Source organism: Megalobrama amblycephala, linkage group LG6, assembly GCF_018812025.1.
Source record: "Megalobrama amblycephala isolate DHTTF-2021 linkage group LG6, ASM1881202v1, whole genome shotgun sequence".
In the NCBI taxonomy this organism is placed as follows: domain Eukaryota; kingdom Metazoa; phylum Chordata; class Actinopteri; order Cypriniformes; family Xenocyprididae; genus Megalobrama; species Megalobrama amblycephala.
This window is the reverse complement of record NC_063049.1, coordinates 9,726,289-9,784,138: the sequence shown is the minus strand read 5'-3', so window position 1 is coordinate 9,784,138 and position 57,850 is coordinate 9,726,289. Positions and strand designations below refer to the sequence as shown.

Below are 57,850 nucleotides of genomic sequence, written 5' to 3'. Positions count from 1 at the left end.
GCTCCCGTTGCAAATTTGTACTGCATGTTCAGTTTTAACCCACAGAAACAGTCTCTAGGTCTCACTGTGACGTCACTGTGATCGTGCGTTCTTAGAATGTTCGGTGAGTTACTCTGAGCGCAGCGCCTCGAGTCGGCGAGTGATCGTGAGTACGTGCTTTTTACAGGGTTTGGGGATCTGAATTTTTATATTTTTATAAAACTTGGAGAAGAATTTGCTTGAACAGTGGAATGTTATTGACTCGATTTACTGTACATTTAGATAATAGGCATGCAACAAAGTGGTGTTTTTATGGAAATGGGAGGCTGATATGTAAATCAATAACAATCAAATTATTTTATATATATAAAAGGGTTTTTTTCTGAGCAAAAATTAAATATCATACATTTTTCCCATGATTTACAGAAGACACCCAATTTATGCCTTATTAAAGACTAATTACTTTTACCCCAAATGCTAATTATTTGTAATTTTACATGTTTAAACTTTGCCACTATCCTAGGTTTTGCCATTTGTCAGCAAGAATTATTTACTCGTTTAAAATTCAATAAAATGTAGTATGCTCACTTATTCTTTTATATATTTTAATACGTACCGGTCAGAATAAGTGTTTAAATTTTTACCTAAATATTAGTCTTACACTGAATGACAATGGAACATTTCACCCACATTTTGAGATTTTATTCTTTTATTCTTAAAAGTAGACATTTTACTTGCATTTAATGTGCTTTCTATGTATATAAAATCACTTTTGTAAATGTATATATATATATTTACAAAAGTTATATTTCATTGGTCATTATCATTGTTTTACAACCATGTTAATTTTCGTAAGGGAACATTCTTCTGTCTTAAAGGGATAGTTCACCCAAAAATGAAAATTCTGTCATAATTTACTCACCCTCAAGTTGTTCCAAACCTGTATAAATTTCTTTGTTCTGCTGAATATATTTGGAGGAATGTTTGTAGCTGAACAGATCTTGTCCCCCATTGATTACCATAGTAGGAAAAAAATACTATGGTAGTCAATGAGGGGTGAGATCTGCTTATAAACATTCTTCCAAATATCTTAAAAATTAGAAATGTACTGTATATAGGTTTGGAACAACTTGAGGGTGAGTAAATGATGACAGAATTTTCATTTTTGGGTGAACTGTACATTTAACATTCACCAAGCGTATGCTCTGTTGTACACACACCGTCAGCATGAACACAAAAATTAGGCTGCACACGTACATCCGTGGACATTCTAATGATGAAAATTGCAGAACGCAGATGACACAAGTATACTTTGGGCTTTCAGGCTTGTATGTTTACTCAACTCATCTCTTTCTTTCATAATGTTTCACAGATAGAGATTGCAAAAAGTATTGTTTGTCTTTCACCATCAAATTCACCATCAACCATCATGGAGTGTGTCATCCATTCCCACCATGTTTTCTGAGAGTCCAGATCAGTCATCATCTTCTGAATTCCCAGATGAGCTAACCACGGCCCTTGCTGAGGGCCGCTGGTGGGCAATAATGGAAGTTTCAGATCCCATGTCTGAGGAGACCTCAAGACCTGTGGACCTCATCTCAGGCCAGTGAGGGGGAACAGTGGAGGCAGGAGAAACATCATGGCCCACTTCCCTGGCCTTTCTCATGAGGCCTCTGAGAAGCACTCTGACTTTGCAGATGAAACACTGAAGACCTCAAAGCAGTGGAGGCAAAAGACAATGCCCTTTTCTGCCAGGTCCAAACAGGGAGCACCTGGTTCTGAGACAACTGAGGGGAGAAAACTCACCTCATCAGAGAAGGCTGAGTCATCACAGTGGAGGCGCCACAAAAAGCACCTGACGGGTCCACACAGGGAGCACGCGTGCTTGTCAAGTCCCAACAGAACTCTGCTGGTTCAAAAAAAGTGATCTTAAGTCATGCATCTGAGGAGCCTGTGATCTTGGCCTACTCAGTTGCATCACTGAAAAAGAGAGACAAGAGGAGAAAGTGGAGGAAGAAAAGGCCACAGGTAGCACCCGTGCCTGTTGGATACCCACAGGGACCACCTGTGCCTGTCGGGTCCCAAAAAAGAGGAAAACTCAAGATCCCTGATCATCTGGTTAAGCATCCACAAAATGCCTCTTCTGAACTGGGAGCACCTTTGCCTGCTGGGTCCCAACAGGGAGTGTCCCCACAAGAAACACCCAAGTCTCTACAGAGGGCAACTGTGGCTGCCCCAAGTGGAGCACTCATGCCTGACAAGATCCCGAAGAGGCAAAAACTGAAAATTCCTGAGCCGTTGAGATGGGAGCTGCTGCAGCAGAAGCCTCTAGCCTCTTCGGTTCAGGGAGTATCTATTCCAGCCACGTCCAAACAGGACGCAATTGTACCTAACAGGACTCCAGTGGGAGTGCCTGTACATGCTGGGACCCAACAAGGAGCCAGTTCTCCGCAAGCAGCACCAGTGTCCGTGGAGTCTCTGAAGGGTGCAGCAGTGCCTGCGCCTTCCACCCAGGGAGCAACCATGCCCTCCAGGATCGCAAAAGTTGCGCCTATGCATTCAGGGACCCCACAGGGAGCACATGTGCCTGCAGGTTCCCCACAACAAGAAGCAAACCTCAGGATCCCTATGCAGTGGAGGGAACAGTGGAGGCAGCAGAATATCCCAAAGGGAGTGTCTGTAATTGCCAAGACCCCACAGAGAACACCGACTTCTGTAAGTCCCTTCTATCTCTTGTTTTTACTTATTTTAAGATTTATTCAAAAAAATTAAAGGGGACCTCAGAATGTCCCCAGAATGTGTCTGTGAAGTTTCAACTCAAAATACCCCACAGATTATTTATTATAGCTTATCAAATTTGCCCCTTTTTGGGTGTGAACCAAAACACGCCGTTTTTGTGTGTCCCTTTAAATGCAAATGAGCTGATGCTCCCGGCCCCTTTTCCAGAAGAGGGTGGAGCTTTAACAGCTCAACCTTCGGTTGCTCAACAACAACAAAGCTGGAGAATCTCACGCAGCCAAAATGAGGATTGTCAGTGATGGGGTTCAGCCTTACATTGGTCCTCTATTCAAAAAGATACATCTTTAGATTGTTCAAGAAGCACTCATTTAACCTTCCCAGCATTACACGATTATATATGTTCCCTCAACAGGACAATGCAGGTGTGGACCAGTCACCTCCACAAAAACTATGTGTGGAAATTTACAACAAGGTGCAGCTGAATCTTAAACTGAGGAGCCACAACCATCAACTGCATCAGAGAACCTGGTCCCATCTGAACCGGAAAAGAGCACTGGTTAGACTCTCAGTTTTACTCAGATTTAGAAATTAAACATCTGGGATGATAATCATATCCTTTTTCAACTCAGACCCCTCATACTGAAATGGTGGATCACTCAGTAAATCTGGTCAGCGTCACATGATTATGTCTGTTTCTTCAACAGGACAATGCAGTTGTGGATCAATCTCCTCCACCAAAAAAGCTGTGTATGGACCAACAGTCGGAACAAGAGCAGACTGACGATTTGTCGCATGTTCACCAAATTTTGTGTGATTTCACATATTTAATATTTTTGTTGTGTTTACATGCTTTATGCATCTATAATAAAAACATATAATATAAACTGTGTATTTATTTATTTGTCAATGACAACACACATTAATTAACACTGGTGTTATAAACAGATCACTGGACTGATTAAATATTAAAAATTCGCACACTAAGCCAAAGGATAGCATTGTAGCAACATAAATAATTCCTATTTTACACAATTTATGGCTGAAGCCAATAAGTGTATAATACAACTGATTTCAGTATACATTTTCTTGCAACAATAGCCTGAACATCATCAGATAAACGTTTCTTTTCATTTTTAATGACAGATTCAAGTCCAAAGCAATAATCTTGTGAAAATCTTTTCACTGACCATTGTGTTATTTTATTTTTTATTTTTTAATATCTTTTAATATCACAATTCTGACTTTATGTCTCAATAGAAACTCGGAATTGTGAGGGAAAAAGTCAGAATTGCAAGATATAAACTCACAATTCTGAGTTAAAAAAAAAAAAAAAAAAAAAAGTGAGATAAAAAGTCACAGTTACCTTAATTTTATTTTATTCCGTGCCAGAAACAAGCTTCAATGGTTTTTGTAGAAAATTAACACCTTTATTCAGCAAGGATACTTTAGATTAATCAAAAGTGACAGCTTTTGTGATGTTACAAAGTACTGTTTTGAACATTGATAAATGTTTCTTGAGCAGTGAATCAGAATATTAGAATGATTTCTGAAGGATGACAGAGTGTCACTGAAGACTGGAGTAATGATGCTGAAAATTCAGCTTTGATCACAGGAATAAATTACAGTTTACATTAAGGATTAAAAAAGAAAAGTTATTTTAAATTAATAATATTTTACAATTTTGGAACAAAATAAATGCAGCCTTGGTGAGTATTAAAATCATACTGAATGAAAAAAAATCATACTGACCCCAAACTTCTGAATTATACTGATTTTGCCAATTTTAAATAAATAATTAATAAAATAAACAAAATATTCATATCAATTTTATGTAATATTCCTTTTTTTAATGTGGATAAGATCAAGTCAAACAGGTTATTTACTTTAATAATTGATATTTAAAATGTTTCATTCATTTTTTTTAAATGTTCTACTTTCTCCATAAATTTCACCATTTATATTGTATTTTCCTTAACATGTCCACACCAAAACATTAAAACTCAATACCATAATAATACAAAAAAAAAACTCATTCACATTAATGTCATGCAAAGAAATATATTACAAAAATATTATAGTACTTTATAGTAGTAAAATATGTAAATATTTACAGTTATGCATATTTGTGTAGTATTTGTTCCACCATCTTCATAATTTAAATAAAAACATAATTTTACTACAATATTATTCTCTTCCCCATAATATATATATATATATATATATATATATTTAAATTAAACACTTTATTTTTTAACTCTACAGTTGTGAGGTAAAACTCACTTAAAAGAAGTTTAAATTTCCCATTTTAATTCATCGAGATAACAGACCATTTCTAATGCTTTAGATCAGTGGTTCCCAAACTTTTTAGCTTGGAGTACCTCCGTTACCATCCTTCCGCGTAACCCCTCTCTTCCACTTAGACTGCAGTCACACCTTTACCATTAAGGGACAATATTTGCCCCCTAAATTGATTTTCCAGTGCATTTTTTTACCTTCATGAATAACTTTATAAAATAAATAATGTTTTAAATAAAAAATGTTCAGTAGAGAAATATGTAATGATGGTAAAACTAAGTAAAACTTTTAAATATTAAACTAAAACCGCCAGTAGATGGCAGCAAGTCACTTGTTTTATGAGTGAGTCATCGAGTCATTCATTCAGTAACGAAGCAAGTGGCTGTGAATGAATCATTGAATCATTGACTCTTACGATTCGTTCAGAGCCGCAGAATTGTTCGTGAAACACGTCAGTGTGTTGTAGTTCTGCTGTGGTTTTCGTTCGAACTATTATTTCACTGCAAAATAGAGTAAATATTGACATTACTGTGTTTAAAATGCACGTTTTGTTTTTTGACCTAATTGCAGTCATGTTGATATTTGGGAACAATTGCGTTCTTGCTCGTTATCATCTACAAGAACTCACACAAGGTATGTTTTTGTATCGGAGAAAGTTTGAGTCTTAAATCGAAATTAATCCACTATCTGTGTCTATATTTGTTCTTAATGCGAGTAAGTGCTAAATCCCCACTTTAACATAGACAAAGGTGCATTGTCGAGAACGACAGTAATTTAGCGCGATTTAAGGCAGCAGATTCTACACGCAATCTATCATATCATGCTGCTTGTGTGATACAGTGATTTTTGACTCCAAATGATGAGGTAATTTCATTAAATGGAATTACGGCATTTTGGCAGTTAGAAATACATGCTCAGTTTTAATATTATTTTAAGGTAGAATTAAATGAACTTCTCAGAATTTTGTTCGCGTACCCCAGTTTGGGAACCACTGCACTAGACTATAAGTGCCTTTTATTATTCAATTATGAATAATGAAGATGTTGGACACAAATAATTCCACGGATTATAATGAGTATAACAGTTTAGATAAATCTCGTATGTATTTAGAGAAAACGATGTGCGCTCGCGCTCTGCTCACACACGTGACTTCAGGTGTGCGCATATGAGCGATTCAAATGTTGTTGCTATAGCGACGCGTGTTATGAATTCTGTCTGCATATACTGGAACCAGATCGCATCTGTTGATGATTGAGAGGCGAAGCGAATTCAGAAGAGACTTTTGCGGAGCATTTCTTGAGATTGTGAAGCTGTTCGGAGGAGACTTTTATTCTAGAAGGAGCGCGGAGGAGATTTCTTTTACATAGTTTTATTTATTTCAAAAGACTTGATATTATTTCTGAGGACACTTTTATTTTATTGTTCTTTTTATTGTAGGAGTTTCATTTAATTATTTTATTTTAGCTTTTATTTTATTTATTTTTTATTTTATTTTTTTCAGGATTATTCCTGATTTCATTCTTTTTTTATATATTGTATTTTGTAAGTTATTGTTTTTATTGCCGTTTGGAAGAGGATGTCGACGTCTCACGGGGGTGAAAGAGGAGGTGAGGGCTTTAGTTTTTCATCCGTTCATGGTGTGTTATGGTATGATGTTGTACAATGATTTACTAAATTAATGTGAAGAAACTTGTGCGAGGGAACCCATTTGATCCCCTGATTTTCCCAGCTAACGTTAAGTGATCACAAGTATTTGATTCCTTGCATATGAAGTAAACTCTTCAATTTGAGTAACTATAGTACCAAGACACTGATGTTGATTATTGATTATTAATAAAACATGACTAACTATGTGATGTCTGAAATATTCCAGCCTCAGGCCGCTCCAGATCCAGGAGAGCTGCTTCCTCTCAGGAGGTTCGGAGACCCGGTTCTGATGACCGCGTTCAGGATCCGCTGCCAGACCCGACCCAGACACTGAGCCAGGAGATATCTGGATATTTAACACCTCTGCCGTCAGAGTTTTCTGTTTTTGTGTCCACAGGTCAGGACCACTGGAGGAGGAAGTGGCAGAGCGGCAGCCAGCAGAGCCCAGACGATGGACGTCCGTCCACTCCATTTAAAAGGCTTGATAAACGCTCTCACAGAGGTCAGAACAGGCTTTTATTAAACGAGTTATGGCTCAGTTAATAAATGATTTATCACTGAAAGACGAAAGTTAACAATTTGATGTGACCACTGACACTGATCATTGATATTATTAAAAAACAGTTTGTGATGTTTGAAATATTCCAGCCTTCGGCCGCTCCAGATCCACTCAGACAGATTCTTCACCGGACGTCATGTCCGCATCATGTCTGTCCCTCTCTGAGGACAATGTAGAGAGGCGGTCATGCGGAGAGTTGTTGAGCCTCAGCAGCAGAGGCTCGTACAGCGTCATATGGAGGTGGAGTGGTGATGGATCAGATCGCCCAAACCAACAGGGCAACCGGCGTTTGTCCAGGTCCGACAGCCTCGAGGAGTGGATGTGCCCTCCGCTGCCGGGTCAAGTTCCTGTCGGGCCGCCAGAGACTTCAAATGGCCGAGCTGCTCGGGGTGCCGTGGAGGAGGCTTCTCCTGTGAACAAGAGCTCAACAGGTGAGACTGAAATAAGGCCGGGCGCTGTAAAGTGTACAGATAGAGATTCTGCTGTTTCACGCATAAGACTGCTTCAGGTTTTTAACACGTTAATGTTCGGTCACATTTACTGTTGCTCAGCAAAATTGACCTACTTTTGATTTGTAACATTACAGATATAAGAGTTTAACAGTAAAATGTAAGTTATGTCATTGTTTAATTTGAGGTCAGAGATGTTTCTAATAGTCGTTTTCAATTGTTTTGCTTCGTTTCAGAAAAACCTACAAAACGTCGGAAGAGGAAAGGATTTGGTTCTTTCTTCCGGAGGCTGTGGAAGGCTATGAAGAGTCCTTTCGGCTGCTGTTTCCACAGTAGTGCTGTGGATGTTGTGGAGCCTTTTGTCCTTCCAGCAGATCTGGAGTCAGAGCCTGATCCTGAACCGTCACCTGCTCCAGATCGCTCCGCCGTCAAGACAAATAACGGTAAATCGCCAGGCATTATTTCTCCAATGTTATGTCGTCTTGTTTTCCACTAAATATATCTTAAGGCTTGTTTTCAGAGGATATTCATGTTATTTTTCCCATATTAATATTATTTTCTCGACACAACCAGCACTGATATTTTTAAAATCAAACAAAGGATCTATCAAGCTCATATTTTTCTCTTTGTTTTCAGAGCCCTTTGAGTCTCTCTACAACGCGGGAGAGATGATTGGATCTGGAGGATTTGGCAGGGTGTACGAAGGAACGCGCAAATTTGACGCCAAAAAGGTCAATCTTACCGAACTGTGCAAACGTGTTGCTCTTGCGTGCATCAAAACATATTTAAAACATTTAAGAGATGGTTTAATAGTTAGATCAATTTGTCTGTTTGTTTGTTTTCTCAGGTTGCCATCAAGCGGATTCGCAAGACTGACAACAATTGTTACCTTGATATTGTAAGTTGGCCAAAACCGGAATGTGTTGTTTAAGTGCAGATTACTGTAGTCAATACACCTGTAGGAAGCATTAGGTGTAAATGTAACAGACAAATAAGCCCAGAAACACCAAATGACCAAAAAGACTCTGTTGAACACATCTGAAAAGATCAAAGAAAAGTCCATTTAAAAATGATACGTTTTCTTCAGATTTTTACCCAGCTAACCTTCTGTCTACTGCTTTTCTCTAGCCCGGGCATCCCAAGCCTCTCGTTACAGAAGTGGCGCTGCTGCTGATGATGAGGCGAGAACCCATCAGCCCCTACATCATACAACTGTACGAGTGGTTTGAACATCCTCGAAAATTCACTCTGGTCATGGAGTTCCCTGAACCCTGCGAGAGCTTGCTGGACTTCATCGTTCGTCATCCTCAACTGGACGAAACGACAGCGCGGGTCATCATGCCACAGGCTGTGCTGGCGGTACAACACTGCATTGAGCACGGCGTTTTTCACAATGACGTCCATGCGCAGAACTTCCTGTTGAAGAAAAACACGTTAGAGCTCAAGCTGATAGACTTTGGCTGCGGTCAGCTGTTTAGCAGCGATGGCTACGAGAGGGACCTATACCGTGGTGAGCGTTTTGGGAGTGAATGTAGTGAGCTTACTGATTATTTGATGCTTTTAAAAAAGCTCAACAATGTCCAAATGTCTTTCTTACAGGAGTGCTGTATTACTGCCCACCTGAAGCCTTGACAGACCCTCGATTCCACGCCGTCCCAGCGAATGTCTGGTCTCTAGGAGTGTTGCTGTATGAGATGGTGAACGCATGTTCTCCTTTTCAGGACAGAGTGGAAATCACACGAGCCAAAGTCACATTTCAGAACTCCAGCTTATCCAAAGGTGAGGGAATAATATGGAGAACATTAAACACACACATAAAGCAAAAGGCTCTGCGCAGTTAAAGGTGAAGTGTGGAACATTTTACATGACATTAATCATGTTTCAGGTGCTGTTTTCATAGATGCCAAGTCACGTGGTCATGACTAACCAGCTCTCTCCTTATTAAAATGCGCACAGAATGCAGAGACCTGATTAGCCAGTGCCTGACCCGGGATCCGACTAAACGGCCGACGACAGAGCAGATGTTACAACACAAATGGATTCGAAATGATGTAGATTGGAGAGGTTCAGGAGATTCACTCGATCAGCGATTACAGGTGTGAGGAAGTGTAACAGACAGAGTAGATTATTATCATTTGCCTTCAATTCTGGATTGTTTCTAGTGAGATTGTTTTCAGATTTGTCTTCATTGGAGTGTTCACATTAATAAACAGGAACATAACAGAGTCAGTGATGCAAACAGAATTCAGTTCTCTTGTAAATCAGCTCTAAAATCATTCCTTGACTTGTTCATTTAATCTTTGTATTGGATAGGAAATAACAGACTAGCTGTCCTCGGCGGAGGGCTCGAACTCGAGACTCGACTGAAGCCTGAAGTCCAACCCCAACCTGACAGGAACTCAGAGCCGCCGCACCAGAGACTCGGAGCCTGTCCACGTCTGAGAAGAACTTGAGAGACGACAAGACCGGAGAGGATCATCAAGTCATCACAGACACATTTACTTTGTTTTAAACGTCAAGACGAGTCATGTTTATTTATATAGTTCTTTATGTATGACCCAATCTGTTTATGACTGTTTATGTATATATGTATATAAAAGTTCTATATGACCCCTTTGAATAAATGTTTTTAGTTGCATAAATGCTACATGGCTGCAAACTTGAGTGCATTGTAGAGCCTGTCTAAAACGCAACCCTACTCTAAATGAGACTCTAAATGGACAATGATAATAATAATTTGGTGCACTATCCACTATTCTTGTATTAGAAAGATTTAGGTCAGTCTTGAAGCTCATAGGAATAGTTACCTAAAAACACAAAGTTCTGTCATGAAACTCTAGATGGCTGATAGGTCCTAAACTCAGTCTTCTTGCAATCGCATCGTTCTCTTTAGGGCACAGCTGATTGGTTCCTGCTCTATCAGTAGCCAATGAGTTCGCTTGCTCAACCTTCTAGTGCTTTGATAGCATTTGCTGTAGTTGCGGCGCGCTTTGAGAAACCCTCCACCTTCCCCAGCTCCACCTGTATAGATCTGCTATGGGTAATTCATGAATGCAATACTGAATGTCTGTTTATTTACTGGCAAGTAGCAAGTCCTGAACTTGCTTTCCAGCAGCAATAACAGCAGCAGCAGCAGTAGCAGATCTAGTCCACCAAGACCAAACATATCAACATTGTCATATATCCATTACCATGACAAACACACTGAAAGTTGTCGTGACAGAAATTTTATCATCTAGAAAAAATCCATCTATTATTGTCAAACTGAACTTAAAGGTGCTCTAAGCGATCCTGGGTGGAGTAACTTCCTGTTGACGTTCGAAGTGTTGTCAAACAAAAGAGGGGCTAGCTAGACCCAAAATTGTAGATGAGCATAAAAACCTTCAAATTTACAGTGTAATGTCTATTTATTCAAATAATATACCCCCAACTTCATCTAAACACTTTAAGAGATCAATTCATCAATATTTCCTCAAATACTACATTTTTATATCATAACTTCCTGTGTGACAGGACTGACATAATGGATTTCGTTGACAACTGATATTGTCCAAACCTAATTTTAATTAAACTAATTTTATTTTATTTCAATATAAAAACATTTCATTTAATAATTCATTTAAAAGTTCGTTAAAATGTAATTTATCAATCGCATGGCCGGATACAATAACAATAAACTACTTGAATGGCACAAACACAGACGGGAGTGAAAACAAAGTTGTAATGGTACTACTAAGGCCTCTTGTAGCTCTTTCACTTTGTCTTGGAGCTTCTCTTTCTTAGAACTCTTTTGCCCCTCTCTCTTTTACCTGCAACATACACCACACGTACTGTCACACAACCATTTCAGTCATCTAAATGTTATACTCGATTCAGTTACTGTGTCGTTCTATGGAAATATAACTTCATAATATAAAGTACATTTTACTACGATACAGCAAATGTAATCAATAGACATTTAACTGAATAGCACAATGTAAAGTAACTGTGGTACCACATCATATTACGGCTCAGTAATAACAGGGTAATACTTTGGTAATATCTACTTTATTACTTAGAAAATTACATGGTAATAACGGAAATTGCATGTAATTTCCTAGGTATTAATGTAGATGTTACCATGGTATCACTGTTATTACCAAGCTGCAATATGAAGTGAAATATCATTAATATACAAAGTGCAATCTCAAAAGCAGTGCTACACATGCCTAGGTAAAAGAGGGACGAAAAAAAAAAAAAAATGTAGATGAGCATAAAAACCTTCACATTTACAGTGTTTTATGTCTATTTATTCAAATAATATTTTGCTATGGCATGCATTAAATACATATTATATGCAATAAATGTAATAAAAAGAACAATGCCATTCATTTGTCAGGCCGTGTCACGGGAATGTGACGGGACTGATGTGACAGGACCTGATGGTCGCCATTTTAAACTGCCGTTACTCAGGCTGCTAGCATGCTAGCTTAAAAACTGCTAACATGCAAGCAAGCAATTTCAGTTACCTTTTTAGACATGTTTTGGATTTAAAAAATGTCATTATTTTCTGGAATATTTTACCGTGACAGGGCCTGACACTTTAGCTCGTCCTCCTCAAAAAAGACATACAAAAACAAGCTTAAAATCATAAAATTCAATGATAGAACTCACCCTTGATCAGTGACAGTTTTACCTCAATCAAATGATGTCACTTCCTCTGAGTCATACCCTTAAAGGCCTATTGCAAACATTTTATGTAGAGTTTTATGTGAACGTGACAGGACTGACCGAAAACATGGGGACAGTTGTAAAATAGTATTTATTTGTAGAAATTATTCATGTTTTTAATCAATTGATGTGAATGATAACAGCTTAAACTTGTTATTGATGAAGTTTTTTTGTCTAAATAACAGTTTTTATCATAACAAAACTATGAACGCCGTAGCTCTAATTTGGCTGGGGGCAAGGACAAAAACCGGATTTGTAATTTTCAAGTGTTGAAAATTAAGTGTTTAATAAAGAAAAAAATATCTGAGAACTTAATGAATGACATATTCATTTACAGAACAACTGACAGAAATCAACCATCAGTCAGTTTTAGAGATTTTTTGGATTTTTATTCACAATTCAAGGACAGATAATGTACGTTTCTGGTAGGATGTCCCCAAGAAACATTGGTCCCTGATAATTAACCATACAATAGCAATTATGCCAGATTTGATTAATGTGAGTGGCACAACACAATCCCAAATGTGGTTTTCCTCGACCCTTGGAATGACCCTTTCCAGCAGAACTCTGAGGCTTGCGATGGAGAGCATATCATTGATGCTGAACCCTCGTCTGCCACGACCTCATCTCCAGGTTCAAGCAGGTCCAAGAAATTATAATAATTCTCCCCATTGTAACTGAGCATGCCCATAATACGCATAAATCCGGCCCTGCACTAGTGTCTCAGAAACTACATATTCCACCTTTAAATTCATGTTTTTATAAATCGTGGAATTATTCATTTTCAAAGCCTAATTAGTCATCATAGCCCTTAAGCTAACTGAGTACAATCATTGAATGAATTTACAGCAATTGACACCCCTTCAATTCAGTGGCCTGGGCCCACCCAGTAAAAAGTCGGTCATTTTCCAAAAAGATGCATGAAATATTTTAATAAGCGATAATAATAATTTTAATAAACATCTCACCACATTACAACTTTATTTATTTAGTTGGGATATTGTAAGTACTCAAGTAAGTGAACAAAATATATAACACTGGCCTAGTTGTTTTTGGATATTTTACTGCAAAAAATCGTACCTTTACACCTTTAACTCAAAATGTAAAATTCCGTCATCATTTACTCACCCTCATGTTGTTTCAAACCTATATTAGCCTACTTTGAATACAAAAGAAGAAAAGCAATGTATATTATGAGAAAATGAGTGTTTTTTTGACGTTGGATGCATGTAAACCTATTGTAGGACTCCAAATCAAAATTAGGAGCCTTTAAAGTGTGGCGTTATTTTACTGTCAAATGTCGAGAGCACATTATTGTGACGCGAGAGCATATCAATGTAATGCGCGAGCGCAAATCTGTCCGCTCGCGCGCGGATTTCCTCTGCTCTCGCGCAAATCTGGACGCGCGCGCTCAAATGTACAGTGCTCTCTTATGAACTGCCTCTCCTCTCGCTCAGATATTGCGTGTGCACACTCAAACTGTTTCCTGCGTGCTCAAACGTGTCCTGCGCGCTCAAACTGCACATGTGCGCTCACGAATCTCTCCGTGCTCTTGCAGAAATTAATTTGCTTTTGGATTAAACGCTGTCAAAAGTTATAAACCAATCAGAAGAGACGACTGATCCATGAAAATGCTACGTGGAATCTTATTGGCTGAGAGTGAACTGCGCCTGGAATTCTTTCGACAAAGATATGTATTTTATTTCTTTACAATTTAATAATATTTATCAAATGTAACCTTGTCTAACTGCATCACATTACAGGTCAAACCCCGATTTATCTAAACAAACAAACAAAAAATGTTTCTTAAAGTTATTGTGGTCATACGTTTTGTGTTGAAATTTATTTAAAAAATAAGTAACATTTTACAATAAGGTTTTTATTTGTTAAAGCTGCTGTAGGTAACTTTTGTAAAAAAAATTTTAAACCTGACATTATGTCCTGACAGTAGAATATGAGACAGATAATCTGTGAAAAAATCAAGCTCCTCTAGCTCCTCCCAGTGGTCCTATTGCCATTTGCAGAAATACACCGCTCCCGGTAAGAAACAACCAATCAGAGCCAGGAGGAGTGTCTTCGCAGTGTCAATCAATCAAGCTCGCGTGCGCGCTGATCTCACCCCTGCCATGCACAGCGCCAGCGCATACAGGCTTCAAGATTACCGGTGTGCCGCAGCTTTGCTTATGGCGGAAAAACAATCCAAACTGTCAATTCCTCGAGTGGCACCTGCTCATAAAATAAAGACGGGTAAACGGAAAAAGACAGATGACGATGATAAAAAAGCCAAAAAGAAAGAATTAGATAGAGCCCGAAATAAAACGAGGGTAAATATCGGAGCGGCTTTTCCGAGGTGGAGGGAGCTACGTGTCCTGAACGGATTAAAAACCGATGCAGAGTGAGCCACATTTCTGCTTGACAAGTAAGTATCCCTGCTTGATTTGTTTAATTTTTTAAGAACTACACAACTAAGATAATTTCAAAACAGGACTGACAAATTATGTATGGCATGGTTTCTTGTAGATTTCAGGGTGGTCCTTTGCATATAACATTGTTTTATTTCGCCATAAGCAAAGCTGCGGCACACCGGTAATCTTGAATTTGACGCCTGTACGCGCTGGCGCTGTGCATGACAGGAGTGTGATCAGCGTGCACGCGAGCTTGATTGATTGACACTGCTAAGACACTCCTCCTGGCTCTGATTGGTTGTTTCTTACCGGGAGCGGTGTATTTCTGCAAATGGCAATAGGACCACTGGGAGGAGCTAGAGGAGCTTGATTTTTTTCACAGATTATCTGTCTCATATTCTACTGTCAGGACATAATGTCAGGTTTAACAAATATGTAAAAAATATTTTTTTACAAAAGTTACCTACGGCAGCTTTAACATTAGTTAATGTATTATCTAACATGAACTAACAATGTGCAATACATTACTGTAATTATTAATCTTTGTTAACGTTAAAAATACAGCTGTTTGTTGGTTGTTTACTTCACAGTGCATTTAATAATGTTAACAAATACAACATTTGATTTTAATAACGTATTAGTAAATGTTGAAATTAACATTAACAAATATTAATAAATGCTGAAGAAGAGCAATTCATTATTAGTTAATGTTAACTAATGCAGTTAAATAATGTTAACGCAACCTTATTGTAAAGTATTACCAACAAACATCTTCTGATTTAAGACCGAACAAGATCAGGGTCAAATCGTCATTCCCTTAATACTTAATGTGGAGATCACATATACCACCATAGTCAATTTCTTTTGAGGTCTGGAATTAATGATTCTGATACATCAAATACATTTTAACAGTCACTGGTCACCACCTACTGGCAGAACAGTGTAACAACATTAGTTTCAACGTTCATTTAGCTACTTATTTTAATTGCTGAAATCAGTGTATATTCAGACTATAAATTGTTATTGCAATACTTGCATTATTATTTAATGTTTGCAACACAGATGTAGCAATAGTGTGTTGTTGAAAACACTTTGTGAAGCTGTTTAAAACATATAGCTTACATGACCACTGCTTTCAGCAGCAATGCAAAAGCAGGTTTAAATATTCTGGTATGATTGTAATTTCAAAAGGTTTAATAGACATAACCAAATCGTTGTCATTTAGGAATAAGATCGCGTTCTTTTGCTTAATCGTGCATACACAAGAGCTTAGGTATTTTTGTATGTCATGTTTTATACCAGACCTCAAAAGAAATTGACTATGGTGGTATATGTGATCTCCACATTAAGTATTAAGGGAATGATGATTTGACCTGATCTTGTTTGGTCTTAAATCAGAAGATGTTTGTTGGTAATGACTAAATAAAATACATATCTTTATCGAAAGAATTCCAGGCGCAGTTCACTCTCAGCCAATAAGATTCCACGTAGCATTTTCATGGATCAGTCGTCTCTTCTGATTGGTTTATAACTTTTGACAGCGTTTAATCCAAAAGCAAATTAATTTCTGCAAGAGCACGGAGAGATTTGTGAGCGCACATGTGCAGTTTGAGTGCGCAGGACACGTTTGAGCACGCAGGAAACAGTTTGAGCGTGCACACGCAATATCTGAGCGAGAGGAGAGGCAGTTCATAAGAGAGCACTGTATATTTGAGCGCGCGCGTCCAGGTTTGCGCGAGAGCAAAGGAAATCTGCGCGCGAGCGGACAGATTTGCGCGAGAGCAGAGGAAATCCGCGCGCGAGCGGACAGATTTGCGCTCGCGCATTACATTGATATGCTCTCGCGTCACAATAATGTGCTCTCGACATTTGACAGTAAAATAACGCCATATTAAAGTAGCATAAAAGGGGCACTTTTAAAAATTTCTCATCTGCAATTGTAGCAGCAGTTAATTTTGCTGAGGTTTGTTAACTGAGCGCATCATATTAATGAGAGTCTTGTCTTTTCTCACGAGGGTTAATTGTGGCCTCTAGAGACTTGAGTTTATCTAGGCCGAGAGAGAACATAATGACCTTTTCTGCGCCAATTAGTTACAGCAGATAAAATGAACTCTGTGACAGTTTAGGTTTTCTGATTTATTGTTTGCTAAAGCTAAACAAATTTCTCTTATATGTTATAACTGACCACACATTCAAAACAGCATTAGATTCGCTGCGTTAGTTGCTAAATGTGTGCCATTCAGTTGTCTAATGGCTCAGTCTTCAATGATGTCCTGCTGCGGCCCAGAAACCAAACCCCTGTAAACATGTTTGTGCGCTGAATGGAAAGTGGGTTGGCAACACAATAGCTACCCGGACGACACACTGACCAATACACCGGCGCATTTTGCATGACATCATAGTGTATTAGCTTGGCAAACTGGATTTGTTTGGACTGTTGCAGTTTCGGTTTATGCAAATTTTATCCAAAAATGCTTTGTAATGGATGCAGTGAATATTTTGATGGCACATGTATTCCAGCATCTGCAGTAGGTATCATTATCATCTATAGTAGGTTATTATTATTATTACTATTAGGACCATTGAGTTGTTTTTGCTTTTTAACCTTCATTTCATGACAGTAAAGTCCCGAATTCTGTATCACATTTACTGTATGTTTTTTTATATTATGTAAATCATCATACAGCTTTTTGTAAGTACAGAGTGTGTGTTATATTGCACTGTGCTTGAGCTGTGAGGTGTGTGCTGGGATTGGTCATGTGTGCACGCTGCTTCCTCTCTGAAATGCTCACACAGGAACTTATCAAATTCTAGTGAATTATTAACCTCAGGACAGCTAGGAAGGCTTGAAAATCACTTCGGATATGTCAGAAGCCAGCTATGGAAGGTAGGTCTTCTCTAAATTATTATTTTAGCTGGTTGAAAAATAATCAGAATGGAAAAACAAAGCCATTAGTGCAGTACAAGGCCACAGATAGATACAGACATGACTGCAGGTGATGTGCTGAGTGATCCAGGGAGCTGTGATAGGTTATTTGAGAGTGCACAGAACAGCATCTAGAAAACCTGAGCTAGTCCACACTGAACATAAGGTTTTGTTTAGTCTAATTATTCAATATCCTTACAGGAAATGCCAATGGAAGAACCGATGCGGTCCAAAGCAGGTAAAAAAAAAAAAACCTAAAGAGTTTTTATTGCTATCTTATGACTGAAGCCAATTTTAAAGGAAAACTCATAATATCGCTCCATGTTGTCTTCAAAATTAATGTATGTAAAATGATTTATTAGGAAATGTATTATAAATCATTTTTTGAGAAGCACCATAAGTATTTGGACACCATGTAAATATGTCTAAATTTGTGTTGCATTAGATATGTGATAAGTTCCCCTTAATGCCATTTAGACATTTACTATTTTGGGGTTACTGTGTTTCTGTTTGAGTCTCACTAGACATATCACTAGGGGTGTAACAATATATCGTGTCACAATATATCGCAATACAAAAATTCAACAATATGTATCGTGGATAGTGACAATAAGTATTGTGTATAGTTCACCCAAAATTAAAATTAATGTGAGAAAAAATTCAAGTTTACAGAGTTTTATTGTCATTAATACATTAAACTACTATTTATAATGTTGAATGTAATGTATAATAATGAAATGGGGGAATATTTGTGGGTCCTGATAATGCCAAATGTCTTATGGTACCAGTAAAAAGTGGCCAACATTATTTTAAATGTGAGTCTGGACCACAAAACCAGTCATAAGGGTCAACATTTTCTGAAAGCTGAATAAATAAGCTTAATGATGTATGGTTTGTTTGTAAGCTTAATGAAATGCTTAATAAATGATGTATGGTTTGTTAGGATAGGACAGTATTTGAAAATCTGGAATCTGAGGGTGCCAAAAAAAAAAAAAAAAAATCAAAATATTAAGAAAATCGCCTTTACAGTTGTTCAAATGAAGTCCTTAGAAATGCATATCCACTCACAATATATATATATATATATATATATATATATATATATATATATATATATATATATATATATATATATATATATTATATATATATATATTTTTTTTAAATATTTAGGGTAGGAAATTTACAAAATATCTTCATGGAACATGATCTTTACTTAATATCCTAATGATTTTTGGCATAAAAGAAAAATCAATCATTTTGACCCATACAATGTATTGTTGGCTATTGCTACAAATACTCCCGTGCCACTTATGAATGGTCTTGTGGTCCAGGGTCACAATATCTAGTCAGTGTCAGAGTGCAAGCATATTCATCTAAAATAAATCTGTATTTTCAGTTTCAGAATTGAATATTTTTATTCTGGTATCAACGTCCTGTGCATTGGGTTACCAGCACCAAGTCCAAGCCTATTCCTTTCCACCCCCAATGTAATACCATATTTAGCATTTTAATCAACAGTACATTTTTTTGTTATCCTTTTACCGTATGTCTTGGAGTATCGCAATAATATTGTATCATGAGTTCAGTATCGTGATATATATTGAATCGTGACATGAGGGTATTGTTACACCCTAACTTACCTATAATGTTCTTTGGTTAAAAATATTTTTTTTCCTTATTTTGGCTCAGCCTGCCAATATGTTGTTTATTACTCTCGTATGGAGAGGTAAATGACTGTGTCAAGGGCTGCATTGACAATGGGTCTTTAGGAGTGAAATCTATGGTCTGACGAGTGCATGTCCAGTTAAAGCTCATGATAAATGTGTGTGTGTGTGTTTACCCTGTGCCCAGAGGGCTGGATAACTCTGAGGAAACACAGAAGCCAGAGTTTTATCATCTCCATGGCAGGATATGGTGAGAGAGAGAGAGACTGGGGTTCTTCACTGTGATGCTGATGTTTAATATGCATCACATACAGCTGAAGAACATACATCTCTGCACTGTACCACTAACGTACATGTCAGTGGTTGCTTCCAATCTGCTGGTGTGCACTGGCATTGGTAATCACATCTAGCTAGCATCACTATCAGATATTTTCTTAAGCTAAGTTTCATCTACCTTGGGCTGTGTGTAATGCCTGATCAGAAATGTCTGTTGCATCCACTGATCACAGTCATGGTAAATACAGTCGTAATTAAACAATAGCTTGCTAAAATAAAATAAAATAAAACCGCTTTAGTTGCTAGTGGCTTGCTAGTCCAGCAGGCTACCTGCAAACGCACAGTATAAGTTATTATTATTATTATTATTATTTAATTTGACCATTTATTGTTTCAGTTATATCATGACATATATGCCATATATAATTTAAACCATTTATTTTTTATTCATTTTTTTTTTACATTTTAATCTAAAGCAAATTATTGTAATTTTCTGTTTATTTAATTGTTAAAATAATTATTTAATTGTTCAAATAATTGACATGGTTAAGGCAAGCTATCAAAAGCAATGCACAAGTTCTTTCAGCCAGTGTAATCATAGCAAATTTAGCCATTAAATCAGATTGATGCACATTTCAAAAACAAAAGTTGCACGATACAGTATACTCTGTCAGTTTGTGTGGATGTTGAATAGGCCAAGGTTGTATCTTTATGTTGTGCTGGCTAAAATAATAATAATTATTATTACTGTAAATGTTTGGGGTCAATAATATATTTTTTTAATATCTTTAATACATTATTTTAACTTTATTCAGCAAGGGCAGATCTGATTGTCAAAAGTGACTGTGAAGGCAGTGTTACATTTCTATTTTAAAAAATGCTGTTTTTTTAAACGTACATTTCATAAAAGAATCTTAAAAAAAGATTTTCTTTTCTTAAAGGGTAAAATTTTTTAACATTGATAATAATAAGAAATGTGTCTTGAGCAGCAAATCACATATTAGAATGATTTCTGAAGGATCATGTGACACTGAAGACTGGAGTAATGATGCTGAAAATTCAACTTTAATCACAGGAATTAATTACATTACTATATATTAAAATAGAAAACAGTTATTTTAAGTTGTTATAATATTTTGTCACGATCATGTCATATTTAGTTTCGGTATCTTGTTCTGTTTAGTTTCATGGTCATGTTCCATTTCGGTTTCCCAAGTTCTCATTCATCATTTGTTTCCATGGTTTCTGATTAGTTTCACACCTGTTCCCTGTTCTGTTGATTAATGAAAAAAAATGTATATCATGGCCACGAATGAACAAATTGTTCCCACATAAATCTTGTGCACAATATAATAATTGTTCAGTTGTTTTAGTTAAATCAAAGCGAGAGAACATATTAGTGCAAACGAAACTAATAATTATATCGTGTACACAATTTACTTAAAATGAGGGAATGAATTAATAAATCATGGCTGATTAAAAAAAGTTATTTTTATCTAATGATTGTTGCAACTTTATAGTTACCTTTGTTATAGTTATCTTCCTTGGTGTGAATGGTCTTTAAAGGGACAGTTCACCCCAAAAATGTAAATGTCGGTAACCGGTTTCTGGTCCCTACTGACTACCATAGTATTTTTTTTTTTAATACTTTGGAAGCAACTGTTTGGTTACCGACATTTTTCAAAATATCATCTTTTGTGTTCAGCAGAAGAAAGAAACTCAGGTTTGGAACAACTTGAGGGTGAGTAAATGATGACAGAATTTTCATTTTTAGGTGAACTATCCCTTTAAGAAAAGCATGATAAATGTGTTCATCAAGCTTTGTCCAGTGTTAGTGTTCTGATACAGCAAGTGTTGGTCTCAGTATGGGTCAGACAGACAGAAAATGGGAGGTCATGCTTCTAAATCCAGCGTTTACTGGTAGACACAGTCTGTCACGTTCCCTTAACGGGATTACAGCGGACAGGAGTGTGCACTTTTGCCCTGAATGAAGTCAGGCTCTAGTGAATGTGTGAGAGGGGAGGTTAGAAAATAAGATTATCTTGTAAGACCTTCTTTCTCTCTGCCTATGCTGCCAACTCCAATTACACTTACACGCTCACCTGACCAGTTCTGCCACGCTTCTCGCTGTGATCCTCTAGGAAGTTGTTAAACTGAAAGTTATGCTCAGTATTCCTTCTATTTCTGGATTTTGTGTTGTTGTTGTGTTGCAGTTTGTGGCTGGCATGGTAATGTAAACCCATCAGCCTCTGCGGGGGGTGTCTGCTTTGCTCTACCACAGGTTTCCCACGCTGAGAGAGAGTGCCAGGCCGTTGTTATGCGGTTGCTAAGGTGTTCTTAGTGAGTGTTTTTAGTGCACTGCTGTACAGCTGCTAGGGTATTGTTTGTTATGGCAGTGCTAAGTGATTGCTCTGGTGTGAAAGTAATAAACTTCTGGCAGTTTAAAAAAATATATTTAAACTGAAAGTTAACTCTGTAAAGAGGGGCATAAGAAATAATAAAAGAAATTCTAAGAAGAAGATTGCATATATGTGCTTTATGTTTTATATTATATTTGATGCATCAGGCTTTTATGGCTCATATAGAAGAATATGGATCTCATATTTTAGGAGGAAAAACACGTTTATATTATATTATCCAATTTGGTGCAGTTTCTAATATTTATATCACCAAAAAATGACATGAAATTCTGATAGCTGGTAATGTATATCAATGAGATCTTTATAACAATATAGCAGTCATAAACTGCATATAAATATCAGTTGTCACTTTTTTATCTGCCATATGTCTTAGTAAGATGATATTTAAATGCTTAGTATTATGATCAAAGCTCTGTTGTTTTTATTGTGGGGATTAAAACATAATTCAATGCAGTTCAATGATAATTGAGAGACGGACAAATAACCATTCCTCCAAAGCCTGATGATCGTATTTGATACATGATTTTAAAAATGATGGATAATCAAGTAAATCTAAGTTGCTTTAGTCCAGCAAGTGTTCATCTTGAAATATTACTAACAATATAAAATTTATTCTTATGTTTTTTTACAGCAAAAAACATGTGTACCACAACCTGAAGTGGGCAGTTTTATAGTTCATTAAAAAATTAAACTCTTAAACTTAAACTTAAACAGGCTTATGACATAACCAATGTTGGGGGTAACGCACTACAAGTAACTTGAGTTATGTAATCAGATTACTTTTTCAAGTAACTAGTATTACTTTTTCAATTTACAGCAAAATATCTGAGTTACTTTTTCAAATAAGTAACGCAAGTTACTTTTTCACATTTATTGACTGACAGTCCACGTTGAAAGAAGTAAAGTACAGAGGTGTTGAGTGCGCTTTATGAATATGAATATTGTAGTTCTAGACTAAATGTGAACATACATTTACTCATCTCACTTGCACGAAAACAGTACAGTATTCCTCAAAATGAATAAAAACAATGAAATGCAATCTCAGAATGTTACGCAAACATGTAATTAAGTATATTAAATTACACATATATACTTTATGTATTTAATCTCACTTTATTAACCAATGTCTTTGCTGCTGACCTAAAATAAGAGTGTTTAAATAAGAGTGTTGAACTTCCTTCTCCTGTATCCTATTCTTCTTTAATCCAGAATGGCAGCTCAGTTTGTTTGAGCGGCGCCCTCTACTGTACAGGCGCAAATATGCATTTCCTTCAGCTTGAGGCTTATTCATTTCACTTTTGGCGTGAAAAGGCCTTTACATTTGCCAAAAATAGAACTTTTTTGTTGTTATTAAAAAACAAAGCAAGCCCAGCCCAGGTGAGAAAAAGTAACGCAAAAGTAATGTAACGTATTACTTTTCATAAAAATTAACTAAGTAACGCAAATATTTACTTTTTTAGGGAGTAACGGAATATTGTAATGCATTACTTTTAAAAATAACTTCCTCCAAGTTTTTTTTCAGCTAGGTTTTTATTATGTTGATAATTTAGAGGCCTTATAAATTTGTGTATCAAATATGATACAGTAGGATTCAAAGGGTTAATTGACTATTTACTCTGTGCATTGTGAATACAGAATGCGATCTGTGTGTATTGGACAGATGTTAAACTGACACGTGCACTAGCAGAGAATGAGAGACAGCGATCACTGAACTATTGTACTGGCTTGTTGTTTTCACTCAGGTCCTGCTTCACTGGTCTCCTGTTCCCCTGAGAATATGAGCCATAGCAACACAGTCTCTGTTTATGACTGCAGAGACACTGTTTCATCCTGTCATTTCCGTCTCAGAGCTAGCACACAAAGATCTTGCGTTTTTCACTGGAACTAATAATTTTTTTTATTTATAAGCACGTTTTTGTTTGATTTCTGTGACCATGATGGTTTAAATCCTCTTTTTATATCTCTGAACCTGTCTGAGGGAGCTTTATGTCAACAATGAATTGGTAGTTTACAGCTAATACTTTGATATTAAAATAATCACTGGTCATCCCGTTACATGTGAACACATAATCTGTGAATGTAAGTGCTTCTGCCTATCAAAACATTATGGGAGTTGTTCGAGTCACATGACTGACACAATTCATAAACAATTCCCTCCTACTCATGTGCACCTGTATAACTGTATTGTGCAACTTACTGTCTTCCATATGAAGCTCTTTTATGATTCGATCCATCTGGCTAATGAATATTTAAAACAGGATCATATTACACATTACAACCTCATGAATAATTCATAGAGGCTGATTAGAATGATTTAGGCTTGTAGCATTGACAAACCCTCACATACATTTCAGCAACTTGTTAGGAAGGTCTATCAAATTGAGGTATGTTCTTTGTTCATTTTTTTACGTATTTTTTAATGTTTTTTTTTTCATATTTATTGCTCAAAATTAAACCATTTTAAGCTATAATCAAAGTAATACCCTTGAAATTTCTTTCCTACGTATATTTTTCCCAAAGTTCCTAAAAGAGAAAACTTGTTGGAATGCTTGTTTTATGATATTCATATTGGTGCTCTTTTGTGCTGGTTTTGAATATGGCATCTGAGGGGACAGTTATATTTATGGTTATGTAACAAAGTTTTGCATGATTAGGCACTTGTTAAGCCTGCAGTGTCTTATAATAATAATATGAATAGAACTGGTGATGGATTTTATTTTCTTCAGTCTATGAAAATTTAAAGCTTGTGAAATGTGAAATATAAGTAGATACTCTGTAATTTAATGATCTGAAGAAGAATATATTGGTTGAACTGAGTTGCGGCTTTTCTATGAGTTAACCCGTCTCTCCGTGTGTGTGGGGCGAGGTGTGTAGAGGTGAGTGAGTGTCAGAGACGGTGAAAGTTAATATGGAAAAGAGCAGATCAGATGATACCTACAGGCAATTCAACTCCACTACACTGACAGATGCTTCAGTGACTCAAAACACATTTGGGCCGCATTAATAAACCGTCCATGCTGTCCTACACACAGCAGAAAGTGACTTACACATTCTCAGTGCTGAAGGCTGCTGTCTGTTTGGTCAGACCTGAAGCTTTTCTAGATAAAATTTTAAAGTAGCATTTAAGAAATTATGTTTTCTGCTGCATTGTAATATGTATATAACAGGGGCGGAAAAAAATCAAATTTAAGAATTGTCTTTCTGTCAATTCATGAGTGTGAATGTGAATTGAACTTTTAACAGGATGTTGAATTGGATTTTGAATTGAAGTAAATAGTAATGAAATTCAATTGACTTTGGGGTCAAGTGTTCTTGGAAAATAAGTGCCCTTCCACTAAAAAAACTTAATTTATTAAATCAAATGTAGATAGTTATTTCTAATGTAGTTAGTTATTTTCTGATAATTTACTCACCCCCATGACATCCAAGATGTTCATGTCTTTCTTTCTTCAGTCGAAAAGAAATTAAGGTTTTGGAGGAAAACATTCCAGGATTTTTCTCCATATAGTGGACTTCACTGGGGTTCAGCGGGTTGAAGGTCCAAATGTCAGTTTCAGTGCAGCTTCAAAGAGCTCTACATGATCCCAGATGAAGGGTCTTATCTAGAGAAACCATCTGTCATTTTAAAAAAAATAAAATAAAAAATTATATACTTTTTATCTACAAATGCTCATCTTGCACTAGTTCTGGGATGTGCCACGCATTACGTAATCATGTTGGAAAGTAGGCGGAAGTACCGTGGTAGGGCGAAAAACTCTTCTTCAACTTCAAAATCGTCCGACATCGTTTTTACCATTTTTTTTTTTTTGTAAAGTACGTTTTGATTTAGTCTTTGCACGTTCGCTTTGTAGACACTGGATCGGTACTTCTGTCTACGTAATGCGTGACCTTTCAAACATGATTACGTAATTGCGTGGCGCAGAGCAGTGCAAGACGACAATTTGTGGTTAAAAAGTATATAATTTTTTATTTTTTTTTTAGAAAATGACCAATGGTTTCTCTAGATAAGACTCTTGTTCCTTGTCTGGGATCATCTTTGAAGCTGCACTGAAACTGACATTTGAACCTTCAACCTGTTGAACCCCAGTGAAGTCCACTATATGGAGAAAAATCCTGGAATGCTTTCCTCAAAAACCTTAATTTCTTTTCGAGTGAAGAAAGAAAGACATAAACATCATGGATGACATGGGGGTGAGTAAATTAAATTTTAATTCTGAAGCGAACCAATCATTTAAGTCAAGTCACATTTATTTTTATAATAGTTTATACAAATACAAAGCAATACAAATCAGCTTAATTAATTAAAATGCTTTATAACATAAACAGTTTCTATAAATGCATTGATTTATCATATTTTCTAGAATAAAAACCATATGCTGTGTATGATGATAACATATGAGTAAATCATAATGAGAATTCAAAATTGAATTACTATTCTGCAGCCTGTTTACTATATCTCAATTCAAATTTGTTTCAAATTAAGAAAATCAAATTTGTGATTTAAAAGCCATTTTCAATTTAATATTGAATGGTGCACAATCATGGTATAGTATTCAAAGTGTTATAAGCTGTTCTGCTTTCTTTGGATGGTCTGGCAAATGTGTGTTTCTTCCTGAAAAAGAACATCAGTCAAAATTCAGCTGTGCTCTCTACCTTTCCAGAAAATAGATGAAGGGTACGAAATATCCATCTCACACGGCACAGTCAAAGCGTCCATTGGTCTAATCTCTCATGCTATTCGTAATTCTGTGTGTGCAAGGCTCAGAGCCCCCACTGGCAGAACACCATTTACCTTTTCCACTTCAACGTGACCTCAAAATAAACGCTTCCCTCCCTCAGGAGTCTGCATGAGAGGCAAAATTCATCACATGGATCTGATGTATTAGACTCCGTAAAGCCATTATCATTTATTTAAAAAATCTTGTAAAGGTGAATATGAAATGCAAGCATGTAAAAGTAAAACCATCTTCTGCAGTGTGTTGGTCTAGGTGCTTGAATGAGAATGAGATCATTACATTACATTATTTTGATGAGGTGTCATAATTAAACTTAATGGGAACCATAATGTTGATATTGGCAAATTAATTAAAAATAAGTCAAAAGGTTGCCAACCATTGCATCCATCGTCCTAAGCACCTCTGTACTATGTATTATTTTTCTAATTTGTCATTATGCTTTACCATTTAAAGTCAGTCCATCCTTTTAAACAAAAGTTGGGAATCAGAGCACATGTTGTGCCTCGTTTATCATCACCCTGCAGTGAGGACAGACATCCGTCCCCTGGTATTGCAGTCCCTGTCTGTGGTATCTCTCTCCATACCTCTCTAGATTACGTTCAGGAGGGAAAGTTTTGGACATCTCGACTCTAAATGATAAATGAGAGAGTGGTAGTTCTGAGCTACATGACCGAGTTAATCTCAGTTAAATCCAATCACGATGAGCTGATTGTGACTTCTTAGAGCGCAGTGACGGGAAAGTGGTATCTGAATCCATCAACGAATACTCCCAGGCACCAGCAAAACACAGCTCTCTTGCTTAGAAAATAATTATAGACCCTTTTTTCCCTTTTCTCTTACTTTTTTTTTTGTCCTGCCTGGAGCACTATGATGACATTTTGTACTCCTGAGACTATTTGTGGGTTATTTACTGTTTGTTAAGGGGATGAGTCAAAGAAAGGTCTTGTTCTCCATGTAAGTACTTACACTATTGTGATCGTAATGTTCTTTTAAAACTGTCTGCCCTAATGGCAAACAGACATTACACTAGAGCAGTGAACTAAAGCAGATTATGAACATGGCTCTCATGTTCTTGATTTATTTGTGGATAAGTGTGTTTTGATCCTACTATACAGTGTCAGACCATTACCACTGTTTTTGAGTTAGTGAGTGCTCAAACCTTAACAAACACTAATGGTGTACCACAAGGCTCAGTCTTAGGTCCTTTTTGTTTGCTTCCCTTTATGAGATATATTATTAGGAAAGAGAACATTAGCTACATTTCTACATACAGACCTGTAACAGCAGCTCTAAATCTGGTATTTAATGCAATTTCTTGAGAGAGATTAATTTTTTTGTTATGTCATCTTGTATTTCTCAAACATCAAGAAAAAGATAATATCATAGTTTTGTTATTTTGTAAATCCTGTAAAGCATTCTCCAACCTGATGCGACCCTTAGCCTGTTTGCCTTAAGGAGACATTTTTAATTAGATTTACCTAGTGTTCATGTACTAAGTGTGAAAAGTTTGCAGTATGCAAAGAACAATAGTAACATTAACAAAAATTATGAAACAACACAAAAGGAAAACAAGACAGTCTTATATTTCTACAAATCTAATTTCAAGCATATAGGGATAGTTCTACATATTTTTCTATACCCACATGTTGTTCCAAAACCTGAATGATTTATCCCCACCAAATACAAGAGGAATGATGGACAGGATGTTCTCGCTGTTAGGCTGTCAAGCTACAAAAAAAGACAAAAGAGCTTTGTGTGAGGAATGAAAAAAGCTTTGTGTGAGGAAAAGACTGAAATCTGGTCAGATTTTACTTTGAATCTTCCCTTTAATTTTCCTCCAGTGCAATTTTCCCTTTGTGCAACTATGAATATGTGCATATTCAAATTTGGCACATTGCATCTTGTTGCAAGGCACATGTTTTGCATACTGATGTGACACGTTTTGATGTGATATTTCAATATACTGTATGTGAACACTAATGAGATCTGAGCCCTGCAGCAGAGGAGAAGATTGTCATTGACTAATGCAGTTCAATCTTTTCCTCACACAGATCTATTATATGGCTTCAGAAGATTTGAAACATTACACACAATTCGTCATTTTTGTAGCCAATTTTCGCTTTTCACTTTCATTGTGTGAAAAAGAACAGTGATCATTAAATGTGCAAACTATGCTAAATTTCTTGTTTTGTGTTCGTGGAGAAATAAAAATCATACAGTTTTGGAATGATATAAGAGTGAGTAAAAAAAAGTGACAGAATTTTAATTTTGAGTAGAAATATTACATTTAGCATAAAGGTGCAGTAGCAAGTGAGGGCAAAAAAGTCCATTGTCAATAATGTGGCAAGCAAATTTGTGTGACCAACTTGAACTCGTTGCGAAATCTGCATAGGGATATCCTTCGTCCTCAAGCAAAATTCCCAGTTTTATGAATTACTAATGACTTGATTTCGACCATGAAAATTCACCGAACAATGATAAATGTAACCGTACCTATATGTATAAAAATGTGTGAAGAAATGTAATTAAATCTATGCTTTGAATTACTGTTACTTGTAATGTTCAGGAGGTCTCTCTATGGACTGTATCCCTACAAGTCAAGCATGATCGGTCTAGAGTCGCTGGCAGATCCATCTTCTGATTGGGATATCTTGGAAACAATTGGAAAAGGAACCTATGGAAAGGTCTACAAAGTCATCAGTAAGAAAGATGGAAGTCAAGCAGCCGTGAAAGTTTTGGATCCCATTAATGTGAGTCATTGTTGGGCTTTCTGAGATTTTATTCAGTTGTGGCATCTGTGTTCAGTATATTGCAATAGTGTCCTCTTCCTGATGAGATCACATGGAAAATGTAACTTCCATGTACTGTACTCTGTTTTCCTTGGGATTTTCTTCTGAGAGTCTTAAGCCTTAAGACTAGACCCAATAGATTCAAAAGGGGGCAGTGTGACATTACTATTCAGTAATGAATCTGAAAAATGTGCTGAAAATGTCCTGTGAATATATGTAACCTTTTTCTGTGCTCTCTACAGTCAAATGAATTTATTTTAGGATGTAAGACTCCATATTTACGATGATTTGAAAATCAAACAAAAACAGACAAAATCTTTAAAGGCATTTCTTCTCCTCTTGTCCTCTGGCTTGTCTCAGAATCCCAGTCATACTAACAGAGTAAGTAGATGTTCTTCCTAAATTTCCCCAACAGATGTTTTCCTATTATAGCGCTATTGATTTTTGGAAAACTAGTTAGGATGTTTTATTTTTATGCCTAATCCTGATATTCCCTATGTAGTGTGATGTCATTAGTGCTGCTTGATCCCCCATAACCCCCTGCTGCACAGTGCATGCATGGCTGCCTGTCGAATACCCTGCTGGTCATACAAGCACATGCACGAAAGCTTGGGAGCATTTTCACACCTTTTTCATTGTTATCACCTATTTTGACACGGTGTCTTTGTATATAGTAGCTTTTTTGAATCAGAAGCAATTTTTCAATCATTTCTAGCTTCATTTAAGGACAGTTGTCCATGTACAGCAGTTAGTCATAGAATCTCATAAGAACACCATGTCATTACACACAACAAATGCAAATTATATAGAACCGCCACAAACCAGGGCACTGTTTTGTGTACTAACATATATGATTAATGTGGCTGTGCTAATGGCTGTGTCAGGATGTGGATGAGGAAATTGAAGCGGAGTACAACATCCTGCGCTCGCTGTCCAACCATCCCAACGTGGTGAAGTTCTTTGGCATGTTCTACAAAGCAGATGAGCTCTCTGGAGGGCAGCTTTGGCTTGTTTTGGAGGTACATTTCTTTATCATAGTTTGGTTTTGCATTTTATTTGCACTGTCCACAGGAAATACTTTCTAGGAGATTTCCAAGTGGCATTGTCAGTATCTGCTCATAAAGTCGTGATATCTTTCTGATATAACTGTTTCCGGGTCCAAGCCTTTACTGTAATCTCAACAGCCGTTTTTGAGTACTATTCATATATAACGCACATTTAAGCTTTTAATACTCACTTTGTACACTACAATCTGTAGTCCAAAACACCAATATTTCAATGATTCAGAAAAGATGAATCACTGTCTGGCCAACTGAGATTTTGTTATAGAGGTAAAGGTTACATTGTGATTTTTTGATAGTACTACAGCACATCGTAAGTGTATATTAGCACCATTTGTTGTTTGCTTTTGGGATCTGAAGGAGCTTTTGGACCCGGAAAATATGATGCGTGACATCAGACTTAAGAACTGCGTTTTCAAATGTTGCTCAAATCTGATGTTGTAGATATTTAGTCTTGTCAGTTTGACAAACACAGTTGAAATTTAAATCCCATTTAGTCTGTGAAGGGGTTTTACTTTGAAAGAAGTCAATGTTACCACACGCGGGCCCTAATGCAGTCGGGGAGTTCAGTGCTTTTCAGCTGAGCAATTTGGAGTAGTCACCCAATCTCAAAACACACAACATTCTAGATGTATGATTATGATGGATGACTAGTTCAGCCAAAAATGAAGATTCTGTCGTCATTTACATAATTTACTACTTTATGACTTTCTTTTGAACCAAGGAACAGAAAATAGATGGACCCACTTTATGTTAAGTGTCTTTAACCCTGACGTATGAAATACAGTAATAGTCAGAAAACTCGCATGATATAGACTAAAATGGAGCTCAAACTCAAAGAGGAAAAAACACCTACATTTTTTCAGAGGCCGAAACAGTTTGAATAAGCAGTTTGGTGCAGTTGCTGATATTTATATGGCCAAAAAGTAAGATGAATGTCTTATAGCCTCAGATGTAAATCAGTGAGATCTTTACATAATGGTATAGCAGGCTACTTAAAGGGTACATAACACACACAGTTTCTCATGTTAATCTTGAGTACCTATAGAGTAGTATATCATCATTCATATCTCTGAAGAGTCTTTAGTTTGATCATATTTATAAAAGACAGATATGCTGTACTGTGTCTTTCCGAAAACAGCCGAGCTCCTGGAGGCGTGCTGTGTGAGCTAAGCTAAAGAGTCACGAGCATGCACAGCTTTTGCGATCGTCTGCAAGCTATCAATGGTCAGCTAAACAAATGTATTTAAATACATACAATACACCATCACATTATCCATGGATAACTTTTAAATCACTATACATTTGTGTTGTTTACATTATATGCACTTATGCGCCGGTTGCCAACAAAACAGACTCATGACCGGGATCATTATTGCTGTGACCACTCCATCTTTCAGTTTCAGACGATCTGTAAATCCGGCGTAGAAATGGGCCTTGTTTATAAAACCATAAGCGCTGATCCTGAGGGCTCGAGCAGCCACGGAAAAACACGAGATATTCTCCATTCATTTTAACCAATAAAAAATTGCTTGCAACTTTCAGACACGACTTTATCCTTATTTTGATAGTTAATTTAAGGCGGTTTCTATGGTTATTTTAATGACAAATGTCGAGAGCGCATCAATGTAATGTGTGAGCACAAATCTCTCAGCTACACTTAACGCTGGGTTCTTTGGGAAGCAAGGCTATCTTTCCCTCACAACCATGATGTATGGATAATAAAGTAAACCTAAGCTGCTTCAGTCCAGTAAGTGTTCATCTTGAAATATTACTAACAATATAAAAGTTCATTTTACATTTACTTTATGAAAGTCAGTAAAAATTTCACAGACAAGGTTTTCACAGCACAGAAGACGTGTACCAAGACCTAAAGTTGGACATATTAATAATTATACTAAAGGCCTTTTACTTTCTAAAGAGTATAAGCTATCAGTCAGATGACAGAAGGCATGTACTAGATTGTGTACAACAGGTTTTTCTGCAAATCTTGTTGATAATTTAGAGGCTTTGAAATGTGCATATCATATATGATACATTAGGCTAGTGTTAACTATTATGTAATAACATTCAATTAGTAATTATTTGATACAAAACTCTATACATACGTTTTTACATTGTACTTATATTTAACAAAAATATCTGCATGTAATTACATCTGCAATTTCACTGTTGACATTGTCTTACCCCTTAACCCACCCTTAAACCTACCCATACCACCAAACCTGTCCTAACTGTACCCATATCCACCATAATAGCAGCACTGCAACACAATATGAACACAATAAGGAGTAAATAATATATGTTTTGTTAGCTCCCAAATCTCATTTAAGTATGCAGATAGCCTGAATGTAAACAAAACCCATTTAAAGCTATGAAAGCATTTTGAACTATTCCTGGAGCCCCTGGTCACTGCATGTTTTCACTGTATGGAAAAGTGCAGCACAGACATTCTTCTAAACATTTTATTTTGTGTTCTACAAAAGAAAGAAAGTAATATGTTTGGAATGATGTAGCTGAATAAAAGATTTGGTGACAGAATCTTGTTTTTATTATTATTATTACTATTATTATTTAACATGCATGCATGATAATGTGTCATTGCTGGTTTTACAAATACACTGACAAGATGAATAAAAACGCTGTGTGGTTTGTTTTGTTAGCCTGTGGATCATAAAAAAAATGCTGAAGTCTTACTAATGTAGTTCCAGTTGTTTGGTTGTCCTTTTCTCTATAACTGCATTAATCTATTTTTTCTCTCTCCTTTTCCTCATTACTCTCCCTCTCTGTCTGGTGCTTCTCTCTGTTAGTTGTGTAATGGGGGTTCAGTAACAGACCTGATAAAGGGTTTGCTGATGAGGGGAAAACATCTTGAGGAGCCCATCATCTCCTACATCCTGTGTGGAGCTCTTCTGGTGAGACACACACACACACGCACACACACACTGAAGTAATCTGCTCACCCCAGCACAGGGAACGCTGCCTCAGCGCTCTGACCGTGCCAGGGTAGTTATTTTGGGCCGTGATAGTGAGGAGAGACAGAGGGTGTCCAGCTGTAGGCTTTAGGGGCTGATCAGAGGCAGTCTGGCCTTCAGGCACAACTAACTGACTTGAACTGACTAAAAGTTTCTCTTGCTTTTTTCTCAGGGTCTCCAGCATCTTCACAACAACAGAATAATCCACCGTGATGTGAAAGGCAACAACATCCTCCTCACCACAGACGGTGGAGTCAAACTAGTGGACTTTGGTAATGGCTACTGCTGGAGGATTTTATTTTGAATTTTAGAGTTTTATATACATTTCCCTTTCCACACTCCAAATGTCCATGTAGTGACATGATTGTCAAGCTCCAAAATGGACCACGTGCTAGTTTGGAATGACATGAGAGTAAATATATCGCATGCGATTCTCACGATATCTAGTGCGATATCTCAGTCGATTCATCTTCGATACTGAACGCGATTTTGCGTGGCTTGTCCGTGAACTACGGCTCTGTCTATTAAAAGGCGCTCCATTTGAAAGCAGGTGATGGCGATTTAGCGGTAATCAGGGAACCGGCTTTACTGACGAAATGCGCGTGAGAATCGCATGCGATATATCGCCCAGCCCTACATTCTGTTTATTTTTTTGACATTTAAACCAAAGTAAATATCAACATATATAAAGTAAATATCAAACAAAAATGTATTTATGGTCATAAACATCTTAAATATGCTTGGTTCATCTTACACCAATTTGGGCCAGTTTATTTTCCAAGATGGTTTTAACATGTTCTTGATGGGCAATGATGTCTATTATGGACATTAGCTGGAAAATAATGGAAATATAATATATTCTTCAAAATAATAAAGTGTACTCTCCTTAAGTACACTTAAGTTGTTTTTTATTTTAGTATTTTTTTTTATTATTAAATGTAGCTACTTTTAAGACTTTTACTTATAATGCTAACCAATAACTGATTTTTACTGGTCATTTAAAAGGATAGTTCACCCAAAAATGAAAATGATCCTCAAGCCATCCTGGGTGACTGTCTTCTTTCAGACGAACACAATCAGAGTTATATTAAAATATATCCTGACTCTTCCAAGCTATAGTAAATGGGGCGTGAGATTTTGAAGCCCAAAAAAGTACATCCATCCTTCATAAAAGTAATCCACAGGAAAAATATCCATATTGTAAGGAAAATATCCATATTTAAAACTTTATTGACTATAACTAGCTTTCAGCAGATGGCCGTCGATTTGCAGCAGAAGAGTGACCTCTGACCCCGACGCATTATGCAACGACGAACCTGGAAGCACAGAGGATAGAGCAAAACAAAACACCGGTCACGATTTAGAAGTCAAAAACAATAATTTTAAAAGAGAGTTGTCAGAGGATTTCGATGTAAGAGATTTCGATTAACCCCCTGGACCATATGGATTACTTTTATGATGGTTGGATGCGCTTTTTGGGCTTCAAAATCTCACGCTGATTGTGTTGGTCTGAAAGAAGATCATATACACCTAGGATGGCTTGAGGTTGAGTAAATCATGGGACAATTTTCATTGTTGGGTGAACTATCCCTTTAAGCTGGTTGCTGAACCAGTTTAGCTGGTCTTGGCCATTTTTTTATCAGTGCTGAGTGTAAAACATCAAATATATTTGATTTACTGCCTCAGTTTATTTGCAATTAATTTATTGAACATACATGAGATATAAATGATATAATTATTATTATTATTATACAGATTCACATCATATAATATTATTGTAGGCATAATAAAACTAACAGTATGCTAATGCTCTGCCATGAGTTGTCAGCAAATGAAATGCTACTAAATTGAGGTGGAGCCGTTCTGGCGTCTGTGTGCTTATCAAACGCACCCTCACACATCATGTGAATGGGGTTAAATGGTGTTTGGCAAGGAAAGTGTGTGTGAGGGGGAGAGGGGGGTGTGTGGGGCCATTGATTCTCGTCTGCCTGAGGCGTGTTTGTCCCGTGTGCATGTGAGAAAGAAGTGGATCCCTGCCGGGAAGCAAAATGCCCTCATCACGTAATGCTGATGAATGTTAATGTCACGTCAGATTATTTGCCACCTTCTAAATGTCTGAATCCTTCAAAGTGTTATTTGGTCCTACTTGAGAAATAATTGCACAGTTATTGCCGTTTATTATCATAAATGTTCACAAATGTCAAACTATGATTCTGACACATGAGGTCTCTGATCCGTTGCAGGTGTCTCCGCTCAGTTGACGAGTGCCCGTCTACGCCGAAACACTTCAGTGGGAACCCCTTTCTGGATGGCTCCTGAGGTCTGTCCTGTTATAAAATACTAACTTACTCCCTTTTCTGCTGTTTTTATTTCTAAATCTTGCTAGTCAACATCCATCTCTTCCTATGTTACAGTACAACACATTTTATTCTTAAAGGGACTGTTCACCCAGAAATTAAAATTTATTATATTAAAGGCTCTTTCTCGTTCAGAAAGCAGAAGCTTTAAATAGTAGCGTAAAATACGTTCCACTGTAGTGTATAAATGGCATATAGCTCCCATAGTATGGGATTGTTGTGATTTATTGATGTGCAGATACTTCATCTAAACACATCAACCACAGTTTACCGTCTTTAATCGGGTGAAATTATGAAAATGTTATTCCGGCACATATTTCATGTTTAAAGGGGAGCGCGCGAGGTACTGTATGTGTATGCACAATACTCCAGAGTCTGAACAACTTTTTATTCAAGAAATACAAGAATAGAATACAAAAAACCAAATCACAATTAGAATTAGGTTATACATGCCATAAAATATTAATTATGAGTAAAGACTGTGCAAATTAAACATTAATAATGTTCATATTGCTTTCATTTTCTGATACAATCATCAATTTTTAGAACAAATTGAAGTTGTTCAAATAAAGGAATATTTCCAGCCCAAAGTTGATTATTCAAAAATAACTGGTTTGATCATCTTAAACGTGTCATATCCTCTGGGTTTGGGTGTAATGATTGGAGAGCATTATATTGTAGATAAGATTGGAGATTAATCATAATAAATATGCCACAACAATAAAAAAAATGACATTAAAAATAGAATTCAGATTGTATTCTGATTATTACTTTGACGGCAACTTGAGCAGAATGCAGATCTTCATTTATCAAGTTAATTTTCTTGTCAAAATCCATTGACAGTATTGCAGGCAGAAATTCAATTACGCTTCTAATCAGAGTCAGATGTGACGACACGCCGACTGTAATAAAGGCCTATTATTCTCTCACCTTCATGCCATTTGAAACTTAAATGGCTCAGTGTTGATCAGAATTTTCTGGCTGCTCTTTTCTGCATAATGAAAGTGAATTCAAAGTGAAATATATTCAAACATGACACAGCGATATGTGTTATGGCAGATTTGAAGTCAGTAACTTTGCATCTTGCACATATTGCAACACTTTCTACATTAAATGTCCAATGAGTAGTGCTAAAAGGAGAAGAATGTGAATGTGGCAATGTTTTATTAAGTTTAATATGTCTTTTGGCAGTTTTTTAATTATATATCCGGTGAGTGGTGCTAAAAGATTAAACACTAAACCCTACCATAAACCTCACTGATAGTGTTAACAAAAGCAAACTTAAAGGGATAGTTCACCCAAAAATGAAAATTTTATCATCATTTACTCTCCCTCATGTTGTTCCAAACCTGTATGAATTTCTCTCCTCTGCTGAACACAAAAGAAGATATTTTGAAGAATATCAGTAACCAGACAGTTGACGGTAGTTATTGACTTTCACAGTATTTTTTTTTGCCTACTATGGAAGTCAATGGCTTCCGTCAACTGTTTGATTACCAACATTCTTTAAAGTATCATCTTTTGTGTTCAACAGAAGAAACAAACTCATGGATATTTGGAACAACTTGAGGTTGAGTAAATGATGACAGAATTTTCATTTTTGGGTGAACTATCCCTTTAAGTGTGCCAGAGGATCCGAGTTCTAATCCGCCAGTTTATTTTAATTTTTTTCTCATTAAAACCAAAGATGTTCATCAGTGATTGGTTTTTTACAGTCTATGGTCACAAGTTAATTCTCCATGCCCAACACGCTACTGCCTACACCACTGAAGCCATTAATCACATGCATTGTTTTTAACCTTGTGTGACATTGGTGGGTGGGGCTACTGTAAATTTGCACTTAGTAATAGACACTCTGAATAATCTTGTTTGCATTAAGATTATTTTTATTACCACACTGGCAGATATTGATAATTTTACTTAAAGGTGCCCTAGAATCAGGTTTTACAAGATGTAATATAAGTCTAAGGTGTCCACTGAATGTGTCTGTGAAGTTTCAGCTCAAAATACCCCATAGATTTTTTTTAATTAATTTTTTTAACTGCCTATTTTGAGGCATCATTAACTATGCACTGATTCAGGCTGTGCGGCCCCTTTAAATCACCCCCCCCCCAGCTCTCGACTATAATACATTGCATAAACAAAGTTTACACAGCTAATATAACCCTCAAATGGATCTTTACAAGATGTTCATCATGCATGCTGCATGCATACATCAGATCATGTGAGTGTAGTATTTATTTGGATGTTTAAATTTGATTCTGTATGAGCAGGGGTGTGATTCTTCCGGAAAAATCCGGAAATCCGGCTTTTCCGACCTGAAAATGATGCTCTCGTAAATCATGCAAAAAAAAAAAAAATAAAATAAAAATTGGGGGTGGGGGGTCAGGGTTGCGGCGGTTGCGATGGGTCGAGTATTGGTAAACATAATGACCGCTCACCGCTGTCAACGTTTTTTGTGCCTCTGATTCATGTCGTCATGTCACTCCGCAAGTAGTCCAATCATTTGTCACGATTCAAAGTGTACGCGCACTGTTATGAATGCGCACCAGTGCCCAAGGAAGTCGACCGGAAGTTGAAGTCGGCCGCGTGCCGCCATCTTGTAGCAGAACTTCACTTGCGTTAGCATCCCATTGACTCCCATTCATTTTGGCGTCACTTTGACAGCGAATAACTTTACATCTGAGGCGTTTAAAGACTCCATTTGTCCATTATTTATTTCTAAAGATACACGACAATGTATAAAGGGCTCCATTACCTTCTATGTTACATTATGGCCCCGTAGAAACAGTTTTTGTAAAAATAGGCTAACGATTGCGCCATAACCACTCGACTCTCTGTCGCACAGTAGAGAAATTACCGTACAGACAGGAGGAGAAGCTCGCAGGCAATAGTATGCATTAACTTAATATGGCGTACTGGCGTTACATTTTAAAATACTATACAAAATAATTAATCAGAATACTTACTCCTGCTCACTCACGCCAAAGAACTCCCCGCTCAAGCTCGCCGTCTCTGCAAGATTAACGATGGCAGTTTGCACGCACAGCTACTAGAAGATTTACATCTGTCAGACAGGTTGCTGACGTCATCAAGCTTAGTTTGAGTCTGCGCGTCAGAAACGGAAGTGCTAAAAATCGCTAAAAATGGGCTTCACTTGTCTCAATTGAGTTCCAATGGGGTCGCTGTGTCCATTTCTTTTACTGTCTATGATGCGCACACACCCAACCGCGCCCAACCTTCTACTCACGTGAACAGCTTCAGTGAACACGGATGATTCAGATAAGCAAATCCATATTGTCTTTCATTTTTATATGCAGGTCTAGTAAAATTTAACCAATCTATTGATCATTTTTGTCATGATTCCATAACAATAATGTTAAACGATTCTGGGCTAATTTAGCAAAGTAAGGGCAAGGATGCCAACTCTCACGCATTCATTGACCCAATTCTCACGCTCTCACGCCACACCCCCATATTCTCACGCAGACTCGTGCAGCAGTGAGGAAAAAAAATCGCGCCGCATGATCTCGCAAAGCAACGCGCAGAGAGACCAGACAGACAGTGTACAGACTAGTGAGTTTTTGTGACAATTGTGAGGGAAATACACAATTTATTCCCATAAACTGTGTAGTCAGCCGTTCTCCCTCCCATCTGCACCGTGTGAATTGTGAACGCAGGCAGGTCAGTGAGTTACAGGGCGCTCCGTGTCTCCGTCTAGTTTAGGCTAGTAACTAATAGGCCTATGCTGTTATATAGTTTATAGGGGTGTGACCATAGTGACGAGCGAGACTAAAATGTGACGAGATTTCTGGTCGAGGCCAAAAGTAGTCTCGTGATGTTGCCATGACAGAGTGTAAGGAAAGAATATGCCACCGCTACGTTTACATTGATGCCTCTCCTGTCGTTTTGCTTTGTATTTAAATAAAAAACATTTAATTCAGTTGGATAACGGTCGCCGCCGCTCCATATTTACAGAGTTACGCGCGATCACGAAAGTGAAACTAAACACGAGCGCGCATTCAAACGCGATTTCAATACCCCGCATTTTGAAAGCGGCTCCCTGATGAATGCAAATATCTCTCAATGTGAAAGCTATTTTAGTCTGGGCAGTGTAGTTGTAACCAGCTCTTAGCTCTGTATCAAAGAAAAATTTGGTCTTATTTGCACTTTAAATATTGAGAGAGTGCGATTATGGTTGCATTTATTGTAAAGTGTTAGCATAAAAATGAATAACAGTTTTCTCTTAATCTTATTAAGCACAAACAGTAAGGTTTCATTTGTTAACATTAGTTAATGCACTGTGAACTATCAATGAACTAACAATGACTATTTTTTATTAACTAACATTAACATGTTAGATTAATAAATACTGTAGCAAAGATATTGCTCATTGTTAGTTGATGTTGGTTAATACATTTATGTTAATAAATGAGATCTTATTGTAAAGTGTTACCATTTTCATTTATACTGTTTTTATTTCTATGATCAGTTTGTGGAAAGGAGTTCAGTTAGGAGGTCAAAAGTTGTATAAGCTCATAAATCATGTACAGTAATGTCTGAAGAGACTGAAATCATACAGAAGAGAAGTCAGTCAGTTGAGTTTGTGGCAAAACCTTTTACAGTACTTGAGTATTGTTGTCTTTTACTGCATATGATAATTCATACTCAGAAAGTAGAACTGAAATGACATTCATTACAAGATGATTAGTTAAAACATTTCAAATACACCTGCAGAATATTTTTTCTAGTCCGTGTATTTCGCCATCTTGTCTCATCTCGTGAACTCCATCTCGAGTCTCGTCTCGTGAGATACCCGTCTCGTCACACCCCTAATAGTTTATATAGAATTAAGTTAGCATTAGCAGAGCTGTCTGTTTTGCAGCACTGAGCAGTTATTTTACATAACTTTATCATAAAAAAACAGTACAAAAGCAAGCCACGCCCCTCCATAAGCCCCTCCCCATAACAAAGCCCCGCCCCCATGGTACGTGCATCATATAGTTTCCTGCTTTTTTGTCCTTTGCCAATCACACCTATGATGAGTTTGATAGTGCTCCATGGCTAAAGCTAACATTACACACTGTTGGAGAGATTTATAAAGAATGAAGTTGTATTTATGAATTATATAAAAAATAGCGTCGACAGTCTTGTCTCCGTGAATACAGTAATAAACGATGGTAACTTTAACCACATTTAACAGTACATTAGCAACATGCTAACAAAACATTTAGAAAGACAATTCACAAATATCACTAAAAATATCATGCTATTGTTCTTGCTTGCTTCATGGATCATGTCAGTCATTATCGCTCCATCTGCCATTTTCGGTGTTATGTTGAGCTGTTTTTCTTGCTTGCTTACCTAGTCTGATGATTCAGCTGTGCACATCCAGACGTTAATACTGGCTGCCCTTGTGTAATGCCTTGAATATGGGCTGGCATATGCAAATATTGGGGGCGTACACCCCAACTGTTACGTAACAGTCGGTGTTATGTTGAGATTCACCTGTTTTTCAGAGGTCTTTTAAACAAATGAGATTTATATAAGAAGATCACTGTATATATATTGCAAATCCCAACTTTTTGATTGTTTATATCATTACAATATGTAAACTAGATTTTCGTGACTAAATGCGACTATAAAGATTTTAAGATATAAATATTTTAAACATTAACATCATGATTTTCTGTAAAACTGCTTTCAAACAATGTGTATTGTGAAAAACGCTATACAAATAAATTTGCAATACAAAAAAAAATAAAAAATTCCAATAGATACTTTTGTGCATAGTTTTATTTACTGTACTGACTAAAACAATCTGGGTTCCTTTAACCTGTGAATAGATTCAGTACAGCTTTGTAAAAAAGAAAATGTGTATTTTAATGCTGTGTGTGTTTTTGTGTATGTATTAGCGAGCTGTCACAGAGAGTTGTGTGTGTGTGTGGGTCGTGTGAAGGTTAATAGCTGAGTGCCGCTCTGAGAGTGAAATAAAGAGAGGTGATGGGGCCAGTGGGGGAGGCCCCTCAGGGCTAATTAAAATACAGTCTAAATTAAACGCTCTGCAATATGCCGATTGGCCACAGTGTTTCTGACAAACTGATTTAATGCTGAAGAACAACATACAGTTGTGATTATTACAGTCCAGTAATGATTAAACATCAAAAATACTGGTTAACTGGAGCTGAAATGAAATTAGTTTAATTTAGAAAATGATTTGGATAAATCCAAATGCTTATTCTGGGTAAATGAGCAGAAATTAAAGAGCTTATTCTACCATTTTGAATAATATAATAACAAAACTGATATGAATCCCTCTAATAGACCATAGTCGCACCATATTTAACTACAGGAATGAAAACGAAGCTGTGAGGAATAGAAGGACAGTGTGTTTAATGGATTGTACTTTTCAGCTGACAAAATGTCTTTTCCGAGAGAGAGAAAAAAATCCTGCACAAAGCAGTTTTGAAAGTTGTGAGTTGTGCAAAGACATGATTTTGGACTTTTATACTGTGCATGCCATTGTAAAGAATGTAAGTCTATCCCTTAGAGCCTTGTTTTCATCTGCGTAAAGTTCAATATGGCGTCTAACCTGACTAAGGTTTAAATTTAAGTTAACTTTAGTTAGAATTGGAGCACATTCAGTTTTAAAAACCTAAAGCTCTCAGTGTTTCTTGGAGGTATCAGATATTTGTGATAAAATTCTTTTGGGGATATAAAAATAGACACAAAATGAATCCATAGTTGACATGCAGTAGAAGTAAAAACTTAATGTATAGAGGAGTATACAATTAATGTAGAATTGCATAACTAATAATACAAATTAAATAAGAAATTTTTGAGTTCATATTAAGCTTGCTGACTGAAGATTAGTGTCTTGACAAATCTGAGCACAGTTAAGATCTCTTCTGAAACTCTAGTTTAGACACATGTGAAATTACTAAGGTCTTTTTCTTCATTTATTCTGTGCTGTCTCTGAGAAATACAGCATTAAAGATCTTATTTGTGAGCTTTGTTTCCCATTGACAGAGTGAACATCATGATTTGTGTGTGATGCCTCTGTGTGCAGGTGATAGCATGTGAACAGCAGTATGACTACTCGTATGATGCCCGCTGTGATGTGTGGTCTCTGGGCATCACTGCCATAGAGCTGGCAGACGGAGACCCACCACTGGCGGAGATGCACCCCGTCAAAGCGCTCTTCAAAATACCACGGTAAGAGACACCAGGGGGAGCTGTACTCACACAGCACTCACAAAGGACTGGGAAACGTCAGGACATAGTGGGAGGAATAGATGGAAATGGAGATAGACAGGAGAGATTGAGGAAAAGTGGAAAATAGGAATAAGAGTACTGTGAAAGAGAGGACAGGAAATGCCCCAGCATTCTCATGCACATTGACACTCTGACTGAGAATGACGTCACTCACTGTCAGCAGATTCAAGCAATTAAAACCAATTGAAAACATTAAATAGGAGAGTAAACTCAAATTCAAGGAAAATGTTGGGGGTTTTTTTGGACTTGAAGTTGAAATATTGTAAAAACGTATGTATATTCACTGCAGTTTCTAGCTGTAATTGGCAGTAATGGCAATAAAACATCAACAACTTGCCTTTTGTCCCCATGTTTTTTCTCACAAATTATGATTATGTGGGCAGATTATTGATTAATAAGCATTTATTTTTGCATGATTCCTTTTACAATACTATGTTATGACCTCAAAACACTCTATCATAGTGTGTGATTTGTAAACTAAAATATTTTGACATTTGCATCACATAATCAGCTCCATATGTAAGGCTTTTCTGACTGTAAACTTGCTCGGTAGCTCACCTGGTACAGCATTACACTTGTGATGTGGAGCGATTGAGTACAAGTCCTGTGAAACATGAATCTCAATAAAAAAACCTCAATACTTGTAGAGGCAGCTGAAGGGTTTGGTTAATAGATTGTGTTGATAATGTTGGTATGACACAGAAGTTGCGATAGTCTTTTCTTCACTTTTGTGGTGTATATTCAAGTGAAACGGCTTGTCGAATAAGAAAAAAAGGTTATGTGGGACTTGATTTTGTCCATCAGAATTGGATTTCATCGTTTGATTGTTGTTGTTTGCTATTATTGTGATGTCATGTGAGTGACAGGTTGTCCCGTCCTGGCTCCAGTAAACACGTCATCAGAGAAGAGAAGAGATGTTGTTGCGAGAGGGAGTTAATTTAGACATGCTACTCTTTTCACATATGTTTTTCGTCTATTGTAGGGAACTATACAATTTCGGTTGCAGCCTGGATGTTTTTGCTACTGCACCTTTAAGACTTCGATATGTAAATGACCTCTGTTACGTCAGCCTTCGGCCAAGTTACTGAACACTGAATAGGTGTAGATGAGCTGGTTGTGCTGTTATTAACATATGTGCTGTGAACATTTATTTCAGTGATTATTTTTAGTAAATGGTCTGTCCCACTGGACTGCAGCTTTGCATTGTGAATATTGTGACCAAATCCTGTTTTCCATGATATGACTCCTTAAAGTGTGAACTGTCATATTGGTCCTTTATTCCGTGGAGTAATCCACTGTGCACTTCGTCATGCCTGGTTATATCCCAATTCACACTCATGTAGCTGGACTGTTTTATTTTCACAGAATCAGGACATCTTCCGTGTCAAAATATTCTGAATAATGATAAATGATAAGCTTTGATGATAATCTGACCTTCTGCCATCTCTATGATCACACCATTATCACCCGGAATGCATTGGTTATGTCCTTTGATTGTAATTTCATTTGTGATTAGCCACCCTCCCTTCCCCATTGTCTTTTAGATGAGGCTGACACTCATGTTATCAGCCCTGCTCAGGGTCTGCAGGGGATGGGCTGCTCGCTGTCAGGACACTGGCAGTGTCTCGCATACCTTTATGACACTACAGCGTTTAGCTCAGTTTTGCAGAAAGGCTATACAACTCATTGAAATAGAATACTAGCATACTGTTTACTGCATATTATGCAGTATACCCTGATAATTGCCTATTTTTTTCTTTTAAAAAAGGTCACACTTTATATTAGGTGTCTTTAACTGCTATGTACTTGCATGCATCAAAAATATGTACAATGTACTTATTTTTTGATGTATTATAAATAGGGGTGTAACGATACGCTCAGGTCACGATACGATACGTATCTCGATACGGAGTTCACGATACGATACGTATCACGATATTTTGAACAAAATGAAACTGAAATTCAAACAAGATTTATTAAAAAAACATGAACAAATTTCAATAATTTTCCTTGTTGTACATACAAGATCACATTTCAATAAAATAAATAAATATAAAATTTTAATAAAAACCTTCTGTATTCAAATTAACAGCTGAATAGGGCTGTCTGTCACTGAAAAAAAATGTTAAATTTAACATGAACTTAGAATTATGAATAGGGGCCGTTCACATATCGCGTCTAAAAACGCGTGGAAGGCGCGGCCGCACCGCTTCTCCTTCTTTCCAAAGCGCTTGCGCTCCCGTGGCGTCGGTCGTTGCTATGCAACCATGAACTGAGCTCTCCAAGAGGATCAGGATGTTTCTGCAAAGGATAAATGATTTCTAGCCCTTGCATTAGTTTTACTACGAGATATATTGATGGAGATAAGATATAAAAACCACCATGTACAGCTATGATCAGCTGTTCGGCTGAGCTTTTGATGTTTTGTTACGGAAAGGCCATAGCTGATCGGTTGATTCTTGTCACACGACCTGCGGTGCGCTTGCGGCATTCTGAGAAGTTGAGAATTGCATGCGCGTCGCGACCGCGTTGATCCCATTATGAGCGCGCCTGCCGCGCGGCTACATTTGAAAATAATAACTGACTTGCACGCGGAAAAGACGCAATATGTGAACGGCCCCACAGAACTTCTTAAAGCAAAGCATCGCAAGCGTCTTTTGCTTTTCTGTGAGCACAGCTGTTCCTGTGCACTGCGGTGAAAGAAAGCCACGACTTTTCTCACGCGACCATGCAAGAGACTGACATGAGAAACGTTTAAACCTGCTTGCAAGATTCAATGTGTGCCCGAAACACTTACTGAACTAGAGAGCTGATTGAGACACACCATCTACGATAAATCGTTACACCCCTAATACTTATAGTAATTTAAAAATGTGGTAGCATTGGATCTGGACAGGAAGGATAACTCTGGGAGTTGGAAGGGGTGTGTCGCGATTCTGCCTTCTCACATCGCGATACAGGTTCGTGGACCTGCGTATCGCGATTTCGGTTTCATATCGCATATCGTTACAGCCCTAATTATAAAACAATTTTACTGCCATTAAGGTTATATACGGGTACAATTAGGTTTAGTGGTATGGGTAGGTATAAGGGTGGGTTAAGGTGTTAGGTATGGAAGCCCGTTTCTGGCACTAAATAAAAAATAAAAACGGTAATTGCAACGTTTTATCTCAGAATTCAGACTTTTTTTCTCGCAATTGCGAGTCAGTATAAAGTATAAGTAAAGTCAGAATATAAAGTCAGAATTCTGAGATATAAACTCACAATTGCGTAAAACTTTTTTTCTCGCGAGTTTATATCTCAGAATTGTGACTTTATATCACGCAATTGCAAGTTTATATCTCAGAATTCTGACTTTATATCACGCAATTGCAAGTTAATATATCAGAATTGTGACTTTATATCATGCAATTATGAGTTTATATCTCAGAATTGTGACTTTATATCACGCAATTGCAAGTTTATATCTCAGAATTCTGACTTTATATCACGCAATTGCGAGTTAATATATCAGAATTGTGACTTTATATCATGCAATTGCGAGTTTATATCTCAGAATTGTGACTTTATATCATGCAATTGCGAGTTTATATCTCAGAATTCTGACTTTATATCACGCAATTGCGAGTTAATATATCAGAATTGTGACTTTATATCATGCAATTACGAGTTTATATCTCAGAATTGTGACTTTATATCACGCAATTACGAGTTTATATCTCAGAATTGTGACTTTATATCACGCAATTATGAGTTTATATCTCAGAACTGTGACTTTATAACTCACAACTGTGAGAAAAAAAGTCAGAATTCAGTCGCAATCACTGTTTTTATTTTTTTATTTAATGGCGGAAAAGGGCTTCCATAGTTAGGGAAGGACAACAGTGTAATTATAGATGTAACTAGAGGCTAAAGATTGAGATCAAACTTTGATGTTGGCTTGAGAAAGCCTGAATGGGTAGCCTGAGCCAAAGCACGTGTCTGTACGGTGTTCTGGAGCTGGCCCCACCACAAAATAATTAAAGTAGTCATTGTTTTCGTGTATTTGTATTCTTTTTTATCACCCATGCTATTTTGTATTCTAATAAACAAGCTTATTATTACAGCAAAATTATACATTAGGGCAGGGCGGTATATCGAGTTTATACGATATATCAATATATATTATTTATATATTTATAGATACGAAATGTGTGAATACCGTTTATATTGATAAACAGTAGTTTAATACAAGCGCAAATGTAATTTTACAATGTTAGAATCTAATGTAATTTTCCCTTTGTTGCATATATAGCCTAGGCTATAGCATAGACTGCATGGTTACATTCACTATATTTTTTTTAATAGCCTTCAATATGAACATTGTTTATAGGAAAGTTTTTTTTGTAAAAAATATATATTTTTTTCTAAATCCAAATAGAAAAATGGAGAAAATACAGAGATGTATACCGTATTTCGCCATTCAGCCAAAAACATATGGCCAAAAAATCATATCTCAATATCGCAAAGCCCTATTATACATAGTTCATTATACCAATAATCTTTGTTTCATTTACAGCTTTGAATAATTGTTTTTTACAATGTACTAAGACATTCTTTCTAATTTTTCAATTTAGCATTTCACTTAATTCGTTGTGCTGATAATTTAATTTGTAATGGAAAAAAGTACATTTTCACGTGCAAGCGCACTGTTGAATCCCACTGTATTTTTTTTTAAACACTGAGAATTTAAAGATTTGTGTGTTTGTACCGGTGTTGTGGCTGTGCTTTAATGCTGCTTGAGGTTTCGATTATGAATGCTGGATATGAGAAATGATAATGTTAGAATACTGTGCTTTTGCCTTTGCAGGCCCATTTGTCATATTGTTTATGCCTCGGTGCAATAATCATGTAGAGTATCTACACCATCATGACGTGCTTTAAAATGATGTGCTCCCTCTGCTTTTTCACCCAGCTGTCTCTCCTCCTCTATCTCTTGCTTCTACCTTCCTTTTCTTTCTTTTTTTTTCAAATGAAATTAGATATTTGGGCCATGGCGCATAAATCAGATGTGCGGGACCTTTTGCACGGCAGCGGGTGAATAAATCAGTGTTCGTGTGTGTACTGGGGCGTGAAATTATTCTGTTAACATGTCATCTGTCCGGGGCGGCGTTCCCACCATCAACCCGGTCTCAGACGGAGAGATTATGAGGGGGCGTGGAGCGATCGGAGCCTTTCAGTGCGAAATGTTTGACTCTTGATGAAGGGCATCAGAGGGAACTGAATAGCTGCTCATACACAAGGCTGCACAGTCTCCAACCTGAATATGATTATTTGAATTCAAGCTAACATGTTTTTCTCACTGTCATAGAAGGATTCCTGGGTGTTTAATTAAGGGTAAATCATTTATATTTACTGGAAATATTCAAAGCCTGAGCTTAGCTGTGGTGTAAAGTGAACTGTATTTAATCCACTGCAGCTAATAGACTTAAAGGCTCGTGTTTAGCCATGACAGATTTTATTTTGATTAGCTGAAGTGTGCATTTCAATTCCATCTTTTAGCTTCAGTCACATTAGTGATATTTCAGCAAAATTTTGTTGGTAAAATAAAGGTCTGTTGTCAATAGAGATGTAACACTGCTCATGCAGAAGTCATTTTAATCACTATAAGGAGAATAATCCAGGAAAGTTTTCATCAAAAACCTTAATTTCTTTTCGACTGAAGAAATAAAGACATGAACATCTTGAATGACATGGGGGTGAGTAAATTATCAGGAAAATTTTATTTAAAAGTGGACTAATCCTTTAAGGTTTGACTGGTAGGCATGATCCAGTTATCCCCTGCAAAGAGATGGCATACTACACGTGGACCATGTAAAGAAGTGTCTTTCTCCATAGATACCATTATGCATTTGGCAGATGCTTTCATTAGAAGTAAATTACTTTGCATTCAAGGTTTACATTTGATCAGTTCATACATTTTGTGGGAATCGAACCCATGACTTTGGCTGTACTAATGCTGTACTGTTTAAGCTACAGAAATCCTTACCATTCAAAAGTAGACATTTATTCTGACTAGATAGATTTTTGTGAAGCAACAGTTTTATTTTTCCCTGGCTGCTGTCTTTGACGTCACAGTTCAGGATAGTCACCAGTGAAGGGTTTAGTATTGTCAATCAGCCAATCAGTGTTCATGACATAATTTTCCTGCGACTCCAGAGTGATTACCCTTCTTAAAAAGACGTATACTTTAGCATAATTGTAAAAAGAGTGCTTATTACTGAAACATACTTAAACTTACTTAATATACAGTATATAGTTAAGTGCGAACTGAATGTAAAGTTTTGAAAGTGCATTTAAAGGGGACCTACTGTTAATAAAAGTTCTGATGTCCACAGAGTGTGTGTGTGAAGTTTTAGCTTAAAATATCCTACAGATCATTTTTAAAGCATGTTAAAGGGTTAGTTCAGCCAAAAATAATGTCATTTATTACTCACCCTCATGTCGTTCCACACCCGTAAGACTTTTGTTAATCTTCGGAACGCAAATTAAGATATTTTTGTTGAAATCCGATGGCTCAGTGAGGCCTGCATAGGGAGCAATGACATTTCCTCTCTCAAGATCCATTAATGTACTAAAAACATATTTAAATCAGTTCATGTGAGTACAGTGGTTCAATATTAATATTATAAAGCGACGAGAATATTTTTGGTGTGTCAAAAACACAAAATAACGACTTATTTAGTGATGGCCGATTTCAAAACACTGCTTCAGGAAGCTTCGGAGCGTTATGAACCTTTTGTGTCGAATCATGATTCGGGTCGTGTGTCAAACTGCCAAACTGCTGAAATCACGTGACTTTGGTGCTCCGAACCACTAATTCGACACGCTGATTCATAACGCTCTGAAGCTTCCTGAAGCAGTGTTTTGAAATCGGCCATCACTATATAAGTCGTTATTTTGTGTTTTTGGCGCACCAAAAAAAATATTCTCGTCGCTTTATACTATTAATATTGAACCACTGTACTCACATGAACTGATTTAAATATGTTTTTAGTACATTAATGGATCTTGAGAGAGGAAATGACATTGCTGGCTATGGAGGCCTCAATGAGCCATTGGATTTCAACAAAAGTATTTTAATTTGCGTCCCGAAGATTAACGAAGGTCTTACGGGTGTGGAACGGCATGAAGGTGAGTAATAAATGACAGTGTTTTCATTTTTGCGTGAACTAACCCTTTAAAATTGTCACTTTTTAGGGGTGATAAAAATTGCGCTGAAAAGAAAATAGAACCCATTATAATCCATGATATTGTCTACACTGGTGTGGCGCGGCAGTAAACAGATTCCCCGTTCTATTTCTGATGTAGTCCAAGTGATTTCCAATGGTCATCTTATCGCGTTCAGCGGCGCTGCACATCGGTGTAGGCATGGTGTAAGTAATTTTGTCTGTTTTTACCACAGTGGCAAATCAGTGGCAGTGTAGAATGTACATGTATGGAAACATTTAAAAAGGCAATATACCATCACTCTTTAAGACTGAAAGTCTAGATTCTGTGTTTAGCTGGTGGCAGGACTTTGCCTTCATTTCCAATTGCCTACAAATAATTTTATCAGTATGGCCAGGCCACTAGGAGGTTGAGAAATTGTGGAGTCTTTTGAATGTGGCAGATTAGTATTGACAAAATGTCTGCCATGTCATATATCATCAGAAACCGATGTGGCCTCAGAGCTTGTGTGTGAGTCATGTTTGTGTGTCTATCTGAGGCTGTTTTTACCTACAGCAGCGACTGAACACAGTGCAGTGACATTAGATGACTGTAGGTCAACATTTACTGGACATTATAGTACATTCAAAAATGGTGTGAAGGTTTAGGAGTACTGATACAGTTACAGTAGAGGAAAAACCATCTGGCTCAGTAGAAGTCAATGGAAAGTGTTGATTATGATAGAAAAACAAACATATCTCTCTCTCTCTCTGTGTGTGTGTGTGGAGGGGGGGTTCAGGTAAACCCTACATTATGGGGACAAAATGTCCCCACAAAAATGGCTCTATGTGAAATTCTTGTCCTTGTGGGGACATTTTTACAGACACACACTCATACAGAAACGTGTTGTCAGCGCTGTTCTGACGGCTTTATCAGTAAAATAGTTTAACAACTTAAAAGCTACATGACATTTCTCACTAACAGTGTAATAACGGCGCTGTTCTTGGACCAGATAAATGTACAATTTCACTATTAGTAGAGACGCTGCTGCCGAAAACCGCTGAGAGACGCACATATGCTTAATCTCTCTCTCTCTCTCTCTCTCTCTCTCTCTCTCTCTCTCTCTAACTGCATTAATAACTGCATTATTCTGCTATCAATGACTGAAGCCTCCCCTACTAGCTCTAAAATGACATTTTGGAATTAGCAACAGAGGCTTGGGATGAGATGCTCAAGAAATTAATCCAACACACAAGAGTGTTTTAAGGTCAAAAACCTGACAAATGTCTTGAAATACAACACCTGATCAATGTCTTGAGGTGTGGTAACCGTAGTATAAGCGGAATAATTGACTCCGGGCCCTTGAATTATTGAAAAATAATGCAAAATTTTCTAATGATTCAATGGCCTGTCATCAATTATTCCATACATAAGGCACAACAAATACTTTACATTTAAAGCTGCAGTTCTTAACTTTTTTGGTTAAAAAAATTTCCAAAATCTTTGAGCAAGTACATAAACAGCCAGTGTTCAAAACTATCTCCTTACCTTAGCCCGATTCACAACGGTAAGCTTGTAATAATTTTTTGTAATTCAGGTTGTGCTGGTGGGTTTCCGTGGGAAATTCAAACATGCAGCCGTTCATCTTTGCATCATTACGTCACGTCTGTTTACGTAAAGAAAGAGTCCCAGCTAGTAGGTTATATCATGCGAGGATGCTGCAGGTGATGGATCATTTATAGCCTTTTCTCACAGCAGCTGCAATAATTAAACTTATCATTTTGATGGCGGATTGTGATCCAGAAAAGTCCAAATGACAGTCATCAGTGAGAACTGGAGATTCACCCGTAGTCAAAAGCAAAAGACGTCGGACTGCGGAGTGAATACAGAAATTGAAATCTACAGGTAACGCTAATATACACTAAATACACATAGTCACGCAATGCTGATGTTGTTAACATTAACAATTTGAAAACAAAGTAACAGTAATAATAATTTGTATGGTTTGACTTGATCCGAGCTAAGCAATCATTAAATTTAATCAGCGTGATTTACTGTAATGTCTTTTTCTCAGTTGGTCAGAACAAAAGTGGCAGACATGTTACTTACTTGTTCAGATGATATTTTCCAGTAAAAATTTTTATTTTGGTCATACTTCCAAGAAGTAGAATCTGTGATTCTGAAGTACAGTATCCACACCGGTGCGGTGACTGACAGCAAACATTAGATTCATCCGCGCTGAGGAGCTGTGCTGATGCACTCACGTAAAGATGATAATTCCGCAAATAACTGCAATTGCAGGTTTTAAACAGAGATGGCGACAAAGAGGCAAAACTTACAGGCTGCAGCTTTAAAGGGTTAGTTCACCCAAAAATGAAAATTCTGTTATTTATTACTCACCCTCATGCCGTTCTACACCCGTAAGACCTTCATTCATCTTCGGAACACAAATTAAGATATTTTTGTTGAAATCCAATGACTCAGTGAGGCCTGCATAGCCATAGTACATTAATGGATCTTCCTCTCTCAAGATCCATTAATGTACTAAAACACATCTAAATGAGTTCATGTGAGTACAGTGATTCAATATTAATATTATAAAGTGACGAGAATATTTTTAGTATGCCAAAAAAAGCAAAATAACGACTTATATAGTGACGGCCGATATCAAAACACTGCTTCAGGAAGCATCGGAGCACAATGAATCACGTGTCGAATCAGCGGTTCAGAGCGCCAAAGTCACATGATTTGACATTGAATCTGAATCATGATTCGACACGCTGATTCATAACGCTCTGAAGCTTCATGAAGTGCAGTGTTCTGAAATCAGCCATCACTAAATAAGTCGTTATTTTGTTTTTTTGGTGCACCAAAAATATTCTCGTGGCTTTATAATATTAATATTGAACCACTGTACTCACATGAACTGATTTAAATATGTTTTTAGTACATTAATGGATCTTGAGAGAGGAAATGTCATTGCTGGCTATGCAGGCCTCACTGAGCCATCGGATTTCAACTAAAATATCTTATTTTGTATTCTGAAGATTAACGAAGGTCTTACGGGTGTGGAACGGCATGACGATGAGTAATAAATGACATTATTTTAATTTTTGGGTGAACTAACCCTTTAAATAATAAATTTTTTAATTATGTGAATGAGATTTTTTTGAAAATATGGTAATAAAAAATTTGTGGTAAAACTAAATAAATATCACAATTGCAAAAAGAAAAACTTAATGGTCTTAAAAATAGGCTTCTCAAATAGGCTTATTCAATGTATAATTTCTTGTTTTTTTCCCTTCTTTCTGATTTTGGGTTAAAATTTGACCTAGTCATGTTCCTGACAGGTTTTATGAGATTCCCTCTTATGTATATTAATCTATCCCTCCCTCCCTGTGTTTGTGTCTAGCTTGTCATCTACAGCGTAACAAACTGATGTTGTGAGCAACATGGCTGACAGCGTGACTGTTTGCCAGAGTTTAGTGGCTCTGCAGCTAGATTAGAATAAACCTAGCGTGTTTACATCCTGTTTGCGTGTGCTCACAAACACCCAATGAGGGTGAATACCACGGCAGAATTTACCCAGCACAATAGGAGCGCCATCAGCGACGTTGCCTTCACTTTGTTATGTATAAGCAGCTCTCTACAGCACTGCAACATCAAGGCGAGCGTGTGGCTGCAGGCACGCATTATATTTTGCATTGAAGGAGTCGGTTATTTTCCTTTGATGTGTTCTTCAGAGAGGACGGCCTGTCTGAATATCTATCAAAGCACCCAGTGACTTAGAGCAGCGCAGAATGACAGATTACTGTGGAAAAAAAGAAAGCTGTGTTTAACGGGGTTGGTTTATATGCCTAATGCTTTGTTCTTGGTGATAGTTTCTGATGAAAGTCACAGAAGATGTGTTTTTAAGTAGTATGTCTGTCCTTCGACCTGCACTGCTCTTTATGTCTCTTTATGTCTGTTTGAGACTTCAGTCAAGCCGAAACTAGATTAAGAGTCATTGAGAGAAAAAAAGGAGATCTTGAAGCAGAAGTAGAGAGAATTTAAATAAAAAGATGAGAGCGCCACATTCATATTCGCCTAAAAACAGCCCATCAAGCAATAAGACACTGTAGACAGGGCTGAATTGTGAATTTAATTATATTGCTGTTCCTCTTCCTGTCCTTGTTGCAGAGCTTTTACCGGAAAATGAGTGTTGGCCCATTTATTTTGTTGTCATCTGTGTGGATTCTTATAACATGGTATTACTTTAGACTCAAAAACATGGTATTACTTTAGACTTTAGAAGCTCCATTCATCAAGGTCAAAAATAAAAGGAATTTCACATGGTTCCTGGGCCATAACAAGTGAAAGTGAACACACACCCGGAGCAGTGGGCAGCCGTTTTTGCTGTGGCACCCAGGGAGTGATTGGGGGTTAGGTGCTCTAAGGGCACACCTAGCTCGTTTGGAGCGTTTGTTTTGGAACCTGGTGCATTTTCTCCCTTAGTTCTGTTCGTTTAGGCATATATGAATATGGCAATCATGCTCTGAACCGCACCAAAACAATCGCCCTGAGATCGCCTGAACGAGGTGGTCTCGGTATGATTTAAAACGAGCTCTGGAGAGAAAGCAATCCAACCCAACGAACCAAGCAGTATCATAATTCATAATGAGAAATGTGTTATATAAAAAGCAGCAGTGTCTGATTCTGAGCTATTGTGGTTGAAAACTTATATATATATATATATATATAAGTTATATATATATATATATATATATATATATATATATATATATATATATATATATATATATATATATATATATATATAATATTCCTCATAAACACATGAACATATTTACTCTCACATATATACATTCACTCTATATATATATATATATCACGGTTATTAAGTCACGGATCGGACCATTTTTCGGACATAATGCGTGTATGTGTCCATTCAAGTGCATTGAGGATGTGAAATAGAAATCAATTTGGAGTTTGGAGTATCTGAAACGCACCTCTCTCTCTGTGTGCACGCGAGCCTTGTATGTATGCACGTCTTTGTGCACCGATAACAGCGTGGTATGCGATACCGAATTAAATCCTCTTTTGCTTCTTCTAGTGCTGGAATGGTTTTATATCTATTTAATGTGCAAACTAGCATGACAAAACACATGCAAATGATAACCTTTTACTTTATTGCGGTTAAAATTGCAATTGATCCACGAATCACATGCGTGCCGAACCGCGGGGCTTGGTCCGTACGGATCACGGATCAACAACGATCCGTTTAACCACTATATATATATATATATATATATATATATATATATATATATATATAGCAACACCCTGTTACTCAGTGTACTGTAAAGTTTTCACACCGGTGAATGACACATGATGTAATCCAATAACGTTGTCTCCGGTCTCGCTTCTGGTCTGTGCGTGTTCATGTGTTTATGAGGAGGCGTGGCTTTGGTCGGAGATTTGCAGGGAGGGTGGGATATACCCTTTCAGTGTTAGCCTAGCAGGCTAAAATGATCTTTTTCCAGATCATCTATTGCACCTTTAATTGTGAACTGAATGTAATGGTTTTTGACACTTAAAGGGTTACTTCAGGATTTAGCATTAAGCTTTGTATTAGTAGAATACCACTAGTATTTTCGAATTACCATGCTTTCCCCCTTCATATCAGCCCGAGATGAGAGATTTATGCATTTTTATTCTGTAAAAAAGCCTCCGATGACGCAAAAATCGTCATTTTGCGTCATCGGAGGCTTTTTTGGCCAGAGGCTTAAAACTACAGCCAGTAATAGCAGGTAGTTCCGCATTTTTTCACCACGCCCATACATATGCGCTTTTGAGGTTACTCACGGACATAGATCAAAGATTTTATCAAAAGTGGGTGTCAATTATATTTTTAAGCTTACAGTAATTAACTTTATTTTGTTATAGTCTGCACTACATCAGTGGTTCATCTCGCAAATTTATCGGTCTCTGCAGTCATCTCAACCAATACAGCAACAGGCTTTTGTGGTAACGTTAGCATAAATAGATAAATAGACTAACTCAGTTTTACAGAACAGTGGCTTTACTTTGATAACAGTCAACTTACATGCAACTTATATGTAATTGTCCATCTAACGTTACTTTGCTAAGTTTGCAGTTTTACTGCTACCTACAACACTACATATAGGCTACTGTGTTATCAGCCTCGCAAGGGCAGCAAAACAAGTGCATTCTGGGAGTTGTTGTCTTTCATCCACATTAGTCAAAAATACATTTTCTGCCTTTTCTCAGTCTAGAAAGCTCCAAATTCAAAAATAATTTCACATTTCTACTACATAAATTACCAATTTTAAATACACATTCATCTTTCCAGGGGTGAAGTACCCCTTTAATTGCATGTTAATTGCAATTAAATGACCGGTATTTTAGATTAAATTTATATTAAAAGCATTTAGCTGAACTTCAGAGTGCCTTTTGACCCTCTTAAGTAGGACTTTATATGTAATTTGATAATTTCTTCTATTGTATTTGAAATATGGTGTTTAATTCAATTCAGTCCACATTTGTTTGCATAGCCCTTATCACAATACATATTGTTTCGAAGCAGCTTTACAGAAAATGCATGTGTCTACATTACAATTTAGAGTAATCTGTTATCAGAAGGGACTGAGTCCAAGTTATGTACAAATCATGCAGTTAGCTAACACTGTATTAGTTTAAACAATTTATTAATTTAAAGCAGAAACAATGAGCTAAATGAAGTAAGGAATACATGTGAACAAATGATTAGGATATATAGAAGAATTTAGGTTTATATTGATGTTTGCATAATCTGAAGTCCTGTCAGGAGTTGGAGTCCTCTTGAGTTAATGTGTACTGACGAATGAAGCATTTGTGGCAAACTAAAATATACTTTAATGTCATTTCTTTTGAAACTTGTAAGTTGTGTATTTAAATATATTTGCAATTCCACATTTGTAATGATGAAGTTGCAATTTAGTACATTTAAAATGTATTAACTAATGTATCAACTAATACTGAATAACACACTACAGTTAAAACTCATCAAAAAAGCTTTTGTAAGCTAGTGAACAGATCAAAATAAGTGTGTTGTATAAATAATACTTCTTTAAAGCAAAACATTTAATTTGACTAATTTATTTAATTCGGTCTTAAACCCCGGCCCGATCGCCGCTGGTATGCGAGGCAAGTGCACTAAACACCTCATTCACTAGCGGTCGTCAGTGCGCAGTGGTTTAACAGCAAAACTCTCCCTATCTGGCCACTGTTACACATGCAATGTGAGTGGATGTCTGTTTATCACAGCTGACAGGCAACAAAATGCTTCACGAAAAATAAAGCGTAGATGATGAACGAACGACAAGGAAGCACAAAAA

General features: G+C 36.9%; 3 protein-coding genes across 3 annotated transcripts; all 3 read left to right on the top strand.

The window, feature by feature from the left end:
• The first annotated feature begins 1,207 nt into the window (after positions 1-1,207).
• Positions 1,208-3,832, top strand: LOC125269485. The gene is made up of 3 exons (XM_048192383.1): positions 1,208-2,694; positions 3,131-3,274; positions 3,423-3,832. Exons 1-3 carry the CDS (start codon positions 2,230-2,232, stop codon positions 3,594-3,596), a joined length of 783 nt encoding a protein of 260 aa, XP_048048340.1. The 5' UTR covers positions 1,208-2,229; the 3' UTR covers positions 3,597-3,832.
• Positions 3,833-6,006: 2,174 nt separating this feature from the next.
• Positions 6,007-10,310, top strand: LOC125269862 (aurora kinase A-like). Its single transcript, XM_048192885.1, has 10 exons — positions 6,007-6,620; positions 6,887-7,162; positions 7,309-7,650; positions 7,905-8,111; positions 8,305-8,399; positions 8,516-8,566; positions 8,797-9,178; positions 9,268-9,447; positions 9,625-9,764; positions 9,982-10,310. Exons 1-10 carry the CDS (start codon positions 6,590-6,592, stop codon positions 9,994-9,996), a joined length of 1,719 nt encoding a protein of 572 aa, XP_048048842.1. The 5' UTR covers positions 6,007-6,589; the 3' UTR covers positions 9,997-10,310.
• A 7,200-nt stretch (positions 10,311-17,510) lies between these two features.
• LOC125269861 (myosin-IIIb-like) lies at positions 17,511-43,209 on the top strand. The gene is made up of 9 exons (XM_048192884.1): positions 17,511-17,670; positions 17,911-17,947; positions 19,564-19,626; positions 29,375-29,558; positions 30,482-30,616; positions 33,469-33,573; positions 33,806-33,905; positions 35,877-35,953; positions 43,060-43,209. The coding sequence occupies exons 1-9, from the start codon at positions 17,664-17,666 to the stop codon at positions 43,207-43,209; spliced, it is 858 nt and encodes a 285-aa protein (XP_048048841.1). The 5' UTR covers positions 17,511-17,663.
• Positions 43,210-57,850: the final 14,641 nt, after the last annotated feature.

Coding starts and splice junctions, on each gene's coding strand:
- LOC125269861 (XM_048192884.1), top strand. Junction 30,617..33,468: donor AGCTTTGGCTTGTTTTGGAG/GTACATTTCTTT, acceptor TCTCTCTGTTAG/TTGTGTAATGGGGGTTCAGT. Junction 33,574..33,805: donor TCCTGTGTGGAGCTCTTCTG/GTGAGACACACA, acceptor CTTTTTTCTCAG/GGTCTCCAGCATCTTCACAA.
- LOC125269862 (XM_048192885.1), top strand. CDS start 6,590: ATGTCGACGTCTCACGGGGGTGAAAGAGGAG. Junction 6,621..6,886: donor TCACGGGGGTGAAAGAGGAG/GTGAGGGCTTTA, acceptor GAAATATTCCAG/CCTCAGGCCGCTCCAGATCC. Junction 9,448..9,624: donor GAACTCCAGCTTATCCAAAG/GTGAGGGAATAA, acceptor AAATGCGCACAG/AATGCAGAGACCTGATTAGC.
- LOC125269485 (XM_048192383.1), top strand. CDS start 2,230: ATGCCTGACAAGATCCCGAAGAGGCAAAAACTGAAAATTCCTGAGCCG. Junction 2,695..3,130: donor CACAGAGAACACCGACTTCT/GTAAGTCCCTTC, acceptor TTCCCTCAACAG/GACAATGCAGGTGTGGACCA. Junction 3,275..3,422: donor TGAACCGGAAAAGAGCACTG/GTTAGACTCTCA, acceptor TTTCTTCAACAG/GACAATGCAGTTGTGGATCA.